General features: G+C 37.3%; 1 protein-coding gene across 8 annotated transcripts; it reads left to right on the top strand.

Annotated features, from left to right (window-relative positions):
* Positions 1 to 38,713: 38,713 nt before the first annotated feature.
* LOC113066058 (ATP-dependent 6-phosphofructokinase, platelet type-like) lies at positions 38,714 to 61,932 on the top strand. 8 transcript variants are annotated; one of them, XM_026237658.1, is made up of 23 exons: positions 38,714 to 38,961; positions 41,882 to 41,955; positions 42,714 to 42,791; positions 42,942 to 43,131; positions 44,173 to 44,338; positions 44,487 to 44,531; positions 44,684 to 44,792; positions 45,592 to 45,687; positions 46,954 to 47,046; positions 47,272 to 47,397; positions 47,992 to 48,056; positions 48,723 to 48,792; positions 51,131 to 51,277; positions 53,715 to 53,785; positions 53,892 to 53,979; positions 54,979 to 55,131; positions 58,146 to 58,310; positions 58,482 to 58,543; positions 59,363 to 59,474; positions 60,204 to 60,303; positions 60,595 to 60,600; positions 61,121 to 61,226; positions 61,330 to 61,932. In XM_026237658.1, exons 1-23 carry the CDS (start codon positions 38,871 to 38,873, stop codon positions 61,484 to 61,486), a joined length of 2,370 nt encoding a protein of 789 aa, XP_026093443.1. In that variant the 5' UTR covers positions 38,714 to 38,870; the 3' UTR covers positions 61,487 to 61,932. The 8 variants fall into 8 exon arrangements, with proteins under 8 accessions (XP_026093443.1, XP_026093444.1, XP_026093447.1 ...); XM_026237659.1 differs by lacking the exon at positions 45,592 to 45,687 and adding an exon at positions 45,076 to 45,171; XM_026237656.1 differs by lacking the exons at positions 45,592 to 45,687; positions 54,979 to 55,131 and adding exons at positions 45,076 to 45,171; positions 57,021 to 57,173 and having other exon boundaries at positions 38,715 to 38,961.
* The last annotated feature ends 10,157 nt before the right edge of the window (positions 61,933 to 72,089 follow it).

The raw sequence follows: 72,089 nt of genomic DNA, 5'->3' as shown, positions 1-72,089 counted from the left end.
TTTAATGAAAACTCAAAAGATCTTCTGGGACAAAAGGCAAATATCTGAAGAGAATCTGACAAGGAGGCAAACAAAAGCAGAGGAATAAATAGAGGGATAATGAGAGGGAAAGAGGGAACAGGTGGGCAGAGTGCAAACGAGGTAGTCAGACAAGATGATTAACAGCTGGGAAACGAGAAAGGAAAGGTGAAAGTAACATAAAAAACCAGAAGAGGGAGACAGAGTAAAAAGGAGACAGGAACCTGACAAGACAAGACATCACAATCCCCTGCTTTTCTCTCACATTGAACTACACCAACATATTTGGACTGTTTTTGATCATGATCCATGCATATTTCTCTCCTGATTCAGATGAGAAAGCAAATATTATGAATAGAGTATTTTTTTTCAGGAAGCAACAATTTGAAGTAAAAAATAAATAAATAAAAAAAATTCAAGTCATTAATTGCTGGACAGGAGTGGTGTGATTTAATTGTTGATTATCGTAATGTTTTTATCAACTGTTTGGACTCTCATTCTGACGGCACCCATTCATTGCAGAGGATCCATTGGTGAGCAAATGCTAGCTAATAACTGTCGGTATGTGACTCAAAGCTGTATGCCAGCACCAAAAAGAACATGATACATTTTGAAAAACAAGTTTCTGAATCAGTTTGAGACAAATTGGCATGCAAACCCTGCTACATGTCATCTTGCATTCTTCTTATACTTTAACTTGTGAAATTCAGCTCAGATCAATAACATTCAGTATAACATGACATTTTCCCCAATGTGTCATTAGATGGCATAAGGGTTGTCTTTACTGTCAATGCTGTTTTGCATATTTTCTTTCACTGTTGACAGAGATATCATTTTGCCATGGCTGTGAAGATGACAAACATGGATGTGAACATCTAAAGAAGACTGCAGGGATTCGGTTGCCATTTCTTTACATCAAAACGCTTCACATGTCCTCTACCTGAAAGAAGATATGATTGGTAGTGAAAGCTAGTTTATTTAACCTGTCTGATTAATTTATTAGGGGTGACTGTGTGCAGTTGAGAGGTTGATATCAGAAGATGGTCAAGTGTGACTGTGTTTGTGAAGATAAAGCAGAATGCTTGTATTGGTAGAAAACAGACAGAGGATGAAAAATAAATGTTTACAGTGGGAGTTACAGAGGCAAAAGTTCATAATTTTTTCACATTGCCAAAGAAGGTAAAGCGTGGTTTATACGCCTTCGTTGCAAATAAATGTCTACAGAGATTGAAACTTTGATGGTTATATAAGCCTGATGTATCTTGAAAAGTTAAATAAAACTTTTATTCTTATGATCTCTTGAGAAATCAAATATTTTACTCTTTGGAACATTGTTGCAGATTTGAGTCATACGAAAAAATATGGAATAAATAAAAAATAACTAAAATAATAATAACAATAATAATAATAATAATAATAATAATAATACTAATAATAATAAAACTACTCCTAAACCTAACCATCACTTGGACATAAGCATATTGAAGTATTTTTGTATATTGTTATTGTAATGTGGAAATTATGTTGATTTAGCTTTTCCTCAGAAAAGCATTCAGAATCACAAACAATGAATTTTATTTCTGGTTCCTCATATATTTATTTATTCGTTATTTTTTTTAGCTACTGTTGTGGTTGTGTGTGTATGTGTTGATGACTTGGCAACCGCTACTGTAGGCAAAGCCCTAATGCCAGTACTTTGAAACTCAGAAATTGAATGAAGTGAGGACAAGTGTTAGTAATGAACAGAAACTGTGCAAATTATTCGGTGACTTTTAGGGGGGTTGATTTTGAAGTGAATTTATGTCAGGCTGCAATCAGTTTAGGTTCATCTTACGCATGCAAATATCTGTCACCTCTAGTACACTTAGCTAATTGTGAACAATCCTAAAGATGTTTTCAACAAAAGCACTAAAGTGTTTTTTTTTTCTTTTTTTTTTTTTTTCTTTTTTTGCAAAGCTAATGATCAGTTATCATACACTGAAAATCTTTCAGACAAAATATGTAACTATGTAAATACTTAACTATATGTAAAAAAAAATAATAATAATAATTTTCTCGCAATCTTTTATTTTATTTATTATTTATTTTATTTTTTTATTCAGTGGTGGAAAGGGCTTTCCATACAATAGCTATTTGACTAACAGTTAACATTATAGCCTGCATGGCCTTAGTGACATAAACAGAAAAGAAAAGTTGTTTTAGAGGAAGAAAAATTCTAAAATGTTAATGAAAGATTATGAAGGTTATTTTGTTCTTTAGAATAATATAAACTGATGATTTTTACTCACAATAAACCAGGATTATGCATTAAGAAAACCAACTGACATAAAATCTCTAGTCTTCACTGAATGTTATTTTATTATAATATTTTAAATACAATTAAAAATTAAAAACTAAAAATTTTAAATGAAGTACTGATAATAAAAATAAATAAAAATAAATACAAATTATTTAACATTTCTTCCATCATTACCTCCCAGTGTTTTTCTTCCTATCATTTATCTGTTATCATTATCTAATGATGTACATATGTCAGTTTTATCAGCTATGAGGCTGTAATCACTGTCTGCTTTGGTGTACTCTCTGAGGACTATGTGAACATAAATGTGGTCATTAATAAGCAGTACTGTGCATTTGCAGGCTAATTTGTATTTCTGCCTCATTTAACATCTGAAGTCACTCCAGCAACATTTGAGGCATTTCCGATCTGCAATCTTTAAAGGTCTAGCTACATTAATCAAGAAGTATTTACCAGAGAAGAGACTGTAATGGCTTTGAAAGGTGATTATGGTGATAATAAATGCTCAAAGTTATACAGCATGTATCACACAAACATGAAATAATACACAAAGTCCACTATAAAAGGAGGTAGAGCTTTTTTTGCATTTGGATCCCAAACTCTGGAATAGCCTTCCTGATAATGTTCAGGCTTCAGACACACTCTCTCTGTTTAAATCTAGATTAAAAACACATCTCTTTGGCCAATCATTCAAATAATGCATTTCATAATCTTGTAATGAAGTTATATCTGATCAAATGCAGATTATTATTCTTTAGCTTGGGTTGGACAAATAATTTTTGCTTGGTTGAAACAAGCAGCGAAGCCAATTATGTCTCTACTTGTTTCTCTTTTTCTGCCACTGAATTGACTTCTCATGTTAACTAGGAATTACAAAATTACATTCTGGTTCCATCCCTTACAGAGAACAGAGATGACCGAACACACTTTTGAGAAGAGAGGATGCCAAACTTTAAACACCATAAACTACCAAATTTTGCTACAAGTTTGATTGCAACATATAATAATTGCTGTTAATAGTGTTCATCGTCTGTTTGATTAAGTAATTAACTGAATTTTACCATACATTTCTGCAAAATGTACATCAATCTAGCATAGTCATTACAGAATATATTGTAGAAACATAATTATCTGTAAAGCTGCTTTGCAATGATTTTTATTGTGAAAAGTGCTATACAAATAAACTTGAATGGAAATTAATTGAAGAATAAACAATGTGAAACATTTTTTTTTTTTTTTTTTTTTTTTTTTCACGAGCCTTCCAGTCAAGTCTTTATCCAACGAGTTAGCATCTAATTCATTCTGGTGAATTGGTTTCTTCTAAATGATTCTGTCTTGCAAAAGTACTCTTGTGAATCTGATTAATTCAAGTGAATAGCATACATCCCTGTACAATATTTTCATATGTCTTAGGTTTTCAAGTAAAATTAGGATGTTTTGTATTTCTTATATGCATCTTTGGAAAGTTTGCATCATTCTAGTGCAGGGCCGTGCACAGACATTTTGAGGGGCAGTGGCCTAAACCAAAAAAAGGGGCACTAAGGGGATGGTTGCTTGTTAACACAAATTATCCAGTTATTACAAAATGTACAATTCAAAAAGAAGACAGTACACGCTCAAATACATTTCAGACTTTATTGTAGAAGTTTTGATAGAACATCACAATTACACATTACTGATACTTTTTTATATTTACTTGTTCCATTTACAGCAACACTTTTTTATTTGGTACTATGTCCTGAAATATCTTGATAACTAAATTTTTTTATGATTCATAATTACACATTGGTGATAATAAACTATTTACCGTCCGTTTTACATTTTGGTATTTACCTTTTCCTTTTACAGCAAAACCTTTCTATTTGGTACCATGTCCTGAAAGATTTTAATAACCTCATCTTTTATGATTGGGATGTCTTTTTCAATGGCCAGAAGCAGAAGATCAGAGAGTCGTTCTTGTTCACACGCATTACGAAGTTTTGTTTTGACCAGCTTCAACTTCGAGAATGAGCGTTCAACAGTGGCTGTTGAGACAGGTAGTGTTCCAAAGATTTTCAGCAGCTTGAAAAGTGTTGGAAACACAACATGAGCATCAAAATCCTTAAATGTTTCCAAAATTGCACGGGCACTCATTCTCTCTCTGTATCTGTCTTCTTTTTTGTGAAGGCATTGTTTTTTTTTTTTTTTTTTTTTTTTTTTGTCTTGTCTACAAAGTGTGCCAACAACAGAAAATGTAGTTATTTGTATTAGATCTGATCTGATCGACTAATTTCGCAGATTCAACCACTGTCTTGCATAGCCTACCTGTTAATGCGACAGCTTTCGTGAACTGTCGTGTTCACAAGCGCCGCAGACACATACTGTGAGTGATGCTGCGGAGTGCGGAGCGAGCGGGAAAACCTGGAGCGGATTCGCGGAATCACCGGAATGCTTTGAGCGGAGCGGTGGGGAAAAGGGGCACCTCAGTCGATGAGGGCAGAGGGGCAGTGGCTCTGGCCACCGGGCCACCCCCCTGTGCACGGCCCTGTTCTAGTGTATAGGTTAATCCGAAATGGTTCTCTCATTAATAAGTGTTGGAAAAAAATATTATTTTAGGTAAATCAGTCTGTTCTAAATGGTTCTCTCATACATGGGTTTGGAAAATCTGATTCATTCAAGTGGATCAGTTAATTCTAATTTAAACTCTCTCAATATATATATATATATATATATATATATATATATATATATATATATATATATATATATATATATATATATATATATATTAATATTAGAGGTGGGCATAGATTATTTTTTTTAATCTAGAGTAATCTCACTGTGATCTTGAAATGAATGTAGATTAATCTAGATTAAAATGGCTCATTCAAATTCTGCCGAAGGCATTCAGAATATGTGTGTTACACAAATAAAATGGACAAACAGTAAGTCTTCGAGAAGGGGTTTATCAAGCTAGGTGGTGCATTAGAAAAGGGGCTCATCTCCTGTTTCCAAAATGCATCACAAAGTGCTTGAAAAAACACAATCAAACCTACATTTATTCAGACACCTTCAACATTTCTCACATTATTACAGTTTTGCTATATATATATCAAAAAATATATCTGGTGTCTTGAATGTTAAAACTACAAAGTAATTCAGTCAAGAGCAGTGAGTGATTTTCATTCATTTTCTTGGATTAACATTACAGCAGCCAGTAGCTAAATTAGGCTTGGTCATTTTAAGAGACGATGAATGCATCCAATATAATACACATTCCATTTTTTCCCCTCAACTGTTTACTTTCACTTTAGAAATAACGGACAGTTTTTTTTAGCATAATTTCCAAGGTGGATATTTTGATATATTTTGTATGTATTTGTCGGCACAAGAGCAAAAATAAGCAAATTCCGATGTTCAAGTGTTTTGGAGACGCCTTTCTCTTCATGAGCCCTGAACACCAGAACACCGCGGTGCTGAATTGGGCTCTTTCACATCTTTTTGTTTGTTCAAACTGCGATTTGTATTTGTTCAGGTGCTGGAGGGACTTTGAGGAGAACTTCGCAGAAGAGAGCTCGGTTCAGTGTCGCTGTCCGTGATACGCGGCTCTCTCTCTCTCTCGTGCGCACGCGCGCGAGTGACCAGCTTCTCTGTTCAGCTTTTCCGCGTCTTGTGTTTGGATGCTTTAATGTTTAAATCGACAAGACATAAAAACATGTGAAAAAGATAAGCTTTCGTGGCGATGCGCAGCAGTGGCCCGTCAACTGTCCTGAGCATCTTTTTAGGCCTCAGCCAGTCGGTTATATAAATATCAAGGTGAAAGTCATCAGTGCTTGCTTAGTATAGACCCAGCTCCCAACCCAACTTTGAGAATAGATTAATAAGATTTTTATCGCCCGATAAAAGTCTATATATATATATATACGAAAGTGACATGTGGCCAAGTATGGTTACCCATACTCGGAGTTAGAGTTCTGCATTTATCCCATCCAAAGTGCACACAGACACGGCAGTGAACACACATACACAGTGAAAACACACGGAGCAGTGGGCAACCATTTTGGTGTAGCGTCCGGGGAGCAGTTGGGGGTTTGGTGCCTTGCTCAAGGGCACCTTAATGGTGGTATTGAAGGTTGGAGAGAGTGCTGCACATTCAGTCCCCCCACCAACATTTCCTGCTGTTACGAGCCTCGAACCCACAACCTTTGGGTTATGAGTCCGATTCTCTAACCATGGGAAAGGACAAGATGTCATAGTCGGGTGACATAGTTACCGGGAAGCTATAAAAGCATGTGAGGTGGAACCGGCATCAGATTTTTGTCATTCAACAAGCACTTTGTGTATGTCAGTCGCTATCTGTTTGTGAGTCTTATTTAGTGTTGTTTGTCCACTTATAAGCTCCATTATGTCAAATATTCAGTCAAAAGAAACATTTGGGGAACATTCAGCGTTCAGGCTCTATGTTCCTGCCTGCACGTGCTATATTTTGGGTAGGGGCACACATAGTTTTGGGATCGCACATGATCTGGCAGACAGGTTGGAGACAGGTCTTCCTATCTCCAACTGCATTCCCTGGATCTAGAGTATGTTCTCAAGGCTCAGAAACCCACACTGCAGTTTCTTCCCACTCTGCGTGATAGCTCGCTGCTGCAGCTATTTTTCTGTTTTTCTATTTTTTTATTGATATTGTTTGCGTGACCAAGCGGCTCACGTACTGCTGAGGCAACGTGTGTATTATATACTTTTCTATTTTGATATGAATATTATCACGGCAGTGATTATCACGGGCGGCAGTGGCTCAGTGGTTCATGTAGGTTGTCTACAAACCGGAAGGTTGGTGGTTCGATCCCCGGCTCCACCTGACCAAGTGTCGAGGTGTCCTTGAGCAAGACACCAAACCCCAGCTGCTCCCGACGAGCTGGATGGTGCCTTGCATGGCTGACACCGCAGTCGGTGTGTGAATGAGTTAGTGGATGGGTGAATGTGAGGCAAGTTGTAAAGCGCTTTGGATGGCCATGTGGTCTGTTGAAAGCGCTATATAAATGCAAGGCACTGAACCCCTAACTGCTCCCCGGGCGCCGCAGCATAAATGGCTGCCCACTGCTCCGGGTGTGTGCTCACAGTGTGTGTGTGTTCACTGCTCTGTTTGTGTGCATTTCGGATGGGTTAAATGCAGAGCACAAATTCTGAGTATGGGTTACCATACTTGGCTGAATGTTTTTTTAAATAAAATTAAAAAATCACACCAGACTGTGTTAACTCATCTGGTTGTTTGATTAAATTTAATTATGTGGAATAAAATGAAGTATATATCAGACAATGGAAAGTTAGATGTACAGGGGCTCTTTAGATAATCGAAAATATCTCGAGTAAGAGAATGTGTTTACCTCTCTTCCTTTTAGGAGGTTGAGTTGGTCAGCAGGGGCTGCTGGACAGGAGCAGTCCCAACCTACTGTATTCCAGCACCTCATTCTGGGGATGTCAATTCTCGTACTTTGCAGAATCTAGAGTCAGAGTGGCGCTCCCAGGCTGAAGAATTCTAGCAGAAGGTGATTCAGGGGACCATCATTCTCGCTGGATAGTCTTCATCTAAAACGTCCTGACGCCTAAGGCCTATAGGACATCTGAGGGCCAGCTCCCCTTGAGAAGAGTGGTGTACATGGTACCACATTACATGGTTACCATCTCTCCTCACTGCCTGCAGGAGATAAGTTAACAACCCTGCCTGTATTTCAGAGCGCAGTTGTCTCAGGCGAGCACTTCTTCCTGGGGGAAGTCGTGGCCTAATGGTTAGAGATTCGGTCTCGTAATGAGTTTGAGTCTCAGGCTGGCTGGAATTGTAGGTGGGGGGAGTGAATGTTCAGTGCTCTTCCCACCTTCAATACCACGACTGAAGTGCCCTGGAGCAATGCAACAAACCCCCAACTGCCCCCCCCCCGGCACCGCAGCATAAATGGCTGTCCACTGCTCTGGATGTGTGTTCATGGTGTTCACTGCTGTGTATGTGCACTATGGGTTAAATGCAAAGCACAAAGAGTCACCATACTTAGCTGTACGTCATGTCATTTTGTTATTTTTGTCACTTTGTTGCCCAGAAACGTAGCGGTGCAAAGAGGCTTGTGCCACCCATGGAGGTCGGTACAGCAGCTAGTGCGGCCATCCCCTGCCAGTTCACCAGTTCAATGCACGGAGCTAGCCGCTTTAAATGCACCAGAGGCCAATACTAAATATATTTTTGCTTATATACTAAATGCATCTAGATTTAAGAATTTTTGGATATTTTAACTAGAAACAAGACAAAAATAGTAAGATATGAGATATGGCACGGGGAGGTGCCGACGTTCCAGACATGTCGAGGAAACATTGGTTCTTGTCTCAGGGCCTGGTGCTTGGTGTTCCTTGTTACCACGTAACACTAGCAACAAGCTGGTGAACAAGATCCTTGTGTTGGCCCAAGGGAAACTATTTTCACTAAGAGCAGTTCACGTCCCTGGTCATCTCAATCAGGGAGCAGACAACATTTCGAGACAGGGGCAGAGGCCCGGGGAATGTAGGCTCCACCGAAAGAGGCGGTGTGTCAGATTTGGAGAATGTTTGGGCAGGCTCAGGTGGACTTGTTTGCAACTCAAGGCACTGTCCCCTCTGATACTCTGATATTGACTCATCTAGCTCCACTGGGGCTGGATGCCATGGTACAGATGTTGCACAGGCTTCGTCTGTCCACCTTCACCCCGATTGCTCTGCTCCCAGGAGTTCTGGAGAGTGCACCTGGATGGGGCCCGTCTGTTGCTAGTAGCCCGTTCTGGCAGTGCTGAGTATGGTTCTTGGACCTGGTTTTCCTTCTCGACGGCTCTTCATGGGAGATTCCCGTCAGGAGAGAAAAAAGTACCTGAAATTCATACTCAAGTAAAAGTACAGATATCTTACCAGAAAATTACTTTGGTAGAAGTTGAAGCCGTTTAGAATATTACTTGAGTAAAAGTCTTAAAAGTATGTGATATTTATTGTACTTAAGTACAAAAAGTATTTTTTAAATATTAAATGTACTTAAGTAATGAATGTTCATAATGAATAGCAAGATTATGTTCAGTTGAAAATATTTCTTCCATTTTGTATTTTTGGGTAAGAATAATAAGCACTTCTTCCGGTGCCTAGTGTCTTTCATTCCAAATTAAGAAAACATTTCTGGAATCTGCATCTGAAATAGAATATAATTCCACAGATTATGCGTCTCAGAGGGGATATGGATGCATTTATGTATAAATAGGCCTAATGTTTTGTTTTAAACATAAAATGTTGAATTCTGATATTTGAAATAATTTGAAACATGAAAAAAGAAAATAGTCGAAATGTGAAATTAAAACAGCAAGTAGGTGACAGCAAGTGAATGTTAATGAGTGAGTCATTGAGAATTAACCAATTAATTCAAACGGCTGATTCATTCAGAAACAAACCATTAGACTGTGTTAATGAATGAATCACTGAATCATTTATTCAACTGATTCAATCAAAAAGCTGATTCATTTATTAAATTAACACTGCCCATTGCAGGGGTTACAGGGATTTGGAAGTCTAGTGGCATTGGCATTCTTGTTCCCATAACATTTCGATGCAGCTCAAGTTTCTGAAGGGGAACGTCTCCAGGTTATGTATGTAACTCTAGTTCCTTGAGGAAAGAGATGCTGTGTCTCAGGGAAATACTTCCGGCATCTCTGTGAGCACTTGCTTCATTCCTAGAAGCTGACACCAGTTCCACCTCACATGCTTTAATAGCTTCCTGGTCAATATGTCACCCGCCTATGATGTCTCACCCTTCCATTGTTTTGATTCTACATATGATTCAAAGCATGATCAGGCTGGGATAGAAGTTCAACACATTGTCTCATTCCCTCTGGGAACTAAGGTTACATACATAACCTGGAGATAGTTTGTTCTAAATGGTTCTCTCTTGTATACACCTGAAATGTCTGATTCATTGATTCAAATGAATCATTTGCACTAAATGGTATTTTAGTGCACTGTAGCTTTGGAAAGTCTGATTTTGGTTCATTGAATGGATCTGTCACGTTTTCTAGTCTCTGTTTCCCTGGGTGTCCACTAGTGGGCTCACTTCCCCTTAGGCACCTCACCGTAGGCACTAGATTTCCTCTAGTCTTGTCCTTTCATCACAAGCTGTGTCCAAATTCAGGGTCTACATCCTTCGGAGGACGCATTTGAAGGATGTTACGTCACAGCGCCGCGACGAAGGCTGTCCAAATTCGTAGGATCCTTAAAATGCGGCCCACAAATGCGTCCTCCTTTTCCTCGAATTGGAAGGATGGGTGTGGTGGATCCTTTCGCGTCCTACCTATCCCATAATTCTTTTCGGCAGGACGAAGCGAGCGGTAGCGGAGTGGGGGAGGAGTATTATTTTCGATTTTTTTTAAAAACTGGCTTTTCAAAAATATATATTTTCAGTGGTTTTCTAGTTAGGCATTTTGTTTTAGCGTTAAGCATTTTTTTTTTTTTTACATTTGTACGTGTATATGTAAAAAAAAACAACAACATTTACTTTCGTAAACTAGCTTCTTCCTTACTGCCTGTGTGAATATCCCCTTACACACAGCTTATTTGTTAGTGATTGAAGCTGTTTTTAACGCTTCTAAGGACGAAAGAGCAGACAGAAGTGTTTATAAAGCTCCGGGGAGAGAACGATGATCTCTTCACTCGTGTCTTGCTTGGCGCTGTCACGGTTGCTAGGCGACAGGATATGAGCAACGGTTAAGGGAGGGAACTGAAAGAAGGGTAGGCTGTCCAAATTCACAAACACCGACTTCCGGTTTTTGCGGCCGTCGGAGGACTCATCCTCCTTCAACTGGGTAGGAAGGATCCTAAGGAGGATGCAGACCCTGAATTTGGACACAGCTACAGTGATTGCACTCCGGTTAATTGCACCAGGTGCAGGCACTCTATTGTCATTCACCTCCCTATAAATTCCAGTCTTTTCCTGTTGTTTGTATGGAGTCCTTTCAGTTCGTATGTTCAGCCTTCTCGTCTTTCGAGATTCCTCCTTGTCATCTCGTCCTCTGAGTTCCTTTTCCTTTCCTGTTCCCTCTTTTGTTTATTTGTTGATTTGTTTTTGGAATGATTTTTGGTGTTGACCCTGGACTGTTGTTTGACCACGATTTGGATTACCCTGTATTAATAAAATACCTGCAATTGGATCTCTCGCTCTCCTTGTGTCTCTCTGGGCAACAATCGTCACAGGATCATGTGAATAGGACCGAAATATATTGCAGATATGTTCACTGAATATAAACCTAACAGAGCACTCAGATCACTAGGATCAAGTCAGTTAGAAATACCAAGGGTTCACACAAAACAAGGGGAGTCCGCCTTTAGTTAATATGCTGCCCGCAGTTGGAATTAGCTTCCAGAAGAGATCAGTGCTAAAACACTAGTCACATTTAAATCTAGACTCAAAACTCATCTGTTTAGCTGTGCATTTATTGAATGAGCACTGTGCAATGCCCAAACTGATTGCACTTTATTATTATATATATTTTAATTTTTTAATTCTTTTATGTAAAATCATTTTCTAACTGGTTTTTTTTTAATGTTTTATTATTTTTCTTCATGATTATTTTACTTTATTTTATGTAAAGCACTTTGAATTACCATTGTGTACGAAATGTGCTATACAAATAAACTTGCCTTGCCTTGCCTTGAATAGACTGATTCACAAAAATGATTCTGCAGTTAGAAAGTTATGTTTCTGAAATTATGTAAATTGATGATTTGTTATCAACCTATTTAATATAATTGTACATTTTCAAGTTTGATGCTGCTTGATTTAGTGTTAATCATGCTAAAATAAACAAATGAATGAATAAAAATCTATTGTTGTGTAAAATAAGAGTTTACATTTTCATTGAAAAACTCATTGATATATTTATGTTACTGGGTTAAGTACTTTTTTTGCAGTCTCACTTTTCAGTTTAAACTTTGTCAGTCAGATTTTTCTCTGAGATTTCTGTGCCTTGTGATTTTGTTAATTCTTTATATTCCCAAACTTATTCAGTTTTTGCTTGTTCATACTTCTATATTGCTCTTTTATTCTGTCTCTCCCTCTCTCTCTCCACTTTTCCGCCTTGCACTGTAGAAGTGTGGCCATTGATTACAATCATAAATTACTCTCTTTTATTCCTGCCATGTGCAACTGGAGTGATTTTCCCCCATTCTTCTTTCTCTTCCAGCCGTCTGATAAGGTGCAGGAGCATATCTGATGCTGAAGCGGCATGATTACATCTCATTGGACTCTTTCGGCCTGATAAAGACAGTCGAACAAAAATTCAAGCAGGAAATGGCATTTGCATCGAAGCTAGTATTCTTTACTGTTGGTGAAAAAGAGAGGGGACTCGATTCATTCTACTGCGTTCTACATACATCTCCATGATGGATGCTGACACAGAGATGGCAGTCAAAGGTAATATTTTCCATGCTGACCTCTTGAAACCCGCACACCATATAACTGATGTGCCCTCACTGGTTGTCCCATATGGTTTATAATTATTATGTTGGACTGACCACTGTGTCACACCAAGATTCTTCCACACTGTCTTAAAATGCATATTTTGTATATTTAGTCCAAAGGTAGAGCTATTTGAAATGCCCCGGGTGTGTTCTGCATCGAGGAACAGTATGCAGTGGTCCATTTACTCAGCGTATGTGAATAAATAAATACATATCCTGAGGCAAAAAACATATCTTAGAACAGTGTCTTGCTACCATCCTTCTCACTCTCCAGCTGGTCATCTCCAAAAGCTCTGTACCACCAACTGTAAGCCAGGGATATCTATCTCCGCTGTGTTTTGGGCTCTTTTATAGGACAGTTATGGTTGATGACCCTTTCCAGTGGAATGCTTCCCCGGAAAGCCTTTAAAAAATGCTGTTGTGGAAACAAGGTATTGTGATGGGATCAGATTATAGTACTGTGATACTCGGTGCAAAATTATTAGCAACATATTGGTTATTATATATAACATATTGGTATTACTAAGGTGCTTCGAAGATTACCATGGTAAATGTAAAAAGAAAAACATGGTATTACTATTGTACAATGTCCAAACTATTTCATCACTTGCTCATCAGTGGATCATCTGCAGAGAATGGGTGCATTCAGAATGAGAGTCCAAACAGCTAATAAAAACATTACAATTATCCACAAGTAATACACACTGCTCCAGTCACCCAAATAACCTTTTGTGAAGTGAAAAAATTAAATAAAATCCATCAAAGCATTTTAACTTTAAACCATCACTTCTGGCCCAAATATAACTCCATAACCTATAAAAATGCCTCCTTTAGTTAACAAATAAAATAAAATAAACAACATTTCCTCTAACATCAAAATCCACCAAAATATCCATCTAGAAACTGTATGCGCTTGTAAACACTGCTTGATCTGTTGCCTATTTCTCCTGATTCTGACGAAACAACTTCTTCATTAGAAGAAGCAATATTATGGATGGAAGACTCATATTTTAGTAAAGTTTGAAGTTAAAACTATGGAATTAGTATGGCATCATAGTACTAGATTTTCCAAAACAGTGTTACATACAATTCCAAACAACATAATGCATGTCCATGTTATTTTTTGTAGCCTCCTTCTATATATAATTAAAGTGGACCAAGCATTATGCATTCAGTGATATGATAGTGCTGCAACTTCTAGTTTTTAGTTTTATAAATTAATTTGTGATCCCTGTAGTTGGAAAGCAAGGATGTATAATGTACATGTCAGCTACAGAAAATGTAAAGTTAAAATGCCTAGAGTAAATTTCTCTTCCCTAACTCTGTTTAATTTCCTTCTTTCACACTAGCTCTACATTTTTGTATTTATTTTTTTTTGTCTCAGGATCTGAAGTGTGTCCCTGGGTAATAATTGCTGACACGCCAAAGCCAACATTGCACACGGGGACCTTTTAATAGTTTTCATTTTTCTTCTTTACAGGCCAGCCTCTGTGCTGCCATTATGAATGATCAGGGCACTGCAGCCTGCCATCGAGAACTCTCTCTCTCTCTCTCTCTCTCTCTCTCTCTCTCTCTCTCTCTCTCTCTCCCTCTCTTCTCAGAGGCTGACCCATGCCTCGTTGAACATTATCTCTCCCTGTGTCTTTCCTCTTCCCATTTACTCAATCTCCTCACACAGACAATTTATATAAAAGACTTTCCCCTGGCTTTCATCAGGGCCCAGGTAGCAAAGTCCATTTCCTGGCATTAATTTGCCACCTTTGCTGACCCCGACACATCAATTCTCTACTTTATAAACTATTTTGAGAATCAGATTTATCAGGCCTGACAGAACTTTGTGCGCCGATATATAAACAGCGTTAGTGGCCTGGCTAGCTTCCCTGCGCCAATACATCATTATTTTATTTGGAGTGCCTAAAAATTCTCTGACATCATTGATAGTAAGATGAATCACTGGAAAACTGCTAAATCTGTATATGGCGAGGCCGAAATAATCCATTTGAGGTAGAAGCTGTCTGGGTTGAATTGTGTTCTGTGATGGTCAAGCTCCCCGTCATTAGCATCGGTGTATGCATGAGTGGTGCGCTACTGAGGCATGACGTTCTTTGAGAGTAACATCGCTCTAGTTCTCTAGCTAACAGGGGTCTCTCTGCTTGGAGGTTCTGGCTGGTTCCTGAGCTGCTGGAGCCGATGACTGCTCTCGCTCATTTGCTGGATCTCTGACTATAGGCTACTGAAATTGGAGCTTTCAGCCAAATGACAATTTGATTATTTCCTTGCCACTAACAGTTATATTCTGATGCTTGTTAGTGCTACTAGGCCTTAACACATTCTCAGCTGCACATCAGTCAAACTGGTAACTGACATTTTCTGTTCTGTTCACAACTCAAAATACAGTTGTGATTTATCATTCAATGGAATGGAAATAAGAAATTTGAGATGAGAGATTAATTGTTGCATTTATGTTTTTGAGATGAAAAATAATTCATGACTAAAAAATTAAATAAAACAAAGATTTGATTAGTAAGGTCTTTCCAGTCCTACCAGTTCGGTAACCCCAGTTCAGTTATATATATAATATTTAAAGAAATATGTATTTATTTTATTTTTTTTTTTATTCATAAATTTAACGATGAAATAAATGATTAAAGAAAAAATATTATTAATTTAACTTATTAATAAAACATGTCATAATTATTTTATGCATTTATACACACATTTTAGAGCACCAGATAATTTTATTATGCAGATAATGTGTGCGGTTTCATTTATTGTCATAGTATCTGCACCTGGTTAACCCTTTGGCCATTCCTGTCAAATTTGCCTAAATCACGCAGTGGAACGCTAACGGCAACAATAATAATAATATTGTAATAAAATATATTTCTGCTGCTGCAATACAACAGTTCTTCATGTAAGATATCCTAGAACTCAACCTAGAAATATAGTCAGAATACATGTAGTGAAGCTTTTTGGAGACAGTTTATGTTGTATTTTTAATTACCAGGCATTTCCATATTTTACTTATTTTATATATGTACTTTTACATGTAATTTCAGGATTTACAGTCATTCTGTTTTCAGTTTTAATTAAAATAATAAAATAATAATAAAAACAAAATGGTAATCATATAATGGTAATCATATATATATATATATATATATATATATATATATATATATATATATATATATATATATATATATATATATATATATATATATATATATGAGTTTGTGTTTCCCCCATCCAAATTTAGTTACATGCAATGAATATGTAACTTTTGATTTAAATTAAAGTTCAAATGTTGCTTAGGGCACTTTCCCATTGGGAATGGACAACAGATCTCTTTCTGTTATTTTATCAGAGGCATTTTAGTCAATCTTTTCAATTATTCTAATATGGGAAGGAACTTTGAATCAGCTATTAGTGAACTCCCATGCTACTCTTTGTGTTTAATGACGTTGGGGAAACAGTGCGAGCAGAAGTCATTTCTGTATGCAATTGCTGCCCTCTGCTGGTCACACTGTTTCATGCAGGGATCCTCAAATCTGGCCCACGAGATCCACTACTGTTTCGCTCTAACCCTAATCAAACACACTTGAGCTTGCTAAATCAATATTTGAGCAACTCTGGATGCAGAGTGATAACTGCAATGCATTCATTTACAGGGGCCTCAAAAAAATCCAAGTTCTTAATGCCATTTTGGTGTCAAAATGATTTTTAATGAATGTATGAAGTCTCCTTACTAGAGTTACCTAAATGTCAAAATAATTTTTGCCTTCAGTTTGATAAATGTATATATATTTTTTTTTTTTATTTTTTTTTTTTATTAAACCTAGCAAAATTAGCCCAGTTGCTTTGTAATAATGGTATTCAGTATGAATAATAATGCATATCTGTATTATTAAATAAATATTACATTTTATTTTGATTGTACACACAAACCATTCAAAAGTCTGTTTTTTTTTTGTTTGTTTTTTTTTTTTTTTTTTTTTTTTTTTACGATATATTAGAATGATATCTGAAAGATCAAGTGACACTGAAGACAGTCGGTCACTCTCAACGTCACGCAAGTGACCGATAAATGGGGATCTCACTTCGAGAGGCCAATCTACTTGGAGAGTAAACTAAACAAGCCAATGTACAATGGCATGTGATTATAGCATCCAGCTGCAGCTGATCACAACATGAGCATAAAGAGGCAGCAGGTACAAACCAGCATTTCGCCTCGGAGTTGAGCGACAACATCGTTCTGCTCAATATAAGTCTCTTCAGTCAGCTACAAGTTCAGTGTGCTCTTGGAAGCTTTTGATGTTGGCGAACAGCATTTCAGCGGTGGTCGTTCCTCTGTCAAATGGTCCTGTGTCGAATCACCTGTTGTGCAAGCTGTCCCCTGTGCACTTCAGCACTTAAAAGAGCATTTCCCTGAAAGAGATATTTCTCTGAAAGAGCTTAAACGGGTGCGTCTTTGTAAAGACAACGGATCGTCTTTTTGAAGATGCGGTTTCACCTGTACGTTTCTGGATGCGGTCACCTGGCACCGGTTGATGGTCATGATCACTGCCTCACGTGTCTGGGCATTAAACACGCTGAGGTGGCATTTACGGATAAGTCATGTTCCCATCTTGGAGCTGTGAGCCAGGCTCAGTTTCCTCAAAAAAAATTGACAATAATTGTGATGCCTTTGGTGCAAAGACTGAAGTTGATGATCAGAGATTTTCCTGCAGGACAGTCATCCCAAAGTACACATCCAAATCTACTTCTGCTTGGTTCAGGGATCAGTCATAAAATGTTCTTGAGTGACCTGTTCAGTCTCCAGACTTAATTCTCATTGCAAATATCTGGTTGAATTTAAAAAAAGCAGTGGCAATGTGAGAACCAAATATTATTTAGTGATCTGGAAGCTCTTTCAGGCGAGGAATGGTCCAAGACTGTATTAGAGAGGTGACAGAAGCATCTAAGCACTTACAGACAGCGTTTATTGGTGATTTTAAAGAATAAAATATTCTGCATAATTTTGAACATGAATGTTTAGAGCCAATTTGAATTTCATCATGATTCATCAGTTTTCCATTCTCAGAATCACTCAAAAGTGTATTAACAAACTTTCTCTAATACTTTACTGATGCCTTTGTTGAACTGAATTCATACAATGTCGTTCTCCACAACAAAATGTCTTGCAGGTCAAGGGTGAATAATTTTGATTGCAACTGTATATACGTATATATATATATATATGTATATATATATATATATGTGTATATATATATATATATATATGTATATATATATATATATATGTATATATATATATATATATATGTATATATATATATATATATATATATATATATATGTATATATATATATATATACATATATATATATATATATATATATATATATATACATATATATATATATATATATATATATATACATATATATATATATATATATATATATATATATATATATATATATATATATATACATATATATACATATACATATATATACATATATATATATATATACATATATATACATATATATATATATATACATATATATACATATATATATATATATATATATATATATATATACATATATATATATATATATATATATATATATATATATATATATATATATATATATATATACAGAATGTATATACTACAGACACAAAATCTGCAGGTCATTAATGACAACTCTCTGCTTCACGCATGCCTGCCGTCTACTGGCCATCTTCATCTGCTACATTAAGCACAGATCAGTGAGCTGTGAGCTTTCTATGTAAAAAATAAGCAGCAGTTCATTGTCAGACACCCAAACAGAAGTAATATGATTCTTATTAGCATGGACTACTAGTTTATTTAATGGACCAGCAAGTTCCAAGTGTTGGCTGGTCAATGGGGGCACTGCTAATTAGCCAAACAAATGTTAATTACATTGCATCATAAAATCTACCTTATTTGTTAAGTGCAACATGTATTGGCTTCAGGGAGATCTCGTTTGCTGCTGCTGTATTCTCTATTACAGCACAAGGAAAAAGTAAGCAGAAAGACTGTCAGGGTCTGCAGAAAACACTTGAATCATAAAGCCTATTCAATGGGTTGCAACACATGATCAGCTTGAATGAAAATGCACCTGCAATTAAAGTGTGTTGTTTTTCTTCTTTAGAAACTTTTTTTTTGAAAAGTGCTCTCTTTTAAGAGTTTTATTTTTTTGAAATATTACACTTTTTCAATCGGAAAACTTTTTCTTTTTGTTCAGTTCTTCTCCTTTTTCTTCTACGTATTCTTTTGCTTCTTTTTGTTGTATTCTTCATCTTCAAGGAAGTGTTTTCTTTCAAGTGTATTCTTTGAAAGGCAAAGTACAGTTTTGCAGTTAGAATGTAATGTCAGCTTTTACATTTTGTAGTGCGTCAAGAAACATGACTGAAAAAAAATAAATAAACAAATAAAAACAGGACAGGAAGTACTTTAAGTGTTTAAAGAGCTTGTAAAGTTACAAATTTGGTTGATTCTGAATTTTATAAAGCCATGGATAATTGTGTGGGTATATTTAATTTAATTTAATTTAATTTAATTTTTAAAAATGGTTTGTAAGGTTGCTGTTTAGATCTAAAATATGTCCTTGCAGAATAAGCCATTAATATGTGCTTATAAGCAACCAGTTCATAGTGAAAACTGGTCCCTAAACTAAAGTATTAAACTAAACTTATATTGTAGAAACTTAATTTACTGTAAAACTGCTTTACAATGATTTGTATCTTGAAAAGTGCTATACAAATAATCTTGTATTGAACTGAATTGAATTAAAGACTTACATAAAGTTTGTTCAGAATCACAGTTTATGAACGCTCATAGAACTGCTTAAAGAAAATATGTGAAATTTGGCACAGAGATAGAGGACAGTCTCAACATTAACCTAAGCTAATTTGGAGTCTCTAACCCACACCTTCTAGTGCCACCAACTGTCCAAATTAGTTTATCCTCATGTTTAATATAACTTTTGATACATAAAGGATAGAAACCAAATTCATGTCACTTCTTAGCTCATGATGAATCTATTGGACCATATAGCCTGATTCAGACAGTATTTTTTTTTTTCTCCTTGAGATTTTCCGCATTTACAGCGGCTTGTCTGTGATTTTACCACTGCTGAATACCATATGGAAACATACTGTGCTGTAATTTGCATGAATATTTATTGCTAAACAAATTAATAAAGTTAAACAAATTATAATAATACTGAAATGCTGGAAAGTATTTACTAGAACAATATTTCATAACTTCACCACATCGAGTGTGAGCTGTTAAGAAGAAAGAGAAAAAAAGCACATACACATTTGAAAGAGTTCATTATTATGGAAGCAAAAGGTATGAAATACAATTTTAAAATGTTTTATACAGGCCTACAGTTACATACACAACATACAGGTGCTGGTCATATAATTAGAATATAATCAAAAAGTTTATATATTTAACTAATTCCATTCAAAAAGTGTATATAAACTTGTATATTATATTCATTCATTATACACAGACATATATTTCAAATGTTTCTTTATTTTCTTTATTTATTTATTTTTACATTTTGATGATTATAACTGACAAATTAGAATATCGTGGGTTCGATATTGAAGACACCTGATGCCACACTCTAATCAAGTCAAGTCAAGTCAAGTCAGGGTCACCTTTATTTATATAGCACTTTAAACAAAATACATTGTGTCAAAGCAACTGAACAACATTCATTAGGAAAACAGTGTGTCAATAATGCAAAAAGACAGTTGAAGGCAGTTTATCATTTAATTCAGTGATGTCATTTCAGATCACTTTAAATAGTGTCTGTGCAATAATTTGCAATCAAGTCAACGATATTACTGTAAATGAAGTGATCCCAACTAAGCAAGCCAGAGGCGACAGCTGCAAGGAACTGAAACTCCATCGGTGACAGAATGGAGAGAAAACCTTGGGACAAACCAGGCTCAGTTGAGGGTCCAGTTCTCCTCTGACCAGACGAAACCAGTGGTTCAATTCCAGGCTGCAGCAAAGTCAGATTGTGCAGAAGAATCATCTGTTTCCTGTGGTCTTATCCTAGTGGTCGTCTGAGACCTTGTCTTTAAAGGGGATCTGTATCTGGGGCTTTAGCTGTCCTGGTCTCCGCTGTCTTTCAGGGCTGTAGAGGTTCTTTCTAGGTGCTGATCCACTATCTGGTCTGGATACGTACTGGATCCGGGTGACTGCAGTGACCCTCTGATCTGGATACAGACTGGATCCCGTGGCTACGGTGACCTCAGAATAAGAGAGAAACAGACTAATATTAGCGTAGATCCCATTCTTCTAATGATGTAGCAAGTACATTGAATGTTATTGGAAGTGTTCCCGGTTCCATGTTTCCTGATGATATCTCCCAAGGATAACATTTAACATTTAAAGCGTGAAGAGTAGCTGCCCTAGTACTGAGCCTTGAGGTACTCAATACTGCCACTTGTGATCAATATGATACCTCTGCTACAAATTGACAGTGGTCATATAAGTATGATTTAAACCATGCTAATGCACTTCCATAAACGCCAACAAAGAGTTCTAGTGTATGCAAAAGAATGTTGTGGTCAATAGTGTCGAACCAATAGCACTAACAGAGAGATATGAGACTGAGTCAATCTTTTGTTCGTTATCTGGCTCGGCTCAGTGTTCATCTTCAGCTCTCTCTTCACAGCAGTTCAGCCAGTGTACTGTTTGAGTAAATGAATTACTCTGGGATATTGGTTTAATTTGACTCAGAGGGAGTGTCAGCATGGAACAACATGAGGGTGAGTCATTAATGACATAATATTCATTTTTGGGTGAACTATCCCTTTAATAACAGCCAGTTTGAAGGTTTTGGGGACATATCCTAATGACAATGAGGAACTAATAATAGTCAGAAGAGGATCTATGACTTCTGGACGCACCTCTATTGTGAGCTTAGATGGAATAGGTTCTTACATACATGTTGTTGGTTTAGAAGATTTGAACTGTTCCTCGGTGGATCTATAGTGTACTGTCAAAAGTGATACTGTAGCTGACAGTTGAATGGTTACAATTTTATCTCTAGTAGTATTGATTTTAGAAGTAAAGTAGTTTATAAAGTCATTACTACTGTGATGTTGGGAAATGTTGATGCTTTATTTTTTATTAATTTAGCCACTGTATTGAATAAATACCTGGTGTTATGTTTGTTTGTTTTTTCTGAAAGAGAAGAAAAGTAATCGGATCTAGCAGTTTTTAATGCTTTTATGTAGGATAGGTTACTTTCCCGCAAAGCAATACAAAATACTTCTAGTTTTGCTTTCCTCCAGCTGTGCTCTATTTTTCAGGCTGCTCTCTTTAGGGTGCGAGTATGCTCATTATTTCATGGTGTCAGATTGTTTTCCTTAACCTTCCTTAAGCATAAAGGAGCAACTGTATTTAAAATGCTAGAAAAGAGAGAATCAATAGTTTGTGTTACATCATCAAGTTGTTCTGAGGTTTTGGATATGTTAAGGAATTCAGATACATCAGGAAGTTTACTTACAAAGCAGTTTTTTTTTAATTTTATTTTTTTTTTTTTGGTAGAAGTGATGGTTCTACCATAGTTGTAACAAGAAGTGTAATTTACACCTTTGGCTATATGAAGTTTGCACAAAACTAAATAACGATCTGAGATATCATCACTTGGCTGAACAATTTTAACACCATCAAGATCAATGATAGTATTAAATCTAGAGTATGATTTCGATAATGAGTAGGTCATGAGACATGTTGTCTAACCCCAATAGAATTCAGAATGTCTATAAATGCTGATCCCAATCCATCTTTTTCATTATCAACATGGATATTAAAATCACCAATTATTAAAGCTTTATCTGCAGCCAGAACTAACTCGGATGTAAAATCAGCAAACTCTTTAATAAAGTCTGTATGGTGCCCTGGTGGCCTATATACAGTAGCCAGTACAGACATCATAAGGGATTTATCATTAACATTTGTTTCTCTGGACAATGTTATATGAAGCACTATTACTTCAAACGAGTTATACTTGAAGCCTGCCCTCTGAGAAATCCTGAAAACATTGTTATAAATTGAAGCAACACCTCCCCCTTTGCCTTTTGAACATGGCTCATGTGTATTACAGTAATCCTGGGGGTGGACTCATTTAAAATAATGTAATCATCATGTTTTAGCCAGGTTTCTGTCAAACAGAGCATATCTAGATTATGATCAGTGATCATATTATTTACAAAAAGTGCTTTCGTAGAAAGGGATCTGATATTCAATAAGCCAAGCTTTATCATTTGTTTATCCGTATTGCATCTGTTTTTTATTCGTTGAACCTCAATTAAATTGTTTCTCTTAAATTGTTTTGGACGTTTTTTTTTTTTTTTTCTAGTTCGGGGAACAGACACAGTCTCTTTAGTGTGATATCTAGGTGAAAGAGTCTCTATGTGCTGAGAATTAACTGACCACTGTGACGTGAGTCAGCTAGCAGACGGTCAGTTTAGCCAGTCTGTCTGCTTTCTGATTCTGAGACTATTTGCCATATTTCCAGAAAGAAGAGCAGCCCCACCCCAGGAGGGATGAAGACTGTTTCTTTTCAACAGGTCAGGTCTGCCCCTAAAGCTCGTCCAATTGTCTATGAAACCAATGCTATTCTGCGGGCACCAATTAGACATCCAGCCATTAAGCGATGACAATTTGCTATGCATATTTACACCTCACTTTGCAACTGGCTACTAGACTTTCTCACCAACAGACAACAAACAGTAAGAGTTGGCAAAAACTCTTCACAGACTACCATCATGAACACTGGGGTTCCTCAAGGATGTGTGTTGAGTCCTCTGCTGTTTACACTGATGACTCATGACTGTTGTGCCAGATACAACTCAAACCACATCATCAAGTTTGCAGACAACACGACAGTGGTGGGCCTCATCAGAAACGACGACGACTCTGCATACAGAGATGAGGTACACCAATTCATTACACTTACACTTACACTTTACATCTTAATGTTAATAAAACACAGGAAATAACTGTGGACTTCAGGAAAAATCACAGCACACACACACCCCTTACCATCAATGGCAGCGCTGTGGAATCAGTGAAAATCCCCAAGTTCCTGGGGCTGCACTTCACTGATGACCTGTCATGGTCTACCAACACTACCTCCCTTGTCAAGAAAGCTCAGCAACTCCTCCATTTCTTATGCAGGATGAGAAGAGCCAATCTCCTCCCACTGGCACTCACTACCTTCTATAGGGGTGCCATAGAGAGCATCCTCTCCAGCAGTCTCTCAGTCTGGTATGGTAGCTGCTCTGTTGCTGACCGTAAAGCTCTACAGAGGGTGGTGAGGTCAGCTGAGAATATCATCAAATCAGTTCAACCATTCATCCAGGACATATATCCATCGTGCTGCCACAAAAGAGCCACCAATATCATCAAAGACTCCACCCACCCCACTCACAAACTGTTCACCCTCCTACCATCTGGCAAACGCTACAGCAGTATGCGTTGCAGGACTACCAGACTCAGTAATAGCTTTTTCCCACAAGCCATCAGACTGCTGAACTCACTCATGAAAACTGGATTATAACACCACAAGCCATCAGACTGCTCAACTCACTCATGAAAACTGGATTATAACACCCCCCCCCCACACACACACACACAAAGACCTGTGAGACTGTGGAAAAGGCATACTCAATGTTTGCAAAATACTCATATGCACATATGACAATATCCCCTTGCACAAGAATGTAACACGTTTACAAAACTTCTTCTTCATCCTGCTACTTGCACTTTGCCATATTGCACTTTATATTGCAATACAGTAAAACATCTTAACCCGACTATATTCTGAAATTCTGTGCTATGTTGTATGCTATGTTGATTTGTCTATTTGTTGAATATCTAGTTGTACTTGTTTAGTGGTGTCCTATGTTTAGTCATATGTTAGTTTATGATTAGTTTGTGTCAAATCTTGTTTTAATATTGCACATTGGAGTATGGGAGAAACGCAATTTCAGTCTGCTGCATAATGTACTGTTGCATGGTTGATTGACAATAAAGTTGACTTGAACTTGAACTTGAACTTGATCTCATCAACACGGTAAGCAGGGAGAGGACCAGAGCATATTAAAGTGGCTGACATCGTGCTTGCAAGTTTGCACACCTCTTTAATGTTATTCTAATCAGCTAAATAACTCAAAGCACTTGCAAAGGCCTTTAAATGGTCTCTCAGTCTAGTTCTTTAGGATACACAATCATGGGGAAGACTGCTGACTTGACAGTTGTCCAAAAGATGACCATTGACACCTTGCACAAGGAGGGCAAGACACAAATGGTTTTTGCAAAAGAGGCTTGCTGTTCACAGAGCTTTGTGTCCAAGCACATTAATAGAGAGGCGAAGGGAAGGGGAAAAAAATGTACAAGCAATAGGGATAAACCACCCTGAAGAGGATTGTGAAACAAAATCCATTCCAAAAGAGATTCACAGAGAGTGGACTGCAGCTGGAGTCAATGCTTCAAGAACCACTACATACAGACGTATGCAAGACATGGGTTTCAGCTATCAAATTCCTTGTGTCAAGCCAGTCTTGAACAACAGACAGTGTCAGAAGCGTCTAAATACAAAAAGGACTGAACTGCTGCTGAGTGGTCCAAAGTTGTGTTCTCTGATGAAAGTAAATTTTGCATTTCCTTGGGATATCAGGGTCCCAGAGTCTGGAGGAAGAGAGGAGAGGCACACAATCCACGTTGCTTGAGGTGCAGTGTAAAGTTTCCACAGCCAGTGATGGTTTGGGGTGCCATGTCATCTGCAGGTGTTGGTCCACTGTGTTTTCTGAGGTCCAATGTCATTGCAGCCATATACCAGGACGTTTTAGAGCACTTAATGCTCCCTGCTGCTGACGAACTTTATGGAGATGCAGATTTCATTTTCCACCAGGACTTGGCACCTGCACACATTTCCAAAGCTACCAGTACCTGGTTTAAGGACCCTGGTATCCCTGTTCTTAATTGGCCGGCAAACTCACCTGACCTTAATCCCATAGAAAATCTATGGGGTATTGTGAAGAGGAAGAAGCGATATGCCAGACCCAACAATGCAGAAGAGCTGAAGGCCAATATCAGAGCAACCTGGGCTCGCATAACACCTGAGCAGTGCCACAGACTGATCGACTGCATGCCACGCCACATTGCTGTAGTAATCCAGGCAAAAGGAGCCCCAACTAAGTATTGAGTGTGTAACAAGGTTCAACACAGTCTTAGTAGGAAGGAAGAAGACAGGGGTTGGCTTGTTGCTGGGACGCTCGTTTATTTTGCATATAAAAATAAATAACGATGCTCTCTTGGCATAATCAGTATAATACTGCACAATCACAGTCAATATCTCAGAATTCACTGATGAGTCTTCCTAGCGCGGCACGAGGTCCTCTCTCTGCGGTAACTCGGCTTATATCTGGTCTCTCCACGCCAATTACTGCAATCAAACACACGTGTTCGTTATTTGCACTTGACCTACTTACGCCTCGCTCTGCTCCCTCGTCTCTCTCCCGTTGCAGATTCCGCTAAACCACGCACACCTCGCCACATACCCCCACCGCCCGACTCAGGCCGGGGAGCCATCCGGCCTGCAGCCCCCCCCTTCCTGGAGAGGAAGTCAGCCACAGCCATCTGTACACCCGGCCTGTGGATCACCTGAAATTTAAAAGGTTGTAAAGCGAGATACCACCGGTTGATCCGCGCGTTGGTATCTTTCATGCGGTGGAGCCACTGCAGGGGAGCGTGGTCCGAACAGAGGGTGAACTCCCGCCACAGGAGGTAATTCCGGAAGGTAAGAACAGCCCATCTGATCGCCAGACACTCTTTTTCTATGGTGCTGTACATCGTCTCTCTCTTAGAGAGCTGCCGACTGATGTACAGCACCAGCCGTTCTTCCCCCTCCACCTCCCGGGACAGGACTGCGCCCAACCCTCTGTTCGACGTGTCTGTCTGCAAGATAAAGGGGAGAGAAAAGTTAGGAGCATTCAGGGGCGGTCCGCCACAGAGAGCAGCCTTTATCTGGGTGAAAGCCTGCTGACACTGCTCCATCCACTGGACTGTATCTGGTGCCTCCTTTTTAGTTAAATCAGTCGGCGGGCTAGCAGTATCCGAAAAATTAAGGACAAATCTTCTATAATAACCTGCTAGCCCCAGGAACTGTCTAACCTCCTTTTTGGTCTTAGGCCTTGGACACGTTGCAACTGTTGCAGTCTTATTAATTTGGGGACGCACCTGTCCATGACCCAAGTGGAAACCCAGATATTTTACTTCCACCCGCCCAATTGCACACTTCTTTGGATTAGCCGTAAGCCCAGCCCTCCTCAGCGTCTTCAGGACCGCTCGCAAATGCTGCATATGTCGCTGCCAATCCCCACTGTAGATGATGATGTCATCCAGGTAGGCGGCGGCATATCGACACAGCATTCACCTTTCTATAATCCACACAGAACCGCACGGAGCCGTCTGTTTTAAGCACTAAGACTATCGGGCTCGCCCAGTCACTGTTGGACTCTTCTATTACTCCCATTTCTAGCATTGCCTCTAACTCCCCTTGAACCACCTTTTTTTATGTTCGGGTAATCTATACGGCCGACTGCGAATTACCATGCCCGGCTCGGTCTCAACATGCTGCTTAGTGAGATCCGTTCGACCAGGCAGGGGCGAGAACACATCAGCACAATCTGCTTGAATGGACTTTATATCAGTGAGCTGCGAGGGCGAGAGGTGGTCTCCTCCAGGGTCCAGAGCGAGAGATTGGGATTTTGAACTCACTTCTGGACCGAGATCCTCCTCCCCACTCACTACCGTCGCCAGCATCACTGATTCAGCCTCAGACCATTTTTTTAGTGGGTTGAGGTGATATATTTTATGTGCCCTGCCCCAATCCGTTCGAGCTACCTCATAGTTAAGATCCCCAACTTGCCGTGTGACCTCAAAGGGTCCTTGCCACTTCGCAAGTAACTTTGAACTAGACGTAGGGAGTAATACAAGCACTTTATCTCCCGGTGCAAATTGACATAGTCTGGCCCCCCTGTTGTACAACCGACTCTGTCTTGAGCCTGCAACAAATTCTCCATTGACAGCCGCCCCAATGTGTGGAGTTTTGTTCTCAGGTCCATGACATATTGAATTTCATTTTTACTATTAGACGGTCCGTCCTCCCAAGTTTCTTTAAGGACGTCGAGGACCCCGCGGGGCTGACGCCCATAAAGAAGCTTGAAGGGGGAAAACCCCGTGGAGGCTTGCGGGAGCTCCCGTACTGCAAACAAGAAAGGTTCCAGCCACTTATCCCAATTTTTGCCGTCTTCCTGAACGAACTTATGAATCAAGAATTTTATTGTGCGATTAAATTGTTCGACCCGTCCATCTGTTTGTGGGTGATAGACACTTGTTCGAATTGATCTATTGCCCAATAACTCGTAAAGCTCGCGAATAGTACGTGATATAAACACCGTGCACCTGCGCACATTCTCGTGAATGCCCGGAATGCTGGTTCGGCCCCGTAACCCGTCCTCCACCTCGGGGCTAGCTTCGGCGGAAGCCCTCCACGGGACCTAGGGAGTGGGACAGATTTGGAGAGAGAGAGGGGAGGGGAGGAGAGAGTGGGAGAGAGAGAGGCAGATGGTAAGGGGTCACCGACCCCTGGACACGCCACCATTTGGTCTTCTGCCAGCTGGATGGCCTGGTTCAGCGACTTCGGGTGGTGGCACTGGACCCACTGCACCGTCTTCCTCGGCAGCTTGGCCACAAACTGCTCCAGTACCACACGGTCGATCACGTCCTCGACGTCGCTACTGTCGGCCATCAACCACTTGCGGCAGGAGTCCCGGAGCTGCTGTGCCATCACGAAGGGCCGGCATGACTTTTCCAGGGTCAGAGTCCTGAACCTCTGGCGATGTTGCTCCGGGGTCCGACCGACCCGCTGGAGGATGGCATGCTTGAGGTCATGGTAGACCAGGAGGTTTTGGACTGGCAGTTGGTGAGCAGCTACCTGCGCTTCTCTGGACAGCAGGGGAATGAGCCGCATGGGCCAGTCTGCGGGGGGACACCCTCGAGCCTCTGCCGACTTTTCAAACAGATCCAGGAAGGCCTCCGGATCATCGTGAGGCCCCATCTTGTTGAGCGGCAGAGGAGATGTACTGTCTTTGAATGAGGGGGTGGCCCGGACCTCCCGGTCTACCCAGCTCTGGAACAGCTCGCGGTCCTCTTGGCATAATCAGTATAATATTGCACAATCACAGTCAATAACTCAGAATTCACTGATGAGTCTTCCTAGCGCAGCACAAGGTCCCAGCATGTCTCTCTCTCTCTCTCTCTCTCTCTGCGGTGACTCAGCTTATATCCGGTCTCTCCACGCCAATTACTGCAATCAAACACACGTGTTCGTTATTTGCACTTGACCTACTTACGCCTCGCTCTGCTCCCTCGTCTCTCTCCCATTGCAGATTCCGCTAAACCACGCCCCCCTCGCCACAGAGTGCTTTTCATGTTCATACTTTTCAGTTTTCCAATATTTTTAAAATCCTTTCTTTGTATTGGTCTTAAGTAATATTACAATTTTATGAGATACTGAATTTGGGATTTTCCTTAGTTGTCAGTTATAATCATCAAATGAAAAGAAATAAACATTTGAAATATATCAGTCTGTGTGTAATGAATGAATATAATATACGAGTTTCACTTTTTGAATGGAATTAGTGAAATAAATCAACTTTTTGATGATATTCTAATTATATGACCATCACCTGTATAAACCAAACAGCTTTATGTTAACATTATGTAAATACGAGGTTGCATTACCTTCTTCCTGCTAATTTCCACATTTTTAATTACATCCATCATTTTGAGAGATAAAATGCAAGACAGAAAACCATTTCAACTAAAATTTGTTAGTTTTCATGTTTTTAAATAAGGCATTTAAAAAATCAAATAATAAATAAGATATTATTAAATATTAATTTATTCCTATTATTCCAAACATATGACATTTTATTTACAGCAGACAATCGTGCGACTGTCAATGTGAGCAGAGCGTTACTGGGTTCAAAGAACTCGCTTCTCTACTGTGAATAATCGCCTTCTGGATCAGTTTTATCACTGAGGTGCCATGTACATTTATATTTTACAGACGTCCACATGAGAAATTACCTTAATGGGAATTTTGACACCATGAATATTTTCACACCATTTGAAATTTTCTAACACATCCTAGATGGTTTGTCTGATTTTCATCAAAACTGCTTCTGATCATCTTCATGTTCTGGTAAAAAGTTAAATGATTTTCAGAAGATCAAACTGTTCCTGTAAAGCACATCAACAAATTCTACAATGAGCATGCAATGTGAGCTTATAACTATGTGATGCTTTGGCATATTGTGAAAAAAAAATAATACCTGTCATTACAAGCATGACCTGAGGGTATTTACACAGCCGTGTCACAGCGCCACCTACTGGTCAAGACATATGAAAAAAGGTAAAATATTTGCTTGTAATCTCTAAACAGGTTGGTCAAAAACCATACGATTGTCATTAGATTTGGTGTGATACACTGCATTTTCTCATGAATTTGTTCCCATTATGAGTTTTGATGCAAAATTCAATATTTATGAACACTTTGCGTACAGTTACAAACCTTCACATGTGTCTTCGGTATGAAGTTTAACAAAAATTAGGTAAAATAAATTAAAAAAATATATGCAAAAAGCTTTTGTTTGTCGGAAGGCCATGAATCTCACCTCTGTTTATTCCTTAGGTCCTACAGAATCCAATGGTGTAAACAGGCTGCCATTTAAAATTGTACTTTTTCTTTCTTTTTTTTTTTTTTTGATTTGTTAAGACTATTAACAAATGTATTACTTAAGTAATTAGCTATAATGATTTGTGCATGCTTTTTATATGGTCACATTCCAGTAGATTTAAATCATTATGGACTAAAACTTTTTGTTTTTTTATGTTTTTTTTAAGAGCTGTTTCCTGAAAGTTTCTATGGGGATCCGTGGTGGGGAACCACTGATGTATGATAGTTAATTAGCATATTAGAGGCTACCATTTGAACCCTGGAGAGATGATTCCAGCTAAGATGTGTGGGATTCCCCTTTCAGTACTGTGCCCAGAGCAAGACAATTTCTCCAGGGACTGTCCCTCGTCAATGTGGTGTACACTTAGGAATGTGAAACTCCCTGAAAATGGACTGTTAGTTACTAGATCATGGTTTCAACTACCAAATGAGCCTTTACTTGAATTACTGTCGCTAACTCTAACAGTCTTCACATAGTATCCCATAGGAATGATTTGGAGATTTTCTTTGTGTGATTTTCAGTCAAATGTACTCATAAAATGACATTATTATTGTCATTGTCTAGAATTGATTGTAAATGCTTCCAAGAATCAGTTAACAGTGAGAAACCCTTTTTAAAAAGACATTTCAGTAATATTAGTCTATCTCTTACCCTAGTTGAGTTTCAGTTTATTCACAAATACAATTACCAGCTAATTCTATGATACAGCGGGGGTATAGAAAATACAAATTAAGTATAGTGAAATGGGTCCCCCAAAGAAGCTAAAAAAGCTTACAAGTGGGGGGCCATAGTTTATGAAAGAAAAAGAAAAATAAAAAAAAAATTATAAAAAATAAAATAAAAATAAGTGGTACAGACATAGTACACATTTACCACCTGCAACCAGAAGATGGTAAATGAACTGAAAGCATGCAAGAGCACACCAATACAGACATAAAAATACATACACATACACATACTGTTAAGGAATACCAGGACAGGAGGCTGAAAGTAACAGAAGCACAGTTTATTGAGGCACAAGCAGAGGAGCAGGTAGTGCTGGGTGAGGTGATAGTGCTGGAGGCAGTGATGAATGTGGAAGAGGGTGTACCACACACGCGCACGATGAAGACAGGTAAGACCTTGTTGAGACCGGACGCTGACTGTGTGGTGCGTGTGTGTGGTATTTGTAGTGCTAAGGTGATTGCGGGTGGATGACGATCAGATGGGAGTGATTAGTATTCAGGTGAGGAAGTGCGCTGTGATTGGTAGGAGGCAAACCAGTGGAGTGTTGGCAGAGGGATTGGAGGAAGGTAGGGTCTCTGTGGACCAGGGAATGGGGCTGAAGATTACTTTCTCAGGAAGTATGGTTTCAGGTTCTTCTATGTTTTCTTCAGGGGCGTGACACCGGGACAGGGCGTCAGCCTTAATGTTCTTGGCCCGTGAGCGTTACAAGATGGAAAAGTTGAAGCGGGTGAAAAACAGCACCCAGTGGGCCTGTCTTGGATTCAGCCTCTTGGCGAAATGCAAATATTCTAGGTTATTGTGGTCTGTGTGGACTAGAAAAGGGTGTTTGGCTCCCTCCAGCCAATGCCTCCATCCTTCCAGGGCCAACTTGATGGCCAGCAACTCACAGTTGCCGATGTCGTAGTTTACCTCCACCGTGTTGAGCTTCCGAGAGAAGAAGGCACATGGATGGAGGTGACTGGGATTCCCCTGCTGCTGTGACAGGACCGCTCCCACTCCAGTGGTAGAGGCATCGGCTTCTAGGACGAAAGGTTAATTGGGGTCAGGATGCACCAGAGGTGAAGTGGTTGTAAAAGCCCTCTTGAGGGAGTGGAAGGCATCTGTGGCGGCTGGTTTGTTCCAGAGGAGGTTAGTGAGAGGGTTGATAGTACTGTAATTCTGAATAAAGCGTCTGTAGAAATTGGCAAAGCCAATGAATTGTTGGAGTTATTTGATGGTTGTAGGAGTGGGCCAGTTTCTGACAGCATTTACTTTCCCTCGTCCATCTGGATTCAACTGCTGTCAATGTTGTATCCAAGTAACTGCACTAAGGGCTGGTGGAAGGAGCATTTCTCTGCCTTGAGGTCGAGCTGAAAGGCCCTCAGGCCCGCAAAATGGTGACGATGTTCCACTAGGCTCCGGGAGTAAATGAAGATATCATCTATATAGACGAGGATGAACTTACGGAGGAACTCCTGGAGCACCTCACAGATAAAGTCTTGGAACACGGAGGGGGCGTTAACAAGTCCATATGGCATCACCAAGTACTCATAGTGGCCAGTAGGGGTAATGAAGGCAGTTTTCCACTCGTCCCCCTCACGTATCCGAATGAGGTTGTACGTGCTGCGGAGGTCCAACTTGGTGAACACAGTAGCACCACGGAGATGTTCCAGGGCAGCTGGGACGAGGGGATGTGGACTGTAATATTGTTCAGGGCACGGTAGTCAAAACAAGTTCGTAAGCCTTCGTCCTTCTTCTCCACAAAGAAAAAACTGGAAGCAGCAGGGGAGGTAGAAGGATGAATGTTACCCTGAGCCAGCGCCTCCTTCATGTAATCATCCATGGCCTTCTCCTCTGGGATGGAAAGGGGATATATCCTTCCTTTAGGCACTGGTTCACCTGGAAGCAGATCGATGGCGCAGTCCCACGGCCGGTGTGGAGGCAGCTTGAAGGCCCGTTTGGGGCAGAATATAGTATATTAATAGAGTAGTAATAGAGTATATTTTAACCATATTTCAGAAACATTAGAAGTAATTATGAAATTACATATAAGAAATACTTAAGTCATACATAAATGGGGTGTGGACCCTGAAAACTTCAATTGCACTTAACATGAATTTTAAATCAATACATTTTCATTCAATTGCAATTTATATGCAGTTCAGTGCCTAAAAACATTGCATTCAGTACACAATTAAGTTTTCTTTTTAAGTATGCTATTTAGTAAACCAACAGGTTTCAGGATTTGCATTACTTGTTGCACTTTCCCGAAACACTGACATCACTGTGGTGCTTGAAAGATTGCTCAGAATTCCTATGCATTGCTGGGATCTTTGACCGAAACCACTGATGGTGCATATTTTTAAAAAACATATGGGTAATTTAGATTAATTAAACAGTTTAAATTGTTCTGCAAATGTTGTGATCCACAAGCATACTGGTGAAGACTTAAATGTGATTTTAACATATAAGATATTTTAAATAATTGTTTCATTAATTTATAATTTAATTATTTAAATATATTAATTTTGCAAGTTATAATAAATAAATAAATAAATACATTTAAAAATATTCTGATTACATCTAAAACCAGGGGCCTCAAAACTTGTACATATGTTTGTTTGTTAGTTAGATAGTTAGTTAGTTAGTTAATGCAATGTGAATGCAATATGTCAAATTAGTCTGGAAACTGTGACCAATTCTAAAGGAAAGATTAATTTCTTTCTTATTTTCAAGGCCTGCATTTCTGTAAAACTACAAACATACACTAATACATACATACTTTGCACTGTAGTCTCAAGCTTAAATGACATTAGTGTCATTAAAATAAAGAAAACTTGTGTTCCTTTTCACACAAATAAAGATTACAGGGCCATATTATTGATAAATAAAGACTTTACTGCCATTATATGTTCAACAGGCTGCAAAATACAACATTGCCACAGTCACATGTATCTGTGAAAACTGAACATGCTATTTAGCTCTAGACACTGGAGAGTTTGGTTTGAAACTGCCTTGAAACATGCTACAGATAACACAAAATATAATTTTGTATCCACAAAATGTGTTCTTTTCTTTTTCTTTTTTTTTTTCATTACGCTTTAATAAACACACATCTGCAAAGGAGAACCAGAGATATTGCTTTAAACGCCTCGTTTCAGCTGAAAAGTGCAGCAAAATGTGCCATATTTCAGGTTTTCCAAAAAAATAACGTATTTGTAAGAGCCACAACTATCGATAACATGCGCGATAAATGTCATCCTGACCAATCATTTGGCATCTGAGGATCAGTACAGTCAGGGTGTTATTCAAATAACAATTACACATTAGATGAGTTAGAGCTTTTACCAGTCAGTTTGTGCAAAAAGGCAGTTGCAAATGTGTTATTGGTGTTTTTAGTGTTGCTGATGTAATGCCTACTACAGTAATATCACACCTCTATTTTCTTCCACAAGCTCCTTGACATGTACTTTCCACATTTTAAATAAATCAAAACTTACATGTTGCTGTCAAAATTGCATCACCGGTGTAGATGAATGAATAGATTACATCTTAGTTCCTGGTTTCAAAGAAAGGTGCTCTGTGCATGCATGTTGGGACAGGCTTTATTTTATATTGTGCTATATTCTGCACAGAAGAGCCTGTTTTTCTGAACCGTTGTCCCCAAAGGATTTCAGTTTTCTTTTCCAATAATGGAGGATAAGAACTGAGCATTGTCACAAACCCATTTCCAGGCAAATAGATAACTTTTGTTTCAAGTAAACAATGGGTTAGCAGAAATTCATTCAGGGTTTCTACACTTTTTAACTGATGAGTTACCAGTCATTCATAAGTATTATATAGATACAGTGGGTATTTTTGTATTATTATTATTATTATTACTATTATTAGTATTATTATTATTATTTCTATAATTAGGCCAGGAAATAAGACTCAAATTTCCTGATATTTTTAGGTTTTCCTTGATGGACCTAAACCACTTTGTGCAAGCTTTGATTGTGCAAAACGATGTTCATTGATGATCTGCATGTTTCACCACATGGCACATGTTGTAGGAGGCCATTAAGTTCAATAGGATAAGAGAAAAATGTGCTTTATACACAGCTCCACCAACCGCTGTTTATTTCCACTAAAGTGAAACTCATGTGTCAGCATGAACAGAGAGCACTTTCACTTTCATTTCTATTGCAGATGCAACTTTGCATCTTTCATCATAAGAAGACGTCACAAGGTTGACATGATCGGGGAACCTTTAGTGCCTGAGGGAAAAGAAAATAATTCAACTGCAACAGAACAATGCATCAAATCCTTCTGATTAAATAATACTTGTTGGTTAAACATGGGTGATTGTTTTCTTTTCAGACTTCTCTGCTTCTTGTACTCGTTACGTGTTGTATATTATTTTTCAGAAATATAATTGTGTTCATTTTTAATAATTAATTAAATAACATGAAAAGTTTTCAGTTTTAGAAAGTAGTTCAAATTATATATTGGTAACTATATATATATATATGTATATATATACATATATACATATATACTGTATATATATACATACATATACATTTTTAATTATTATTTTCTTAATTGATTTAGTTTAAGTTGAGGTTGAACTGAATAAACCAAAACGAAAAAAACTAAAACTACATTCACATTCATACAAAAACTAATAAAACCAACACAAACAAAAAATTGTTTTACAAAAATTTCAATTAAAATGAAAATGACAGCAGAATATATAAAAATAAAGTATATATATATATATATATATATATATATATATATATATATATATATATATATATATATATATTGTGACCTCAATTAAAGCAGGCACAAATCTTTATGCCAATTCTACCATTCCTCTTATTATTAGAGTTTAATAAAAATAAACTTTTTCTTCTTGTTTTGTACTCCTGCGCATGTTTTGCTCTGTGTATGTTTTTATACTTATATGTAGTTTTACTTTTTGATGTATTTTTTGCATTATTCAGGAAAAAAAATAAATAAATTATATTTAAATGGTGGAAAAACTGTTTCAACTGTGCTCTAATGTGCCGCCCTCAATATCAGTTAAACGCCCCCACACTTTCCACTGACAGGAACTTCCTCTAGGAATACCAGAATTTGGGTGTCAAGAAAAGATGTCCCGTTTCATTTTTACCCTACCTGACAGGTATGGTCAGTGTTTCTGGCCTGTTTCATTTTGACCCAGCCTGACAGGTGTGGAATGCCAGGTGTCACTTCTCAAGGTATAAAAGGCAAAGCACAATGTCACATCAGCATCTCACAGCATCTCAGCTTCAGCTACACTCGCTGGAAACAGGTGAGAACCTTTGACACCAAATCTTATATATGTGTTACATTTATTTGTGTGTGTGTGCGTGTGTGTGATTCTCACTTTTTTTGTTTTTACTAATGAAGATTTATTCCATGATTTCAGAAAAAAAAAATGGTCTGGATTAAATTCACCATCATTTGCATGTTCATATCTGTGCTGGAAGCCCATAAGGAGTGTGCAAGACACATAAAATGGGGGCATCTCATTCAGTCTTTAAATTCAATGGTAAATGTCCTTAAAACAACATAAATCTGATTTCACTTATTGTTAAATGAATTTTATAAAACACATATGCTTTGTGCTTTCAAAGGGCACTGCGATATCTCATGATTGTGCGTTTGATTATGAAGAAGCCAGTCTGTGTAATCCACATCACCTGGCCAATATGGTTTGTACATCTGTCTTCCTTCTAGATGTTGATAAAACTATGTTTTATTTAAAGTAAATAGCAAAAAAAAAAAAAAAAAAAAAAAAAAAAACATAAGATTAAAGTTTTGCTCTTCACAGGTGGATCATAATGCAATTCTTCTGGTCGACATTGTCAAGAAAACAGAAACAATGTACAAAGAGAACCCAAACCCAAAGACGTTCATCGAGGCCCTTCATCACACCCGTCATACTCTGAGCAACTGTGTAAGAATCACATAAGGTATAATGCAGCCACGCAGCTCATTATCAACATGATAATCATGTTGCCTGTGCTTTTCCACTAGGTTCATAACTCTGACAAAGCTGAAAATGAGCCTGTGACCACATGCTTCAATAAACTACAAGCTTTTCTAAAGAAAAAGGTAAGATCCTAAAGTATTTAACTGTCTGTGTATCTAACCTTCTATTCATCGATCCATATTAATGTCTATATATTTCTATTTTTTTTACAGTCCCATTCACATTGTGCATGGGAAATCATTAATTCAAAAGTGAGGGAGGTTCTTCAGAGGCTGGAGAAACGCTCCATCAGAAGGCGACGCTAGAGACTTTATCAAAAATGTCTTTATTATGCATGCATTAATGGATATTTTTTTATTGCAAAGGTATAACATTTTATAAGCTCCATGGATATATGTATATATTTTAAGAAATGCACATTATATACACAACATGACACAAATTCATGATTTATTGAGTCGTCAACACATTATTGCTGTTTGAGATAATCTTGGTCGATATATAGTAGTAGAAATATAGTTTTTCTAATAATATTGTTGTGAAATGCAAATATTGTAATACACAAAATGTGAGATCATTGTGAATTATGTGGATTCTAGATTATTTATATGTTTTATTATTTAAATGTGATTTTTATTTGCCTTATTTTCTGAACTTCTTATGCATTTGTACTAATGCTACCTAATGTTACAACGTTACTACCTAATGTTAATGTTCTTGAACAAACATAATAAAGAAAACTAATACAATCACCATTCTGTGATTCATTTTAAGTAAAATTCTTTGTGATATTTTGAATATTTAAAAATATACACATATTTAAAATGAAAAAAAAATCTTAATATTTTTTAACAAATCTAAAGCACACATCAATTAAAAAGTTCATTGTCATTTGTTCATTTATGGAAAATCAGAATTTGCTTTCCATTTCCATTCTTAGACACATGTAGTGTGGATGATGCTTCTACAAAGGCATTTTTTTTTTTTTTTTTTACACAATCCAACAGCAGCATACTATTAAAAAAAGACTGAAATGACTAGCACAACTCCACATTTAATTTTAATAACTCATTTACTTGTACGGTAATTTAAATAACATATACTGGTGACAGCAATAAACATACAATAAATTTAATTTCGACAACCTTGCTCAAAGACGGCATCTCAGTTTCCAGAAATGCAAGCCAGACCATATTTGACAAATGCAAACTTATCGTCTCGCCTGCATCATGTCGCGGATTCCGACAAGAATGCGCTATCTGATCAGCCATTGGCTGAGAGAGCTGTCAGTCACAGATCTGGGATATTATTGGAGGAGGAGGGCAAAGAGAGGACGCTCAGGAGGAGAACGCTGGAGAGAGAAGAGGAGCGGGGAGGACAGAGTCCCCGAACCGGCACACTTTCATACAGACTTTAATTTATTAATTACTATATTTTAACACATAACAAGTATTAAAAAGGGAAAAATGTCTCAGACAGACAACAAGAGGTTCTTTGAGAGCCTGTCGGGTGCTGGGAAGGCCATAGCGGTGCTGACGAGCGGAGGAGATGCGCAAGGTACATGACTCCTGAAGAACACACGGTTATCATTCTGGTTACTATATCATGGGTATTTTGTTTTTAAAGGATACATTTATTGGATCATTGTGTTCAAATTGATCGAAATAGTTTCACTTTTACATATGTTACATTCTGTTACACGGTCACCAGCATTACATTAGCTGTCCTGTCATTATATCAGTCGCACTGTATCATTGAATCCTGATACTTAGTTTTGCTTCTCGTTAGGATGAAATGGCCTCCGACGGTCCAAAGCGACTGAAATGTAACGTTAGCCACGAGATAATCACAAGGTCACAGCTCCTGCGTTATGATACATGGTTTCCGTGTATCACTTCAGACTCAATGCTGCTTTCGGTTTAGACGGGTGTGTAGAAACGCATGGTGAGGAGGATGAGGATGAAGCAGGTCACACTAATTCAATCTGAGCTCATGTCAGAGGCTTTCATTTCTATCATAATGTTTCCAAATAGCAAACAGCTCTACTTTACGTAGGTGATTAGGTGAATGGATGACATTTACTGTATCCCGGTAGATAAATGTCACTGCATTGCGGAATCATGTGACCTTCACGAATAGCACGAAGCGTTTCTTCACTGTCTCCATCCAGCCTGAAAGATGACGCTTGCTTGTGTTTGCATAACATTAACAGTCATCTTTGTGTTAGGCTACCTTATATCAGTGCCTTATATCTGTCTTTCAATCATCAAAATTATGATTTTGGAAGTGACCAGGACCAGGAAGTTGCTGCGCGTTTCACAATGGCTTTCTCGTGTTTCTCGCGTGAAAATGCTGTAAAGGTCATGGTTTCTTCTGTATGTGATGTGTTTTGTAAAGAATATGTGAATTTAGGTGACTTCGGGGTGTAGGAAGCCTAAGAGATGCGTACGTGAGGACCCGCTGCACCTTGAGACGTCGAGAGATACGTCACAGGGAAACGGGTCATGTGACCTGAACGGCGAAATACTAAAATATTGAATACTATTAACGCAGCATTCATTTTTTCCCCATCATAATTATTGTCATAATAATAATAATAACAATAAAAATGGCATCACTGTCCATTACTGTGCCTTCTTCTGATGGTTTGTGTTTATTTGTTAATCAAGTTAATCCAAATGACTTATAACATCTTTATTTTTAATCAAAAAAAAAAAGAAAATCATTTATCATGTATGTCCCCTCTAATTTGTTATTATTTCTCTAGCCATCTGAACAGATAATTGTTTTGCCACCATGATTGATTGTGATAAGGAACTGCATATTCTCCAAGAAAATTTTATTATTAAGTATTTTGGTATTGTTTTGATCTATCCTTTGTTTTTAAACCATATTATATAGGTGCAGATAGGCCTGTCGTAATAATCTATATATCAACTTATCGTGCAATATATGTAGGCTACATGACCTCGATCATTTTTGGTGATGCAATATATTGCCCATTATATTTACTGTAAAATGAATGTCATGTTTGTACATTTCACCTGCACCTGTGTTTTTTGCAGCTTCTTGAACATAACATGGTTTAGTCGTGAGGCGCTAGTTTAATACATAAATAAATAAATGCTTCTCCAAAAAAAGTTTAATCTGCAGATATGGTCTTGTTTGGGGGTCTGTGCCTTTGTGTATTCGGACATCTGACTGCTAAGTGTTTTACAGCAATGCTGTGCACACTTAATTTACAGAGAATAGAAGGTCAGGGAAAAATCTGTAGACTGTAAAAATCCACTTTGTAACAATGTCAAATCAAAGGTGCTCTTTTGTATGCTAAAGTGTACTCCTTGTGTACTTCTCTGCAGCTCCCGTGAGAAATGCAAATGTTCAAGTTTTGGACAGTAGTGTAGGTTACTGGGGGGGAAAAAAAATCACATACATTTTCATAGTTGTTAATGAGTCACCAAAGATTGAATGTGTTATTTCTGTAGTCATTGTCTGATGTAACTTACATCCAATATTAGTCAGTGGCTTAATGTATAGCAGCACATGTCTGACACGTACATGTTATAGATGAATTCACTCAATTAGTGCTTTAGAACTTTAAAACAGCTGCAGGACATAAATAGCAAACCTTTGTCTATTTTAGATAAACTGATCGACAGTGACAGACTCAGAAGCTTGAGCTCACGGTGACACTGAATTTTTCAGCGCCTGTAGGGCAGATCTCTCACCTTGACACATCTGACATCAGACTTAACAATGTGCCTAGCAAACAATAAAAAGACCAGAGGAACCCAAGCTGTACTGTATCAACAGACCCACATATCAGAGAGACTGCTGACTTGAGCTTGTATCTATCTCTTTTCTCCCGCAGAGCACTTAAAACATATTTTTACAGTAGAAAATGCATTGAAAAGACAAATCTTTTATCAGATGTAAAGCAAAGTCTTTTTAAAAAGTCATGCAGTTACCTTTCATTTTTGAGTAACCTGTCCTTTAAACACAATTGTCTGCTGAAATTTATCCACCTACAATATTCATCCTGAAACTGTGTAGGCTTTTTTTTTTTTTTTAAGGAGTTGTTCTGCTTTTCACATTGTCTCTTTCTTACTCATTCCTTCCCAGTTAATTGCAATGTGTTGCCTTGTAAAAATAGTGTAGCTTTCAGTTAGCAAATTTAGCATACTTCAGCATAGCAGATTCAAACCAGATGTTATGGACATAGCACCCAGAAGGTTATAGAGATAGAAAAATAGTATTTCTAACCCAGTATTAGCATAGAGAGCTATGAGGGAGATTTTATAGCAAGACCAAGTTTTTACAATATGCTTCACAGTGGGGTTACAGTAATCCTCAAATTACATAATCAAGTGAAACCCAAACAAACAGCCAGTTCTAAGTTGTTCTTCCCAGTCTTCCCAGTATTTTGGTACAGATTTTCTTCTATAATACAATCTGTCTGTTGTTCCTCTGCATGCAGGGATGAATGCTGCTGTTCGAGCTGTGGTCCGTATGGGAATATATGTTGGAGCCAAAGTATACTTCGTTCATGAGGTCAGTCTCTAGTTCATTTTTACAGAATTCCGATAAAACTGGAAGAGTGGTAAGTCTTTACATGATGTACAATGATATGTAAACGTTAATAAGACAAACTATGCCATTTCTGTATAACATAAGGGTTGCTCAGTGTTGTGTTCACTCTCTCCCATTGGCCAATCACTTATTTCCTATATAGAAATGTTACTCCTAAAAGAACACACAGGCATTTTTTTGTGAAATAAGTCATGTACTGTAAATAATATAAATCCAGTTCAGAGTTGTTGGCATAGCAGAAGTGTTTCCACAGTGGTTTGAATTAAAGCCCCATGTATCTGGTCTCATATAAACACATTTTTTCCATTAGTATCACATCGCATCTCAGCCCTGCTTGAAGAGATGTCTGGCTGTGATAGGCCGAATAGCTTCACCCACTCCGCTTTTATACAACTGCTTCAGTCAAGAAACCCACACATCCATTTTCTCGTGATTCCACCCTCATTCTTAAAGATGAAGCGTGTCATTTCATCTGTGAGATCATTTGTTTGAGACGTTGGCAAAGGCAAGCATTTCTAGCGGCGCAGAAATGACACGCTTTACCTTGTGCTGCACAGAAGCATTTTGTAAACACAAAGCCATGCCTTTGCCAAGCCAGAACATTGCCTGCCAATCTCCTTAAGCTGGTTCACATGATTACCTGAATTCATTTGTGGTAACTAAGATGTCATTCAAGGATAAGAGGAGTGATTTTAATTGTGTGCTTGTGTGTTTTACAGGGATATCAGGGTATGGTGGATGGAGGCGACAATATCAAGGAGGCGACATGGGAGAGTGTGTCCAGCATGCTGCAAATGGTGAGTGAGTGTCACGAGAAACATCTCATACATAATTGGACTCATACATGCCAATGCTCATACTGTTGCAAGGTTACGATTACCACATGGGCCAATACGTTTTCCATTTCACGTTAGCATTGCTAATTCATTTGCATGATTGTGTTCTAGGGCGGCACTGTAATCGGCAGCGCACGATGCAAAGATTTCCGGATGCACGAGGGCCGGCTGAAGGCTGCTCATAACCTGGTGCAGAGGGGCATCACTAACCTGTGTGTGATTGGTGGAGACGGCAGCTTGACCGGGGCCAATCTCTTCAGAGAAGAGTGGAGTGGCTTGCTGGCAGAGTTGGTTGAGCAAGGTATACCTTAGGGCAGCAGATGACACTATAGATAAAAAGTTACATTTATAAAGAGTTTTTTTTTGACTATTTTACATACACATTTACATACAAAGCATTTTAATTGTTAAAAAAATGTGTTCAATAATTTTGATAATATTGGTCATGAAATTTTTAGGATTTCAACAAAGCTTAAATTAGGCAAAAAAAAAATAAAGATCAAGCAGAGCAGACGGATATGCAAATGGGGTGTGCGATATCACGATTTTTGATCGTGCAAAATTAAAATGTCTCCACAATCTGCTTTTGAAGAAACATCCGTTTCTAATGCTGTCAAAAACACACAAGGTTTACATATAAACAGTTGGATTTGTCTAAAGTGAAATTCAATAGCTGAGAGAAAAATGGATGTGTGTAGCTCTTAAAGTGACAGCAGACTAAAAGTACTAAACATGCTGCCGTTTGTCATTAAAGGTATAGTTTGCCCAAAAAGGAAAATTCTGTCATTATTTACTCTTTCTCATGTTCTTCCAAACTTGTAATAAACTGTAGAAACTATTTTGAAGAATGTGGGTATCCAAACAGTTTCTGGTCCCCGTTGAGTTTGATAGTGGGGAAAAATACTCTGGAAGTCACTGGGGTTCAGCAACTGTTTGGTTACCCATATTCTTCAAAATCTCTTCTGTTCAACAGAAGAAGAAACTCATTCAGGTTTAATACGACTTCAGAGAGAGTAAATGAAGACAGAATTGTATTTTTTATTTTATTTCGTTTTACCCTATAAAGGCTTTGTTTTTAAAAGAGGGAAAATAGTTTGGTTGTGCTGCTCTGATAACTTGCAAATTAGCAAACCAACATGACAAAGAATCACAATAAAAACTTAGTGATCGTGATTTTTCTGAAAAATATTAATAAAAGGATTGTGATATGATATTTTTGCCATATCACCAAACCCTATATGCAAATAATAATAATATATATTATAAAAAAAAATAAATAAATAAATAAATCTGGGCTATAATTTGATCTAATTTAGCATCTTGTGGCTGTGTCTAATCGCAGGTCTGATTGATGAGGAGGCGTCTCAGAAATACTCTGCTCTTCACATTGTGGGCATGGTGGGCTCTATTGACAATGACTTCTGTGGAACTGACATGACAATAGGAACAGACTCTGCCCTCCACAGGATTATTGAGGTGGTGGATGCCATTATGACTACAGCTCAGAGGTACTTCAACAATCCATAACTAAAATTAATTCAAGTAACACAAATCTAAAATGACATCATCTAAAACCATCAGATGTTTCTTGTGAACGTAATTGCCAGTTTGTGAGTGATTCCCATTTATTGGCTAATCATTCTTAATGGATTACAGTCACCAGAGGACATTTGTGCTGGAGGTGATGGGCAGGCATTGTGGGTAAGATTATTAAATATTATTACAGCTATTTTGGCCTGGATTTGATAAAAACACATGATTGGCATAGTCTTTGTGCTTGACGGTGAAATGATGCTGGCTACTGTCAAATAAGACATTGTATTATGTTCATCTGTATGCACTTGTGTATAAAGTTATCTGGCATTGGTGAGTGCCCTGGCATGTGGAGCCGACTGGGTGTTGATTCCTGAAATGCCCCCTGAGGACGGCTGGGAAGAGAAAATGTGTCAAAAACTCTCTGCGGTAAAACAAAAATGCATCACTTCTCACTGAAACTAAATGCAGCACTCCTTGTACAGAACTTCTTATGATAGTCAGGTGGTTACATTCAGGTCTATTCTTACTAGTTTTCCACCTGAAAAACATGTACATATACATATACAGATTGTATAATGTATTAATCCCAGAGACATCTGCATACAGTAAATCACTTTCCACTAGTCCCAATATGTATTTTCTATTGGTACATACTCCTCTGTTTATAACATGTATGTTTTTTGTGGAACAAATGTGTACACTGTCCCAGACGCGATCCAGAGGTTCAAGGTTGAACATAATCATAGTCGCTGAAGGAGCCATTGACAGACATGGAAAAGCTATTACTTCTAGTATAGTCAAGGATGTGAGTACTGAATGTTTTCAAAGGGAGAGAGCAAAAATCTGGAATGCTTCATAACTGAAGTGGCCCATCTCCAAAGACTCCAAAGAGATGCAAAGACATGCTACAAATTTAACTACGTGCAATATGGTCTACAAGGGCTTTCACACTGTAATAATGACTTAAAGACCTTGACCAACAGCACTGCCGCTTGGCGAACAATTACAGTAACAGTCAGTGTGAATGCAGCTCAACTGGGTTGTATGGTGTAGTGGTTCAATTCCCAGGTGGACGATCTTTGCAGGGTCAAGTCACTATCTCTGCTTTGCTCTCAGTTGCTTCAGTAGGATTGGTGTTTCAGTAAAGGGGCAGCCTGAATTCCAGCTTTTTGAATCTCTCCCACTGTTTTGTCTTCAGTTTGTGACGTGTCTCTTACCCTCATAGAAACGGGCAGGAATGAAAAGGCTGAATATCATAATAGTAGCTGAAGGTGCGATTGATCGTAACAACCAGCCCATTACCTCAGAACATGTAAAGAATGTAAGTACATGATAGTGCATAGAGATCCAGCTCATGCACTGACCCCTGACCTCTGTGAGCTCTGTGTGTCCGCCCTCTCTGGCTTTGTCCTGTGTGGTTTGCTTAAACTCACACACACACACACACTCCTCCTGGTAAGGCACTTGTGGTCACCTCTGAACATAACCAGCTATGGCTATCCTCTACTTACTGGATGTCTTGACTACTGCACGGCATCAGTGGGCTAGTGTTTTGAATGCACATTACGTTACAGCTCAGTCTTACATGTTCTTTCAGAATACTTTTAGTATTGTTCAGAATTTATTTTTAAATATGCACATTAAAAAAAAAAAATGGGGAAATTGTCAAATTATCATCAGCATCATGGTGCTATGTGTTACTTATGCAAGCTCAGGCAATGTAAAAATCTAGTTTTAATAGAGGAAATAGAAACATTTATGTTTTCTTTGTTCAGATTGTTCAGTGTGAGGGGAAGTACACATTTCCTCATCCTGAAAAAGGTCCTGCAGGAATTGAACTATTTACAATGTGTAGCAGTCTCTGAAAACTAACGACTAAAAATGGGCTGTAATTTACTGACTAGCATGCAACGCTGTTCTGATTTCACCAATTAATGCTCAGTTTCTTATTCTCTGCTTGTGCGTTGCAGCTTTCTTTTGAATCTTTATGCTAAATGCATGCATTGTTATGGGATATTCTGGTCTTCTGTGCTTGCACTAAGCTGTATCAATAAATAACATTTCATATAGTAAAACATATGAAGGAATGGTTCACCCAATAAAGGAAGTCTGAAATCATTTTCTGTGACTCTGTTGTCATACAAACTCAAAATATGACTTTCTTTTTTAAATGGGACACAAAAGGGTATGTTTGGTAGAATGCTAACACTGTTCTCCTAAATACAAAAAAAAAACTGACGAACACCATATCACAGAAGTGATCCATGCAACTTGTGCACTATATACCAAATCATACAATAGATTTGTGTTAGAAACATAGTACGATTTAAGGAACTTAAATTTATTTTATAAATAACCTCTTTTGTGTTCCAAGTCATAGGGGTTTCATAAATGACAACATCATTTTCAGTTTGGGGTAAACATAATTTCTAAGGTTAGTAAACATGATTATGGTGATAATTTTATAGGATTTAGCTATTATATAAATGTGAATGGTATCTTGCATGATGAACAAGATGTTTTGTTGACAAAATATGACCTAAAACCTCTGAATTCCCTTGATTCCTCTTTTTTATCACCCCTCCAGTTGGTGGTTCAGCGTCTGGGCTTCGACACACGCGTGACCATCCTGGGCCACGTCCAGAGAGGAGGGACCCCCTCGGCATTTGACAGGATTCTGGTGAGAAACTCTTGGGGATAAAAACAGGAGGGTTTGGGGAGCTTACATGAAGTACATAAACAGATTTGATGGCCGCCGGGGTATGTAAATCCCTAGGCAGATTTAAAATGACATTTTCTGTATACATGGAATATGAAGCTATTTCTATACATAAAGTGACTCTGGTTACATTCGAGCTGATTAAGTGCACTACAGATTGCAGTGCTGTCTTGTGTTTGTTCTCAGGCCAGTCGTATGGGTGTGGAGGCGGTCCTGGCACTGCTCGAGACCACTGCAAACACGCCAGCCTGCGTGGTGTCTCTGTGTGGGAACCAGTCTGTGCGGCTGCCCCTCATGGAGTGTGTGCAGATGGTAAGACTTTGGGTTTAGTGTTGTGATAATAAAGATCCACACTCACACGGTTCAGCAGAGGAATGAGAACACAGCATTACTGCTGCACTCATGAATCATTTCGGCATTTGCATCTGTGAATAGGTTTAAATTTAATAACTAATTATTATTATTATTATTATTTTTTTTTTGCATTAGTGCTTTAAAGGGTAGTTCATCCAAAAATGAAAAATCATTTACTCACCCTTAAACCCTTGAGCTTCTTTCTTCTGTTGAACAAAAAATAATATATTTTAAACTATGTGGATAACCAAACAGTTGCTGGTAACCCAACATTCTTCAAAAATAAATTATTTGTGTTCAGCAGAAGAAAGACATTTATACAGGTTTGGAACATCATGAGTAATAGATGACAGAATTTTCATTTTTTTATTAACTATTCCTTTAATTTGGGGGTGGTGGGGTTCAGAATATATATAAAAAAAGACATTATTTTCACTTTCTTTGTGAAAAAAAAGTATGACTCAGAAATTGCTTCCAACAAATCAGTTCAACCTCCCCCTAAATTCATGCATCATACGATTTCTAAAGGAAGTGCTTCTGTTTGTCTTGTAGACTCAGCAGGTGCAGAAGGCCATGGACGAGAAAAGATTTGAAGAGGCTGTGCAGCTACGTGGAAGGTGCATTTACTACATTTTGTTTGTAACTTGTACTGTGGCTAATAACTTTTTATTGTTTGAATGTAGTTTAACTTCTTTCAACCCTGAATAGCCTGTACACTACTGTTTAGAAGTTTGGGGTTGGTAAGATATATATATATATATATATATTTTTTTTTTTTATTATTATTATTATTATTTTTTTTAAAGAAGTCTCTTATGTACAGTAAAAATGGTAATTTTGCTTAATATTATTACAATTTAAAATAACTGTTCACTATTTGAATATATTGAATATATATCAAATGTAATTTATTCCTTTGATGCAAAGCTGAATTTTTCAGCATCATTACTCCAGTCTTCAGTGTCACATGATCTTCAGAAATCATTCTAATATGCTCATGTGCTGCTCAAGAAACATTATTCTCAACATTGAAGACAGTTTTACAGCTTATTATAGTTATTGAAACAGTGATGCTTTATTTCATGAATATAAAGTTAAAAACAAAAGCATTTATTTGTGTATTGTAATGACTGTCATTTTGTATCAATTTAATGTAGCCTTATAAAAAAAAAAAAAAAACTTTTGAACACTAGTGTATGTTGTATAGTTTGAGCGTAACTACAGATACAACATTCATATCTTATTAAATATAATAACACTAATGTGTTTGTGTGTACATGTAGGAGCTTTGAGAACAATCTGAAGACGTACAAACTGCTGGCTCATCGCAAACCAGAGTCTGAGCTTCCACAGGTGAGCGTTATGTCCTGAGAGTGATGCTGTGTTTGTTTTACCCTGGTCATCTTTCACTAAACACCTCAGCTGACTGACATCAGTATGCTGTTCACAAGCCCTCTCTACATGAGGAAACAGAATTCCACCTCTAGCAGATGCTTCCAGAGGAAACCAAGATTAATTAGTCCTGTCACACATCCTGTGCGAATATTTTTGTTTGTGGATAGCTATTTTTAGCTGTATTCTCTAGCTATTATTATCCCAATGTCGCCGAATCCTTAAAGAGCCTTTAGTTGTGTTAGCTTGCTTTAATGCTTCAAAACTAACATCAGGCAGCAACATGTCTAGGCTATAGTTAAAGTTTAAATGTAATATTAAATATTCATCATAATATAATAAACAGGATGTGTTCTCTTGGTTGAGTGATCAAAACCCTGAAATAACTTTGATCAAAAAAACAAAACAAAAATATTCAATATATGTCGATATTCAAAAATATTAAGATACCCCCCCCCCCCAAAAAAAAAAAAAAAACTCATTAAATTGCTGTTTTTATTGAAAATTATTTTGATAACATTTCTTCTCCACTGTGTAATGATAGATAGAGAGCGCTCAAAACTCATCATTTGATAGCATACTTTAATGGAACATTAATATAGAATCATCCTCTGAAAAGAAATGAGGTTTGAACATTTGAGAATTTGTCATTATCTTCATAAATGTGCGCTCTTTGGGGCTAAAGGCTTAATGAAGCTGTTTAAAGTAGCCATGTTAGGCAACAATTAATCAAATTTCTAATCGCGATTACAATAATGGATGCCACAATTAAATAATCGTTCAAAGCGACAATTAATTGTTCAAAGTCCAATTATGTTAATCTGCATGCTTAAGATATGTGTTTTTCTTTCTACATGTCATCTTAAGGGTTTTTCTATTTTTTGTTGTTTTAGTATAACATTATAATACCAATCAAATTTTTACATACATTTATATTTTAAAGAAGAAACCAGTCTGATGTATATTTGACATTAGAGGCTTAAAACTATAGAAAAGCACTAAAAGTTTGTCAGTTAGTGTTTTCAGCTTGTTTATTTTCTTATAAAAATATGGCATGGAGTTGCATCAAACAATGGTATAAACATCATTCAATGTAAATTGTGATAATCGTGATTAATAATCGCAATTTCAATTTCAAGGGAATAATCGACAGGCTGACCCATTTAGATCTTGTGTCTGCAATGGAAATGGGGCTAATAATTTCTTAATTCTGACTGGCATGCAATGAACAAATCAAACAAACATAAATGGGCAAATGCAGGACCCGTAGGCTGCAGCCCACTCAAGCCCATTGGTAAGTTCAGCCATGCCTATAATATGTTTTAGAGCTTGACAAAATCGGAAAATATTTATTGAAAATTAATTTATTTTTATTTATTATGATGTTCTTATTTACCTGACTATAAATGAGTTCCCAATGAACTTGTATGACTAGTCATTCATGATTATGTTTTGCAAAGAGCAGTTTCTCTTTTTCATGTTTTTATCTATTTTATTTAGGTTTATAAATCACTACAATTCTCTCATATCTTACATCCAGAGTTTCCAAGACCACGAGAACCCTGATTCTCAAATAAATACTATCTATCTGATCTAAAATCTAAACTTTTATTATCACCATTAATCATTTTAGCTTATTTTAAAGTTGTTTTGTCCTATTTGACATAATTGTTAGCTATCTTCGGGCCCCATTGGCAGTTTTCTGAGGCCCCTAGTGAGTCCCGACTCCCAAGTGTTTGAGAACCACTCATGCATAGTAGTGTATGTTTACTGTTGCTTTTCCAAAAGCCTTGTGTCGACCAGAAAACAAGAGTCTTGAATGGCAAAGCTGCTGCCTCGCAGTCACAAAAGTCAAACAACAGCTTGTCCAGAAGTGTTTAGTCAATAATCTTTCTCTGCTCTGGGCTGTCATCGAGTTAACGAAAGACCAAATTGCCCTGCAACAAATGGAATGGAAAACAGATTAATGAACCAGCCACAGATGGTTGGAAACATTGATACATTTTTATGGAATACCAGGCCTCACATATATAGACATTTCAGCTGGTTATGTAAATGCATATGGCCATTTTTTATTAGCTTTGTCAGGCTGCATACAGTATATCCAGCACAATTTACAGTAACCCATGAGGACACTTGTTATTGACAACCGGACACTTATTATAGACAACCGGACATAAGTCAGAAATATAACTGAAGTCTCATGCTAGCAAACGCTCTGCTGTATTATGAGAAGTAGATTTAATGTCAATTATTGATGTTATTGATATTGATGATATTATCTTCATCCCCCATTCAGAGCAATTTTAATGTGGCTGTGTTGAACGTGGGCGCCCCCGCCGCTGGCATGAACGCAGCCGTGCGCTCCGCTGTCAGAGTGGGCATCTCCGAGGGACACAAAATGTTTGCTGTCAGTGATGGGTTTGAAGGATTCTATAAGGGGCAGGTAAATATTTATCTCTAAAATCCCAAATTTAATAACCATCCAGCAGGTTCTAAACCCAGTGGCTTATGGGTGACATTCAGATGTAAAACAAGAACTGCAAACAAGCTTCATATATGAGCAAAATCCTTTTCCGCTTGGGCCCCATGAGGAAGCCTTTCATATTGGAAAATCAAAAATATGACTTCATCCAGTATCTTATATAAATGCAAGACAGTGGTGTCACGTCTATCCCTGCTCTACTGAAGAACATGACAGGATTTACATAAACCAGTTTACCGCTGCAGTACCACTCTGTGCTGATAAGGGGCGATGGCTAAGGGCTTTCGGAGGAATCAAGATAAACACTGAGCAATTAATTACATTACATGGGCTTAACCCGTAGATTGAGACATGATCCCCTAATTATGTTGTCGAACAAACTCAAGGAGAATTATAAAAACTCGGGTAGAGAAAGCAATGCCTCATCAAATCCATGTGGTATATAGTTATTATCAATTATTATTATTATTTTTTTTGAATTCTTATTTTCTATCCAGCCCTTATACATTGATAGACTTGTTGAGTTATTTTTGGTTAAGAGAGTCTCATCCATAGATGAAGTTCTCCATTATGATGTCTTTGCTAGTTTATTTAGAAAGCACATGAGTGACAATCACATTTAAACCATTTGGATTTCTAGTTGAAAAACTACACTAAAAATGAATAAATTAAAATGATTAACTTTATTTGCAAAAATAAGGGTTACAAATCTAAAATTGTAACATTGCAATCATGTAAAAGTGGAAGTTATATTCACTTAACAAAAAATTTAAATAAATGAGAACAAAAGCACAGAATTGTGTTAGGCTATTTTAATTACGTCATTACAGTCACTTTACAGCCAGTGCTAGCCTAAAAGTAGACTTGTAGGGTTAAAATTCTACGTCACATTTATTGTCCAACTACAAATATTTTAGCGAAATGTAAATTTTAGTCAGAATTATTGTACTCTTATTTAATTGAGCTCTTTCTGTTTTCTGTGCAGTTTAGCAGAGAATTAATAGAAGAAATTGATTAATTTAAAATGCTTGTGAAGTGACTCGGAACAGTTCTGGTGATGTTGTTGATGTATTTATGTCCTCATTGAGACGACAGATGCTGAAATTACTGCAAGCGTCACGGGCTTCAGTCCATGTAGTAAACAAAACCACACGTCTCTGCCATTCATTCATTCACACAGAGACTCACAGAACATGCAGGATTCATATTTCATCCAACTTTTGCGGCTTAACATTTACAGATACTGGTCCATATGAAGATTTGATTTTATTAATTTCTGCCAACTTTGACAAATTCTGTGAGTGTCCATATTAAAATGTAAGTTTCATTTTAACGACTGGATTTTGAGATTCCGTTTGCATTTCCTGCTTCGCGGAAATCATACCGCTGTATGCGTCAAGAACAGGGTTTACTGGGTACTCAGTACCACCGGTACCTTAAGAAACCTGGTACTGTCACATTTACATTTTTTTTTAGTACCGGGTCTTTTGACGATACTTAATCTACTTTAAGTACACTTCAGTTTAATTTTGTCATTCCTATTTTATTATAGTTTATATATATATATATATATATATATATATATATATATATATATATATATATATATATATATATATATATATATATATATATATATAGGGATTCTCAGGATTTTCTGTAACTGGCAAACAAAGTTAAATCTTTTTTTATTTTTCTTATTATTCTTATTTTTCTTAAATATTTTTCTTTTCTTACAAACTCATGAGACATGTGACTTTCAACCCATTACTTTTCTAGATTGCTCCAGGTATCATTTCATGTATTTTGATTTCAGATAAAAAAATATTTAAGTGTACTTAAAATTCAAGGCACTTCAGTATCTATAACTTTTAATATTCTTGAGCATTATCAAATCTAGTTGATAAAAAGTAAAGCCCAAAGGGTTTTCTTTCCACCGGTACCTAAAGAAACCTGGTACCGTCACATTTAAAAAACACTTGTAAGGACATTACAAGTGCACATTCAATACAGTTAAGCACACTTTTTCATATAACCATGGACATTTCTGTAATGATACATATAAAATCTAAATATAAGTTCAATGAATGTGAGTGTGCTTTGTAAGCTCATTAAAGCATTGAGTTGTTAGCTTAAATACTTATTCTTAGACATGCAAAAATGTCAAACTCATCGACTGTGGTTTAGTCACTAATGCAGCTCATGTGAAATATCATTTGTGCGGTGTGCTGTCTCAGATTAGATACTTACGAGGTTTCTTTTCATGTAGGATGGTCTCTTAGAGGACAGCTGCTCATGTAGAGTTCTAAGATGCTTACTTGCATTTTGGAGTTTTAATCCACTCTTAGGAAATGTTTGTTGCAACACATTTTTGATTCACTATGCTCTCCTTTCTCAGATAAAAGAGATCAAATGGGCAGATGTAGGTGGATGGACGGGTCAGGGTGGATCCCTCCTGGGAACTAAACGGTATTTATCTTATGTACAAAGTCCCATGTTTATATACAGATTTTAGTAATACAGATGGTTTTGCATGCAATGTGCTATACTTAGTACAATATTCTCACATTTGCAGAACACTTCCTGCAAAGCACATCGACAAAATTGCAGAACAGATGCGGAAGTATAACATAAATGCACTGTTAGTGATCGGAGGATTCGAGGTATGTCTTCCAACCTGGACTTTAGGCATTTTAATGTTTTATCTTGCATTTAGTGTGTCACATGAATAACTTAAAAAGTGATGTTCTTCACTGTTAATATTTTAGATAGTATTTTAAAATGATTATATTTTAATATAATTCTGTACTTATTTATTTAAATACAACCACTTAAATAGGTAACATATTACAATAAACTTAACCTTAGTTAACTACATCAGGTAACATGAAATTTTCTAAACAATAATTATAAAAAAAAAAAAAAAAAAAACTTGTATCTGTTATTATAGTTTAATGAACCTGAGCTGAAGCAAACTAACAAGTAACATTAACAGAGATTAATAAATACTGTAATAAATGTATTGCACATTGTAATTAATTAGCTAAGGTTAACTAAGAAATATTATTGTAACGTGTTACCCAGTATGATAATATTGATAATTTTTTTAATTCAATTGATTACTTGTTTTAATTCAGTTTTAATTTTTAATTTCAAAAGTCCATGACACTGTTTTGTTAATTTCCCTGCCCTCTCCATCATGTTGTCCTATGCAGCATCACCTAAAGAGTCCTGTGCTCCTGTTCTTTTCATAATGAGCATCCAAAAACATTCAAAAATGATATTAATCACCTTCAGTTTATCCTTCAGCTGACTGAATGAAGAACATTAACATTCACACAGCTGAGATGACACACGGTGTTATTTAGGCTCCAGAATAGCCACAACAGTCATTTCATGTTTTGAGTTGAAGCTCATCTTCTCTCTTTCTATGGAGACATCATCAGAACATGTGTGTATGTATTTTATGCAAGTGTTTCTATTTGAAGTGTGTGTGTACGGAGTGGATCCTCTGTCTCATGCTCTCCGTCGTGATGGCCATGGCTTTCCACTCGGTTCCTTCCTCGTCTGTCTCTCTCATTGCCTGTCTGTCTTCTCATCCCATCCCCATTCCCTGCACCGGCGGCGCTTCACTAAATCCCCGGCTCTGCCCTGCCCTGCAGGCCTTCCTGGGGATCATGGAGTTGTTAGCAGCCCGCGGGACTTATGAGGAGTTGTGTGTGCCAATGGTCATGGTGCCGGCCACAGTCTCCAACAATGTGCCCGGCTCAGATCTCAGCATTGGCGCAGACACGGCTCTGAACGCCATCACTGTTGTAAGTGAGGCTGAAGGGCGCCACCTACCAGCCAATCACATCAGTGCTGTCTTTACGAGCCAATCAAGGAGGCTCCGCCTTATGTTTACCAGCCAATCACGTCAGACTAGGCTACCAGCAGCAGTGGGTTCCAACTCAAAGCTGCGGTCACATTTACTATTGTTCAGCTAATTTTCGTAGAAAAATCTAGTCCGAATTGAGAATTCATGCGCTACAAGTTTCATATCGGGTTCCAGATCAAATTGGCCAACAGAAAGATAGTTGATTAGAGAGTGACTTCTGTGTGAACTGTACTTCCTAAATCATTACACTGTTGATATGAGATTATGGATCTTTCTTTGCCTGCAAAATTTTGCCAATGTGACCGAATCTTTAGGCACCTCTTTTGCAGTCAATGTCTAATGAGCTCAAATAAATTCAAATGAGCGTTAAACATCAATTTAGTGACTGCGGTGCTCATTCCTCAGTGTAGATGTCATTAAAAGAAATCTAAACTTTATAAACAAAAGATGCATGTGTCACCTTCAATGCCCGATCTCATGTAGTTTTAGTAGACAGGACACGATTAACAATATCATTAACATCATAAAAAAACAAATTATAATAATAATAACAACAAAAAAAAAAAGCATCCAAAGAATATTTAAGAAAGAATACGTTTATTGAGATATATGTAGACCAAATTCTTGAAGCAAGATGTTATTCCTTGTTGATTTGGGGGTGAAATATGACCTGCTCATGTTCTTAGTAGTTTTGTGAGCTTTAATTTGAAACATCTCCACACTAAGCATTAAAGTTTCGGCTGGTAAACACAAAGCCGAGCCGTTAGCTGACAGGTAAGTGGAGATGACATGATGGTGGCATGTTTGGACCTGTGCTTTTTTTGTGGCTGTCATGTGACTGAGCCTGTGCTGTGCTGACACTGCATTAACCTGTCATAACAGATCGCTCGCCCCGGCTCACGCTGGAGGAACTGGAGTCTGTCTGCATAGTTTCAACACAAACCTTACTGCCAGCTTTTCATAGTTCACCAAAAACCCTCATGTCCTTACAACCTCAGTGTTTTGTTGTCCATGAAACTCAAATGCAAAGTTATTTTGATATATATTGGATGCTTAAAAAAGTTTTTTTGCAATACAACAAAAATGTATATACAATGAACAGAGTAAATTTATATATATATATATATATATTTATATATATATATATATATATATATATATATATATATATATATATATATATATATATATATGTACAGTATTTATTTGTTTTGAAAAACAAAACACTTTGTCAATAATAGTGGAAAATAGAATATATTTGGAATATAGTGCACTATTACTATGTCATTCTGGAAAGCGTTTATTTTTCATGGAAAAACAAAACAACAGGGGTAATGGCTGAGTAAATGGGTGGGTAAATATTGACAGAATTTTCTGTTTTGGGTGAACTGGCACATTTATATTTACTCACACTCACAATTTAGCAAGCAAATCGCATACAAAGACCAGTTGGAATTTATTTGCCAGTGTTACGAGGGCATCATCACTGTCAGTTACAGTACACTATCAATGTTAATGTGTGGACTGAGTCAACTTTGCTGTCTCGACGTCTGTTAAGAATGTGCAGAATCCCTGCCGTCTCGCTTCAGTGTCTTGCCACGTGACAAGCCTGTGTGTGTGTATGTGAGTGCATAAGTCGATTCGATCCCATCCGTACCCCCTCCCTCTCCCCCTCGACTCGCAGTCTGAAGCCATGGCGGCCATCACACGGTGGGTGTCCCATCAACAGGGCCCACTCCTGCACCAGTACTCCCCCTGCTGGTCTAACGTGTGCATTGTCCTGTCCCCTGTGGTGGTCCCCTGCTGTGTTGTGCTGACCTGCCAAAGGCCTTAGAGTGTCTGCTGCAGCTGTATGAGGCTCGTTCCAGCTATGAGGAGTTTTGCATCCCGCTCTGTATGCTACCTGCAACCATAAGTAACAATGTGCCGGGCACTAACCTTAGTATTGGGGCAGATACGGCCCTCAATGCCATTGTGGAGGTAAGAAGATAAAACTCATTGCTTTATAAAAACAGTTGTGCCAAGTCTATTAGATTCAGATTTTGGGGTTGAAATTACAAAAGGTTTAATAAAGGTGTTAGTTTGCTAATATCACATTTTAACAATCAGTATTCTAGTTCTTATGTTAATATTTTTCCTCATATCAGAGTTGAATTATTGAGCCTGACAAAGGAAATTTACAAAATATATTCATGGAACATGATCTTTACGTAATATCCTAATGATTTTTGGCATAAAAGAAAAATTAATAATTTTGACCCATACAATGTTTTTTTTTTTTTTTTTTTTTTTTGGCAATTGCTACATATATACCCCAGCGACTTAAGATTGCTTTTGTGTTCCAGAGTCACATATTTGATGAAACATTTTAATTCTAATGATCAAGAGGCACGCAAATCATGGCTGATATTCCTATTAAAAATAAATTATTACACAATAAAAAAAGATGAAAATACATCAAATATTTAATGATAACAGTAGAACTTGAGAACAAATAGATGAAGGCAGAGTTTCCTGAGAAAGACTCAAAGATAATCAGTAATAAATGCATTCAGATAGTTTAGATGGTAGTATTTTTGGAACTACTGTACATATGCAGTGCAGTCTTATATACAGTGTAGTGTAGGAGCATTAATATGTATCTTAAATTGTTTTGTCAGTCTGTAAGTTGCTCCTAAAAGCCCATATTCATTAAGAGTCTATCTTCCCAAACTCTCTGTGAATGCAAAATAATTTATCTTGGCTGAGATTCACTGTCATAAAAAGTAAATGTCTCATGTCTCCAAACTGATTTGTGTTCATAATATAAAGAAAATAAATTTTTAGTTAGAGTTCCAAAAGTGGTTCTTGTTGCATGGCATGTAATGTATCTGGCATGACAGTGATTCAGCAGCTTGAAGCAAGATATACTCTACAAGACACGGAATGACTTAACATGCATGTGTTTGCCAGACATGTGACCGTATTAAGCAGTCTGCCAGTGGAACGAAGCACCGGGTGTTCATCATCGAGACCATGGGAGGTTACTGTGGTTATCTGGCCAGTGTTGGTGGACTGGCGTCTGGAGCAGATGCTGCATATATCTTTGAGGAGCCGTTTGACATCAAAGATCTTCAGGTTACCAGCACACACACATCGCTAAAACGCTACCGTCTTTGTAATATAATTATGTAACATTATTCATAAATAATTACACATAAGGTTATATAATCTTAGCACCTTTTATCAAACAATAAACATTAGCAGCATCTGTAGGCTAAATGAAGAAACTGTTTCTCTTTTCTTCAGTCTAATGTAGAGCACTTGACCGAGAAAATGAAGACCAGCATTCAGAGAGGACTAATCCTGAGGTATCTATCTATCTATTGATCTGTCTGTCTGTCTGTCTGTCTGTCTGTCTGTCTGTCTATCTATCTATCTATCTATCTATCTATCTATCTATCTATCTATCTGTCTGTCTGTCTGTCTGTCTGTCTGTCTGTCCGTCTGTCTATTGATCTATCTATCTGTTGATCTATCTGTCTGTCTGTCTGTCTGTCTGTCTGTCTGTCTGTCTGTCTGTCCGTCTGTCCGTCTGTCTATTGATCTATCTATCTATCTGTCTGTCTGTCTGTCCGTCTGTCCATCTATCTATCTATCTATCTATCTATCTATCTATCTATCTATCTATCTATCTATCTATCTGTCTGTCTGTCTGTCTGTCCGTCTGTCCGTCTGTCCATCTATCTATCTATCTATCTATCTATCTATCTATCTATCTATCTATCTATCTATCTATCTATCTATCTATCTATCTATCTATCTATCTATCTATCAGTCTGTCTGTCTGTCTGTCTGTCTGTCTGTCTATATCTGTTTGTCTGTCTATATATCTGTCTGTCTATCTATCTATCTGTCTGTCTGTCTGTCTATCGATCTATCTATATCTCTGTCTGTCTGTTTATATCTGTCTGTCTGTCTGTCTGTCTGTCTATATCTGTCTGTCTGTCTGTCTGTCTGTCTGTCACTCTGTCTGTCATGCATCACAGAATCTGAGTTTGTGATTTGTTTTTTTGTTTTTTCTCTCAGATGAGAGTATTTTGGGTCAGTGTATGATAGAGACGTGGGAGCAGAGCCTCAGGCGGTCTGTCACTCACTCAGTCGGTTTGTCTGTGCTTGTGTTCATGCAGGAATGAGAACAGTAATGAAAACTACACCACAGACTTCATCTATCAGCTCTACTCCGAGGAGGGCAAGGGAGTGTTTGACTGCAGGAAGAATGTCCTGGGTCACATGCAGCAGGTACTGCACATAAATCATAAATCAAAATATCACAGAACACACTGGCCGACAGGCACCATTTAACGCCACTTTAATGAATCAATATTATGCAGCAGACATACTGTTTCCTTTCAGTTTAATAATAAATAATTGAAGTCACATAATTGAAATCACTGTTTACACAACTTACTTATATTACACTGCTCATTTGTATTACACTGCTCCCTACCAAGTTATCCATATGCATCTCTGCTCTTTCATGTTTTTTTTTCACCTTCTCCGAGAGATGATTCATGTTTGATGTTTAAATTAAAAGTAAAAAATTAAAGTAGATTTTCATTTTTTTCTTGTTGTTAAAATTCAAAATAGTTTTTAAATATTATTGGATGTCTCTGTTCCCACCAGTCGTTGCACAAGTTAAGGTTACACACGATGACGAAAGCACTCATTGAGATTGCATTGCAGTGCCTGCAGTTTCGAAAAAAAAATTATCTTTGTATGGAAGTTTGTGAATACTATGCTGACTTTTAGGTATTAGTACCACATAAAATGACTAATATAAAACTATGTAACCTAAATAACAAACATTAACATTATAAAAATATTATACCTAAACAATAAAATATATTATACCTATATAAAACATAATTATACCTAATTAACAAAATAACAAATAAATAATAAATTAAATAATTAGAAATGAAGAATACAAAAACATATCTTATTTTCCATATATTTATCTTTCACTAGGGTGGTGCTCCTTCTCCATTTGACCGTAACTTTGGGACCAAAATCGCTGCTAAGGCCATGCAGTGGATCTCCAGGAAACTGAATGAAAGCTACAGACAGGGTATGAAAGACCACAGTTATGCATTTGATTTGGAAATGGAACAAACTTTACTAAAGCTGTTAGCAGAACTCAATCGCCACTTGACCTTCTTTTTGATCTGTGCTGTTGTTCACAAGGCACTCAGTATTTGACATAATCATGACTGCACACATACACCATACTCAACATAATACTTGACCTTGATTTACTTTTTTTACTTTAAATTTTTAAATAATACAGAGTCGCTGCATTTTTACAGCGCAGTTTTATGTGTGTTTTTATTCCTTTTGCTGTGCCTGTGGATGAATAAAGATGAAGGTAAAACATTTTAGTGTATTTTTGCTTGTGTAATTGCAAATACATAAATATGAACTATTAATACACATTCTTTAACTGTGGATTTCTTCTATATTTCTAAATTTCCATTTTATTTAGTTTTATTTATTTATTTATTTTATAATATGCCAGTTCACTCTTCCAGTTGTTCCAATATATAATTACCATAATATACTACAAATATGAAATATTAATGTTGTAGGCTACATAAATACAATTTCGATTTTTGTTTTAATCTGTGGGTTTCCACTCTATTCTTTAATTTACTACTTCCAATTTACTACTGTAAATATTCCTGTAAGTTATTTATAATTGCTATAATATGCTATAAATAATAAACAATTATTATACTAGGCCATATGAATGTCATTTAGATTTTTTATATATTATATATATTTTTTTTGTGTGTGTGTGGATTTCGACTTTTAATTTTTTATATTTTATTTTCATGTATTTATTATCAGTTTTGCGATTGTGTGTTGAACCTGTGTGTGTTGTGCAGGGAGAGTGTTTGCTAACACAGAAGACTCGGCCTGTTTGCTGGGCATGCGGCGGCGTGCGTTGCTCTTCCAGCCTGTGGTTCAGCTCAGAGATGAGACTGACTTTGTGTATGTACACACTACAGTTCTTACATAAAAAGACAGGATAAAATATTTTCTTTTATTCTATTAGTATCTGTAATAATATCGGACCTTCTATATGTGTGTTCAGTCACAGAATCCCTAAGGAACAATGGTGGCTGAAGTTACGTCCACTCATGAAGATCTTGGCCAAGTACAAGACCAGCTACGATGTGTCAGACTCTGGACAGCTAGAACATGTGGTCCTCAACCGCCCCAAAGAGTCTGAGGCCATGGCTGCCATTTAAAGATCCAAGTAGGGGCAGTGTTCAAAGGTCATGCATTAGACGGGCCCATCTGTCCCGTGAGCATTGTCGTTGACACTTTTATTCTCTGGGCTGCACCACTTTGTTTTGTCAGCGCTTTGTTTGAAAAATGTCACCCTTTGTTATTTTGCAGAAATCAATGTTAAATTGTATGAGAGTGTTAGAAGCAGTGTTTTTTTTGCCGTTTTATTTCCTGTCGCCGGTTGGAGCGGCGGCTCTGCTGTGTTGCAATAGTGCTCCGCTTCAAAGCACATTTCTCTTTCTCTCTGAAGTTCTCAGAAAGAAGCAAAAAAATCCACTTTCCGGTGTGAAGCGCCATATGCGGTGAAGTCCACATTGCTAGAGCACCGTTTGATGTTTGAATGTATTGCATCATCAAGTGTTAACATTTGCCTGACCAATAAAGACCATGATCACATGTGTGAAAATCACCGTCTGCTGTCTGATTAAACACATTAACATTCTTATCAGCCTGAACACATGCTACCCTGGATTTCTGACTTGTGTCACGATGCTCTTATTATTTGAAGTACCATGTTAGGAATGCTCCAGTATATGAATACCATGGTATGATGGTAGGAGGCTGAGAGCAAGATCAGAAATCAACAATCACTTTTGTCAAAAAGGTCTTATATTAACAAATAATAATAATCAGAAAAAGTAATTATCAATTCCTTTTTTCTTTTTCTTTTTTGCAAATGTATATTATTGGTGAATGTATGCAATTTTCTTTTAAATTTGTTCCATCAGCTCTAAATATATAAATAAATAGATATTCAACATTTGGGAATAGACAAGATGATGATGATGATGATGATTATGATAATGATAACGTTAATGTTAATGTTAATGATAATGATACCACTACTAATAATAATAAATATTTATATTGTAATTTTTTAATAAATAGTTTATGAATGATAAATAAAGATATTTATAAGATAGTTATATATATATATATATATAGATAGATAGATAGATAGATAGTTATTCAGATATGGGAATAAGCAACCTGTCTATCTGCCTCTCTCATTTTATGCCAGGTTTCCCAAACTGGGAATTAAATTACATTTTAAATTTCATGCTGAAAAATTGCGATACAGAATTTTACAATAAAAAAATTTATACACATCAAGTCAAGTCACCTTTATTTATATAGCGCTTTTAACAATATAGATTGTAACAAAGCAACTGAACTGCATTAAACAGGAAAATAGAATAAAGCAACAAGGCAGTTCATCATTGAATTCAATTATGTCATCATCCAGCTCAGGGGGAAGTTCTTCTCTGACCAGACAAAACCAGCATTCAATTCCATGCTGCAGCAGATTGTGCAGAAGAATTATCTGTTTCCTGTTGTCTTGTCCTGATGGCCATCTAAGAGACAAGGTCTTGACTGTGAATCTGTCTCTGGGGGACATCTAGTTGTCCTCATCTCTCTAGGTGCTGATCCACCATCTGGTCTGGATACGTACTGGATCTGGTGGCTACAGTGACCTCGGAATAAGAAAGAAACAGACTAATATTAGCATAGATGTCATTCTTCTATAGATTTAGCAAGTACATTGTGTGTTATGGGAATTCATGCAGACTAAAAATTGTTTAACAGATTTGAATATTAGAAAAATGTGTTAGTGTGTTATGTGTAAGCCAAGTTTAAGAGGTGGATCTTTCATCTAGATTTAAACTGCAAGGGAGTGTTTACTTCCCGAACAATGTTAGGTAGATTATTTCAGAATTTAGGCGCTAAATAGGAAAATGATCTGCCACCCGCAGTTGATTTTGATATTTTAGGTATTATCAAATTGCCTGAGTTTGGAGAACACAGCGGACGTGAAGGACTATAATGTAACAAATGCTTGTTCAAATACTGAGGTGCTAAAACATTCATGGCTTTATAAGTAATAAGTAAGATTTTAAAATCTATACAATGCTTTATAGGGAGCCAGTGCAGTGTTGACAGAACCGGACTAATATGTTCATACTTCCTGGTTCTAGTAAGAACTCCAGCTGCTGCATTTTGGACTAGCTGGAGTTTGTTTATTTAGCATGCAGAACAACCACCAAATAAAGCATTATAATCATCGTAATGTAGATCTATTTTTGAGATGGTAAAATTGGCTGTTTTACAAATGCTAGAAACGTGGCTTTCTAAGGAAAGATTTCAACATGTCAACACTTGTTAATGCTTTATTTTTCATTAATTTAGCCACTGTATTGAATAATTACCTCAGTTTATGTTTGTTTTCTTCTAAAGGAGAAGAAAAGTTATCAGACATAGCAGTTTTTAATGCTTTTATTTAGGATAGGTTACTTTCCTGCTAAGCAATTCAAAATACCTCTAGTTTTGTTTTCCTCCAGCTGTGCTCCATTTTTCGGGTTGCTCTCTTTAGAGTGTGAGTGTGCTCATTATAGCACGGTGCCAGACTGTTTTCCTTAATCTTCCTTAAACATAAAGGAGCAACTGTATTTAAAATGCTAGAAAAGAGAGAGTCCATAGTTTCTGTTATAATAATTCATTACATTTATATAGCGCTTTTCTAGACACTCAAAGCGCTTACATTGTCAGGGGGTATCTCCTCATCCACCACCAGTGTGCAGCATCCACCTGGATGATGTGACGGCAGCCATAGTGCGCCAGAACGCCCACCACACACCAGCTTACTGGTGGAGAAGAGACAGAGTGATGAGGGGATTGTTAGGAGCTAGGACCCACAGAGACCACAGGGTGAGCACCCCCTGCTGGCCTCACTAGCACCTCTTCCAGCAGCAACCTAGTTCTCTCAGGAGGTCTCCCATCCAGGTACTGACCAGGTTCAGCCCTGCTTAGCTTCAGTGGGAAACTGGTCTTGGGCTCCAGGGTGATATGGCTGCCGGCGGTTATAACATCAAGTTGTTCTGAGTTTTTGGATATGATAAGGAATTGGAATACATCAGGAAGATAACTTACAAAGCAGTCCTTTGTGGTCGAAGAGATGGTTCTACCACGCTTGTAACAAGAAGTAGAATTTACATTGTTAGCTATGTGAAGTTTGCACAAATCTAAATAATGATCTGAAGGAGGTAGAGCTTTCTCACATTTGGCTCCCAAACTCTGGAATAGCCTTCCTGGTAATGTTCAGGGTTCAGACACACTCTCTCTGTTTAAATCTAGATTAAAAACACATCTCTTTCGCCAAGCATACGAATAAAGTATCTTTTAAATTATGAGTGTAGTTGCATCTGATCAAATGTGCATTTTTATTCATTAGCTTGGGTTAAACTAATTTTACTTTGTTGGATCAGCAGCTATGCTAATGATGTCTCTATTTTGTTTCTATGTTTTGCCACGGGATGTAACTAGGATTTACACAAGGTCCAGTCTGGATCCAGAACACCTGAGAAGAGATGATGCTGACCCTCAGAGGACCCCAGATGATGCTAACCCTGAATCAACAAACAGAACTAACAATTATTGCTAAATGTGTGACTGAATCATAAAATAACTATTAATTAATAATATTGATAGTTCATCGTCTAGCTGACTACATCTTGTATTATTATTATTATTATTTTTTTCTAAAATCCTGTCAAACGTGCACAAACTACTAGCTACTAAATATTGTAGAAACATCATTTTCTGTAAAGTTGCTTTGTAACGATTTGTATTGTAAAAAGCGCTATACAAATAAACTTGAACTGAATTCAATCTGAGATATTATCGCTTGGCTGAATAATTGCAACACCATCAACATCAATTCCATGTGACAGTATTAAATCTAGAGTATGATTTCAACAATGAGTAGGTCCTGGCATAAAATGAGAGAGGCAGATAGACAGGTTGCTTATTCCCATATCTGAATATATAATATATATATATATATATATATATATTTATATATATATAAAATTAAGTTTTTGCAAAAGGTGTTATAAAGTCGGTATGATAATCAGTACCTGATTATAGTAGTAAGAGCCATAGTGATGTGATTGACCTTTGATCCTGTAGGGGGCAGCAGTGCATCATCGAAATACAGAGCTGTGAGCACGTGTTCTACAGCATGGTCAGCCATACTTCTGTCACACACGCACGCACGCACGCACGCACACACACACACACACCACAACTGCTTTTTGCCTGTTATTTTTATTATACCACCTGTGTACTCACAGCATACATATATGCAGTATTGTTTGTAAATATGTACCACATAATAAATTATTCCCCAGATAATTCAGAATCCTAACCTCCTGTTTGCTAAAGCTAAATCAAGTGCACAGCAATCACCAATGCCCCAAACTTCACAAATGAAACCAGTTCAAATTTTAAAAAAACACAAACTAATGCATCAGAAGAGCCAGGTTGCATCATTTGTCAGTCACATTTTTATACTTGAATGTATATTTCATAGTCCTAGCGACACACTCTCTGGCTTACACATATAAAAATTAGCAAATCCAATTATTTAAGTTGATTTAAGTATGCAAAGTGTGGCCTGTGGGGTCATATGCACATAGGTAATCAATAGTAATTACCATTTCATTTCTCCCTTGTTATTTCCTTCCGTCTTAAATCAGAATCTGATCTCATCAGACTGATTGAGATCCAGACGGACGGCTCGTTTGAGGCTCCGTATCAAGCCCAGATGTGTAGACTTGAACTTAATTTCATACATCACTCCTCTGAAACACAGCCCTCCAATTAAACTTCAAGCTTGGATCATTCTAATGCCCTGGAAAATAGACCATTTCCATTAAAGAGACACTTAATTCAGGCACCGTGGGTTCCCAGAATGCTTTGTGCTGCAGATTTCTGCCTTTGATTCCACGCTTATATGGATTTCTGTAGAAAGACGTATGATCCCGAATGATATTCCTGTGCAGTAAATAGTGAACGCCCATAGTGGTAAAAATAGATTACTTTAAAGCTACTGCGATAACAATGGTAATGAGAGACAATAAATCTCAGTGTGTGATATTAGAAAAGCAATATTTCTCTTTCAAATAAATCGTGTGTGTGTGTGCGTGACATATGTGGAGGATGAATATTTATGAATGAATAAATCCATGAAGAAGAAAACTGGCGTAATGTTCCAGCCTCTGCAGCTCGATAAAATGTGAATGATGAATGTGGGACTTTCTGAAGCTTTCTCGCAGGCAGATTGAACACATCTCTACTGTACAGTATGTGACGTTGGATGTTTCATTGATTAAGGGCCGTATGCTTCACTGCTTTCTCGTCTGTTATTGGAGATGGTATCAAGAGCCTTATTACTGATCTGCGTCTCTCCAGCACTTGCTTAAACAGAGAAAAAAAGAACAATGCTTTTTATAATCTTCAACTAGACTCAGCTTTGACTGGTCGATTGTTTTTTTTGTTTTTTTCTGTTTTTTTGCTATTGTTCTAAGCAAGATTATGTAGCAAGACAAAGGTATCCCTGACAGCAAGCAGTTTCGGCCCAGATTCGGCCCACATGTGGGCCGGATCTGGGCCGACACTATGTTGCTGTCTGGGTAGTAGCAATGAATAATTTAGAGGTGTAGAATGTGTAAAAAGATGTTATTATTGGTCTATTTTAGACGTTCTTTTTCAGAGAGTGCATTCTGTACCATCTGGCTATTTTTGATGCAAAACTCAATTTGTTTTTCAATGTATATGCCATCTAGCAGTTATGGCATCTAGTAACAAGGACTAACTAGAGCATGCTAACCAGCCAAAGTTTGATCCATTGGGTGTGATTTGGTAAGTGGCGACTAAAGGAACTCACTACATGACTTACTAAATCTGAACATATATATATATATATATATATATATATATATATATATATATATATATATATATATATATATATATATATATATATATATATAAATATCCTAGATTTGCCAAATTTGTAAATATATTTACAGAGGAAAAACTGGGCATCATACTGGATCACACATTACCAGACTTGCAGGTCCTTACTAACACAACAAACTTGTACCTTGTTTAGGCGTATGAAAAATAATGTGTTGTAAAAATGGCTCAAAATATCAATGTTTGATACCCTCCCACTGGATTGATTCAAAGTCTGAAGCTAAAAAAAAAAAAAAAAAAACAGGAGTTTGTGACTATCATCCACTATGCAATTTTCTATGAAATGTCAACTCAGATCTGCAAACTGGCTCTGACCTTGGGCAACTAGCGTCAGCTTCTCCAGAATGTAAAATCCATGCAAAAATCTGAGAGAAAGAATTTATGTAGTCTATTCCAGTCTTAACTCTCTCATACCTTGTTGATTTAGATTTCAAATTCAGCAAGAACTGTGAGGTTGTGTATACTGTAGTGCAGGTGAGCGGCATTCATCAAAGCTAGCATTGTCTTCTTAACAATCACAGCTGCTGTTGGCCACGTTGCTTTCTAAAACAAAACATCACGACTACAGAGATGCAGTGGTAAAAAAGAGCTTGTCTCTCATGTGGCAGATAGTGAACTGACAGTTTGCTTAGATTCTCAAATTTTACCTTCAAAACCAGACATCAATGAGGACACCTTTCGTGACACTTGGTTGCTTCCGAGTTTCTCGCACGCTGACCGTTTCCTGTAGATGATGAAGATGATGGCGAGCCGTGGTGTTTATGCGCAGCATGAAACACTGAACTGCTGTTGGCTCAGCACTGTTGGGAAGAATCATGATTTGATATATTAAACTTAATATCTCAGTGACATTTCTCAGGACAGATTTTCATCAGCACTTTTGGGTCCCGTTCTTGATAAATTACCTCAGACGTTAATTCTCTTCTCTCTGTCTTTCATCTTTGCAGAGCGACAACGGCGGCCCACTGCGAGAGAAACTTTGAGCGGCGAAAGGGAGAGAGCTAGAAAATGGACAGCGGCATTAATGGAATTGACATTTATTTGACAGAGTGCTGGCTAACATATGAAGTCACTGGCAGTTCGTAAGAATAATATTAAACATGCATTAGCATGCAAGGGCGAAGCTCTATTTGCATCAGTGTGGCGGGTGAAAAGAAAGCGCATGCAGTTTTACCTGCTTTTTTCTGTACCTCCCAGGTGCACGTGAACGCAAAACATTAAAGCATTAGTCAGATAACTTGGCTGCATAACACTGCACATAGATTTATGACTTTCTCTGCACACAAACAATATAGGAGAGCGACGCATGGCTTATGTGCCCTTGAGAAAAGCAATTATGCGTGTGCATTCGCAACAACAAACAACTCCCACTGTGTACCCTAACTTGAAGCATGACCATCCATGTAACAGCCAAAGGCCATTACCAATCGCCATTAACACTAATCAAAAAACACTTTACTTGATAAGAACTGAAGGGTCGCCTAAAAGTGACCCGACACATCCAACCCGAACTGTTATTGACCCACCCCAATCAAGGTAGCAGTTTGGCTCATAGTTTCACCATCGATAAAAAGATGGTAAACTGGATTTCCAATTATATCTCTGAGGGGAAAAGGCTAAAGAAATGCCTTGTGGAATCAGCTGTGGTTAGCCTTTGGGTTATCTGCCTGAGAGGGGATTTGTCTGGTCTCCAAACAATATGCCTCCAGAGAAACTTCCCTGCTGCAGAATGTAATTATGCAGATGTAGTTAGAGGGAATGTTTGTGTGGAACCAATCGCACACTTTGCTTTTATGCTAGAACGCATCTCTTGTGAGTGTGGGACTTACGGGAAGCTTCACAGCTGGAGCAGACAACAACAAAAACAGCACTGTGACAGAATGTGGGGATGATCTAAGGGTTGGTTTGCCCAGAAATGCAATTTCTGTCATCATTTACTCACCCTTATGTTTTCCCAAGCCCGCACGACTTTGTTTTCTCAGTGTAATACAAAAATAGATATTCTTACAAATGTTCAAACAGCTCTTTACATGAAGTGGAAGTGAATAGCCATGAATGTGGACAAGCCCTAAAAACGACAAAAAAAGTACTGTTGACAAGACTTGCCTTCTGAAGCCATAAGATTGTTTTGTGTGAGGAAAAGAAGGACATTTGAATTTAAATTATTTCAAATATGGCAGTGTTTGTTTTAGTATTATCTACATATTATGATAGTATTATTCATATTTTAAATTAGCTTTATTTATTTATTTAAAATGTAAGTGTAACATATTAGTATTTTTGAATGCACTATTGTCTGATTTATTATTTTATATATGTCTATTTGGCTTTAAATATTGAATATAGAATTTATTTATTTTTATTTATTCTTTATTTTAGTATTTGTAGTACTTATTTCTTTCAATTAGTTGCCAAGGTAACATTTCAAAATTTCCTTAAAAAAATGTATTGCATGTTTATATATTTATTTTCAGCTTTATTTTGATTATTGAAAGAAATTTGCAATAGTTTTAGTCTAGGATTTTAGACAGCTCCACTAAAACCGAAACCAGTAGAAACATTCGCATTACTTGAAATCAAATCAAGTTAACATGCAAATAATAAACTTTAACTCTATGATGGTTAAAAGTAACAGTTAATCCATGAATCACGTGTGTCGAACCTTGCAGCCTGATGCCCTTTCACTTTAAGATTTGTAAATAGTTAACACCTAATTTAGATAAAACACTGATATTTATATTTTATAAGGGTCTTACAGAATTATCATTTTACTTCAATTAATATGAATTAGAACTAAACATTTAAAGAAAAAATATGATTAAAGCTATTATCTTAAGTTATCTTTTGCCCTAATGAAATTTACTATAGTTCTTGCATAGAATCCAGAGTTTAAGTAACTACACTGAACAAAATTATAAATGCAACACTTTTGTTTTTGTTCCCATTTTTCATGAGCTGAACTCAAAGATCTAAGACTTTTTCTATGTACACAAAAGGCCCTTTTCTCTCAAATATTGTTCATAAATCTGTCTAAATCTATGTTAGTGAGCACTTCTCCTTCACCAAACCAATCCATCCACCTCACAGGTGTGGCATATCAAGATGCTTATTAGACAGCATGATTATTGCACAGGTGTGCCTTAGGCTGGCCACAATAAAAGGCCACTCTAAAATGTACAGTTTTATCACACAGCACAATGCCACAGATGTTGCATGTTTTGAGTGAGCATGCAATTGGCATGCTGACTGCAGGAATGTCCACAAGAGCTGTTTCCCATGAATTTAATGTTTATTTCTCTACCATAAGTCATCTCCAAAGGTCTCAGAGAAGCTCATCTGCATGCTCGTCGTCCTCATCAGGGTCTCGAGATGACTGAAGTTCGTCATCGTAACCGACTTGAGTGGGCAAATGATCACATTCGATGGTGTCTGGCGCTTTGGACAGGTGTTCTCTTTACAGATGATTCCCGGTTTTCACTGTACAGGGCTGATGACAGACAGCGTGTATGGCTTTGTGTGGGTGAGCGCTTTGCTGATGTCACCGTTGTGGTATGTTATTTTTCCAGTTTCTTCCCCCAGGCAATCTACCTCATGAACAGTTAAATGTTCCCCACTTATGCTTATGCAAACAAAAGTGCAACATCCTTATATTTATTTGTTACCCCTCCATCCTAGTACATCCCTGCACCTTTTCAATCCTATTCAATTATCATTTATAGCACAATTGTTTATACACTTATTTATTTGACTACCTTTTTTTTTTTTTTTTTCTGTGTGTTGGTGTCTCTGTGTACTGGAAGCTTATGTCACAAAAACAAATTCCTTGTATGCGCAAACATACTTGGCAATAAAGCTCTTTCTGATTCTGATTCTGATTCTGATTTATGGACAACGAACACATGTGCATTTTATTGATGGCATTTTGAATGCACAGAGATACGGTGATGAGATCGTGAGGGCCATTGTTTTGCCATTCATCCATGACCATCACCTCATGTTGCAGCATGATAATGCATGGCCCCATGTTGCAATAATCTGTAGACAGTTCCTGGAAGTTGAAAGCATCCCAGTTCTTGCATGGCCAGCAGACTCACTGGACATGTCACCCATTGAGGATGTTTGGGATGCTCTGGATTGGCGTATACAGCAGAGTGTTCCAGTTCCTGCCAATATCCAGCAACTTCACAAGCCATTGAAGAGTGGAACAACATCCCACAGGCCACAATCAACAACCTGATCAACTCTATGTGAAGGAGATGTGTTGCACTGCGTGAGGCAAATGGTGGTCACACCAGATACTGACAGGTTTCTAGACAAAAAACTAAAGCTAATCATGTATAAACTTCAAAAACGACTTCTATAAAAGTTAAATATTCACCAATACGTAATTGATAACATGACATTTAACATTTCTGCCATAGGCTATTTTTACAGTTTTAATAACTACAAGTTAAATTTATTTTGGTGCTGAATTGATAAGTGTTTTTCAATATATAGCATCATAGAGTTTACATTGTTGTGTATATATGTATATATTATATAACTGTAATAGTATGTCAGTGATTTGAGTTATGGAATGAGATGAGAGGGGACTAAATGGTAACAATTTTCTTTTTTTTCTGTAAACATTTAGTTTAATTCACTCCAGTCATTCAAATTTCTTAAGGCCTTTCAACCAAAGCCCAGTTTTCATTCAAATTACCCCCAGATATTGATAAGGTTTTTTTTTTTTTTTTTTTTTTTTTT

The sequence above is a fragment of the Carassius auratus genome, chromosome 49, assembly GCF_003368295.1.
Source record: "Carassius auratus strain Wakin chromosome 49, ASM336829v1, whole genome shotgun sequence".
Classification (NCBI taxonomy): Eukaryota; Metazoa; Chordata; class Actinopteri; order Cypriniformes; family Cyprinidae; genus Carassius; species Carassius auratus.
The sequence above is the reverse complement of the archived record's forward strand: the minus strand, read 5'-3'. Positions and strand labels throughout refer to the sequence as shown.

Excerpts from the sequence above, each read along its gene's own strand:
- LOC113066058 (XM_026237658.1), top strand. The coding sequence starts at position 38,871 with ATGTCTCAGACAGACAACAAGAGGTTCTTTGAGAGCCTGTCGGGTGCT. Across the intron at positions 43,132-44,172 it reads GGCAGAGTTGGTTGAGCAAG|GTCTGATTGATGAGGAGGCG; the intron begins GTATACCTTAGG and ends GTCTAATCGCAG. Across the intron at positions 55,132-58,145 it reads CTCTGAACGCCATCACTGTT|ACATGTGACCGTATTAAGCA; the intron begins GTAAGTGAGGCT and ends TGTGTTTGCCAG.